This window comes from Pinus tabuliformis, chromosome 1_1 (assembly GCF_031772625.1).
Source record: "Pinus tabuliformis cultivar Carrire ecotype Pingquan chromosome 1_1, CPIR1, whole genome shotgun sequence".
Taxonomy (NCBI): domain Eukaryota; kingdom Viridiplantae; phylum Streptophyta; class Pinopsida; order Pinales; family Pinaceae; genus Pinus; species Pinus tabuliformis.
The window spans coordinates 173,892,999-173,965,087 of NC_142297.1; positions in this window are offsets into that span (position 1 = coordinate 173,892,999).

A 72,089-nucleotide genomic window follows, 5' to 3' on the forward strand; every position below is an offset into this window, starting at 1 on the left:
GTTAGAAATGAATAATATTTGCATGAAAATGAGATTATAACCCTAATATTTCACTTTGAACTACGTAAAAAGCCATTAAAAGGTGTTTTTACCTCTCATTTACCATTTCATTTGCATTTGGTTTGTTGGAGCTCTGGAGGTGCCTCTTCCCCCTTGATTTTCACCAGCTGATTCCGGGAGATTCTGCGAACGATTTTCGGCGCCGTCTGGACCAGGTAGGAGCTAAACCCTAGCTCTTTCTTTTCATGGTTTCATTTCTCTGTTTTAGGCCTGTTTCCCAGTATTTCTGAGCCCCAGGGGTTTTGCAAAATCGCCCTAGTTTCAGCGCAGGTTCCCCTTTCGAAACCTGCGCTGAAGGTCAGGCTGCCTTAAGGCAGCCTGACCCTCAGCGCAAGTGGGAGACTCTCTGCTTGCGCTGGGCTCAAAAACTGAGTTTTTAAGGTCATTTTTTGATGATTTTTCCGCCAGTTTTTCATCAAAATCAGGAACTTACTCCTTCTCTTGTTTGCTTTGCAGGGAACTTTGAACAAAATGTCCCTTACATGGCGAGAACGAGAACATGAAGAGGAGGACATGATTTCCCTTCATGACTCGGTCACGGTGAACGCGCTGCGGAACTGTGGCCTGCTGAACTTCTTCCGTATCTCTAGCATGAGAGCACAGATTTCTTTGCTGCAGTACATGCTTGATGCTTGGGATCCTATTAACCAAGTGTTCCAGATAGGTACATTGACTGGTAACAGGCTACAAAAACAAGGGTGAAAACAGGGCAAGAAACAACAGGAAACCCCAGTAGCACAAGGCAAGACTGGTTCAGCGCAGGTAGTACACTGGCAGTTTGACCTTCAGCGCAGGTAGCCCCTTCGGGAACTGCGCTGAAATGCAGACAGCCTTCACACAGCCTGCACTGAAGAACGAAACTTTCGTTTCTCTTGGTTTCCGGGTCACAGATTGCTAAAAAATTCACAGTTTTTGGCCAAATCAGAAGCTATCAGTCAAGTACACACTAAGGGATGAAAAGGAGGATGAAAAGCTATCACTAAGAGCTTATTAGAGTCCTTGTGGATCAGCTCTTCAAATCATAAACTTGCCCAGAAACTCAGCTAGAGTAGCTGCCCTCTACTTTGCATTTGAAAGATCCAAATGCAGTTCGATTCGGTACTCCCTGTGTTTATGAAATGAATAGCAAAAAACACAAACAACCAACAAGATACGATCCCCAGGGGAGTCGCCAATTTGTTGTTGGGAAAAGTATCCAATACGAAATGACCCTATCCCACTCTAAGGGTGATAGTACCTCAGCAACAACCGAATGCAAAGCTATTCGAGATTACTTCTTTATGAGATGTAAGAGAGGGGAGAAAGAGATCCACTAACCATTATCTTCCGCTAATGATTGATCCAATCTTCTCTCTTTGCTGCTTGCTCCCAGCTCCTTGCTCTTTCACTGGCCCAGCTACACCAAGATCCTGCAAAATCACAAGAGAGGGAAAATACAAGAAACATACATTCATAATTGATTCAAGGATTAGAATAAATCAAATATACAAGTATCAATACGCCACAGAGACACATGCATATAGAAGAACCTCAAATGCTTTATTAATGGAAGAAGTAAAGTTCTGAGAGTGTTACAACCATAAGAGGCCCAATCCAGCAACACCTCCCAGCAGAAAGAAATCTCCTCTTCACCTCCTTCAAAGCAATCACCCAATAGTTCTATACTCAAACCAACAGCACTTCCTTACATTCACAAGATTCCAGCCCCCTTAGACCTCATGAGAGAGCTCTATATATAGGATTTTTGGAGAAAGGATGAGTCAACTTGAGGCTGGCATGAAGCTGACTAGTGTCCTCTCCCACTTCAGTTATTCTTCAATTCTTGAGTCCACTTGGAGGTTCTTGCTTCCACTTGGAGATCTAGATCCTCTTACTCATCACAAGGCGAATTCCCTGATCCAAGTGTCATTTTGGAAGCTTCCTGGGCATTTGACACCTTGAGGAATGACTGTGCCACTTGGCCAATCTCGCCCAGCGCAGGTAGCCTTCATTACTATTGACATTCAGCGCAGGTACAGAGTGGAGCAGTTGACATTCAGCGCAGATGCTCAGTGGAGCAGTTGACATGATCCAGAATTAGCTTGTTTTTGAGTGTTTTCAGGTGGAGAACTGATATTTAGTGTTGTGGTTTGCTGACCTTGTTCCTCTAGGGGTAGGAACAACATGTTTAGGGACTTTGGATCCCTTAGATTATTGACATTTCATGCTTCATGCTGTAAGGCACAAAAATGTCTATAACAAACCGCCGTGCCCTCGTCAGGATGCCGGGCCATCACCGTAACCCATCGTATCAGCTTTGGCTCCCGAGGACCCAAGATATCAACAGTGAGTTGCTGAGGGATCAGCATTGGAACTCTCTCTAACGCAAAGCTCACAACTAGAGGCCCATATCCAAAGGTCTTCAGTTGTCCGTTCTTTGCCCTAGTCAGTTGGCCTTTCATATTGGTCGACACAGCATCACACCAGTTGAAAATGGTGCCTTGGAAACAGTCAATCACCATCCGCATTTGGGACCCGGTGGCAATATGTAAAGCGGCTGCACCGCAAATTCTGGTAACCGTGAAAGCTATAACCTTGAGTTCGCGCAAAGATATGTGTTTGATTTCTACGCCTTTCACATGGTGTGCATTGGGTGTGCACCAATCTGCCCGGAGACTAGCAAGGGATTGGCCACTCGGCCTAGTCCCGGCTAGATTGAGTTGCTCGCCCCTATTTGGCAAGCCAGTGAGAAAGTATATGTCAGAGGGCTCTATCTCGAGCTGGTGCCCTCCGATGTAAAAGCATTGCTCATGAATGTTCCATCTCTCAACCAGCCACTCCAAGAATCTCACCTGAGCCTTCATGCCAGGTATGGCCCAGTATTTATATAGTCCGCATGCTTTTAGGGCATCAATGGAAGGTTGATGATTAATTGCGGCTAAATCAACGTCCTCATGCTCTCTTTCTCTCCAATCCAACATGGTGAGTGCCCTACACACCAAGAAACAAAGATTAGAATTGATTTGGGAAATTTTAAATGGTTGTTTGTGGAGTTTGGGGTTTCAAATTCCGCCTTTCGCGGGGGACGCACCCCGCGTTTAGGACACAGAGCGTCGGGACGCAGCTGGCCTAAAGGTGGGCTGCGTCCCCTGACCTTTTTCCTGTATAGGAAAAAGTCGGGGGTCGCAGGTCACCGTAAGGGCACCTGCGTACCCCGCAGAGCGATTTTTGAAACCCAAAACCCCCCAAACATCAAAAATAAAACCTAAAACAAACTTTTAATCGGATGAAATTGAAAAGGAGGATGTTGTGAAATACCTGGAAGAGACGGCGTTCGATTCTGACGGTCGGATTCTCCGCAGCGACCACGGGAAGTTTCTTTCCAAAAGCCCTTTTTTCAAAATGACATGGTAAAAAGTCTTTTTATAGGTTTTTTGGATGAATGAATGCTAGGTTTGTTCATTTTTTACCATGAAAGGATATTTTTTCAATGTATTTTTGCCTATCTTAAACAGGTATGAGTAATGTGTCGTTTTTGTGCAGGACAAAGGGATTTAGAGGGAAAATTGTGATTTTTCACAAAACAAAATATCAGAGTCATCTTTTAAGCCCTTTTCTGACTCCTAAAATATGAAAAGATTGCCGAGCGTTTCTTTTACACTCGTTAAAACGGAATTAAAAGACGGTCCCCTTATAGCTCTTTTCTGACCGTAAAATCAGGAAAAGATTACCGGGTTTTCGTCGTTTCAAACTCGATACTGGAAATAAAACGACGTGTCCTTGATCGCTTTTTACTTTTCAGGTCAATGGCACTAATTATGAAAGTACTCCTTGGTCGCAAGATCAAGCGGTTCCCCCAGGTATTATTTTATACTTTTTCGGGCTTGAGGGACACAAATCTACGAAAAAGTTCAACTTGGAGTCTTCTTAAGTTTTTCAGACTCTCTAAAATTGAAAAACGCCGAGTTTCTCCTATACTGGGCTCATTAAACATTTCACAGTAAAGGACCTGTTCAATTACAAACAGGAACAAACCACTCCTTCCTAGGGTTCGAATCAAAACTAGGTTGGACTCATCCGAAGGATGAGCTTATAATCAAGCATATGTTATCCTCCTCAAGGTTGTTAAAAATAAAGAGGTACTTGCCAGAAATGGTGGGGGAAAAGAGAGAAGAATGAGCCTATTTGTTATCTTTTGTCTCAAAAGAAACTTTATTACCACTCTTGAACACGACACTTTTCATTCACCTGGGTTGGGAAATCCTTTACCTCACAGTTGATCAAACCACTTTGAAAGTCTTCAGCCGGGTTCCGGGGATTAACTTTGAGTCGTTTATAACCAAGCCATCTGTCGTGTCGTTATGTGTTCAAGAGGCCTGCAAGCAAAACTTTCATCTGCAAAATACTTGTCATCCATTTGACCATCCCTGAGTCAGTCCTTACAGCAACGTTTCTTCAACTTGAACAATGATTTCGTGTTGTGGGCTTGCCTGCAACGGGTCGCTATCGACATCAGCACATTATCTAGAGAGATGACTTAGAAATCGTTAGTACCTTGAAGTCTGCATGCATCAATGGCAGGTTTCTCGCCTTTGACGTCAGTTTACATCATTGACTTTCGATCGAAGGATTCCGTGAAATGTTCGACATCAACTCATTCATTCACATCTCATGGATTGTACTGGGTACTTTGAGAACCATTGACATTACTGGTGGTCTCTCTCACACTTGTTAACAGTTTACATCATCGACTGGTAATCAAATGGTTTCTACCATGTTCGACATCAACTCATTTATTCACATGGCTAGAATCGCACCAATTCGGGAAGTAGAAATGAAGACCCTGGATCTAGTTTCCACCATCCAGGCTGCGAGGAGTTTTGTATTCATTATCTAAGTAGACTAATCATAAACAGATGGTTGCGCCCATACTGTGTGTACAAAAGTCTATGATTATGATGTACTACAAGATCATTCCTGTATCAGAGTAGTTAGTCTGTTAGTTAAAGTTTTGATCTGAGTATGGGAATGCCTACCTCAGTGATGATATAATCTTATACATGTATTTTGTGTTGAAAATTACAGGTTCTGACCAGGCTCTCCACGAGATAATCCTTGAAATGATAAAGCGCTTCACCCTTCCTAGATAATACAAAACCCTAATCTATTACAGGCTTCGCACTTTAGGGGGCAATCTGTTACACTAAAAAATGTCACCATGGCTATTTACAGTTAGTATGGCTCTATCAACAGTCATGCTATCCTCTTAGGCAAGTCTTATACCTCTGCTCTCCATGTCAAACTCCAAAAAGAGAGAAAGTCTTTATAAATGTATTTATCTCTGGGTACGCAGGTTCTCTCAACCTTACCTGCGGGTACGCACCCAATGTTCACAAAAGCTGCGTCTTTGGACGCTCTGTATGTAAAGGGGCAGGTGCGTCCCCCTGTAAAGGTCAAAATGCGCAAGTTTCATCTTTAAAAAGTTACTTGTGGTCATTTCTAGAGCATTCTAGAAGGTTATTCGACGTGTATTGAGCGCCTCCAGATGGTTCATGTACCCCTACCAAAGAGGAACTTATCCCATCAATAAGGGAGCTATCCCATCCAAAGAGGGGATTATCCCATTGATGGTGGACCTGATTAACTTCCTCTTGAGCACTATAAATACAGGCATTGGGCCAGAAGGAGGAGAGGTTGGAAGCTATACATTTCTATGGGTAGATGCTGCTGGAATTAGGACTCCCATTTAGAAGCTTGTGAGGAGAGATTGCCATCTTTGCTTGTTCTATTTGGAAGTGGGTGAGCTTTGTCAAAGTAAAGGAGAACTCTTGATGGACCCTGGGAGGGACTTGCACAACACCAAGGCTCAGGTTGTATTTGTTCCTTTTGTTACCTATTAATGCAAATGAGTCCATTCTTCTCAATAACTTGTTATTTATGAGTTGTTTCATGTACTCCTTGGTCTATGTGTTAAATATGTTTTATTCTATGAGGTTATCAAGTGCTATTTAATCGTTTGATTGTTAGTGGATGCAGGTTTCAAAGTGAAGGAGGAGCTCATCCGGATCAGCGGAGCTGGAATGTTACAACAGCGTTGGATTACAGGTAGGATCTAAACACTTGATTTCTTATATAGTAAATGCATGTTTAGAGAAGGATTGCTCTTGTTTGTCTTGTTTGTCACTAGATTGTGCGGACACAACCAATCTCCCTAGGAGCCTAAGACTCTCTAGTGACAAACAAGAGCAATCCTTCTCTAAACATGCATTTACTATATAAGAAATCAAGTGTTTAGACCCTACCTGTAATCCAACGTTGTTGTAGCAGTCCAGCTCCGCTGATCCGGATGAGCTCCTCCTTCACTTTGAAACCTGCATCCACTAACAATCAAACAATTAAATAGCACTTGATAACCTCATAGAATAAAACATATTTAACACATAGACCAAGGAGTACATGAAACAACTCATAAATAACAAGTTATTGAGAAGAATGGACTCATTTTCATTAATAGGTAACAAAAGGAACAAATACAACCTGAGCCTTGGTGTTGTGCAAGTCCCTCCCAGGGTCCATCAAGAGTTCTCCTTTACTTTGACAAAGCTCACCCACTTCCAAATAGAACAAGCAAAGATGGCAATCTCTCCTCACAAGCTTCTAAATGGGAGTCCTAATTCCAGCAGCATCTACCCATAGAAATGTATAGCTTCCAACCTCTCCTCCTTCTGGCCCAATGCCTGTATTTATAGTGCTCAAGAGGAAGTTAATCAGGTCCACCATCAATGGGATAATCCCCTCTTTGGATGGGATAGCTCCCTTATTGATGGGATAAGTTCCTCTTTGGTAGGGGTACATGAACCATCTGGAGGCGCTCAATACACGTCGAACAACCTTCTAGAATGCTCTAGAAATGACCACAAGTAACTTTTTAAAGATGAAACTTGCGCATTTTGACCTTTACAGGGGACGCACCTGCCCCTTTACATACAGAGCGTCCAAAGACGCAGCTTTTGTGAACATTGGGTGCGTACCCGCAGGTAAGGTTGAGAGAACCTGCGTACCCAGAGATAAATACATTTATAAAGACTTTCTCTCTTTTTGGAGTTTGACATGGAGAGCAGAGGTATAAGACTTGCCTAAGAGGATAGCATGACTGTTGATAGAGCCATACTAACTGTAAATAGCCATGGTGACATTTTTTAGTGTAACAAGGTTGGCGATTCGGAAGAGTCTTTCCAGATCGCAGATTGATCTCCTGGATCTCCACAGCATAGGTAGGGCATGATGTCTCCCCAGTATATACCTGCTGGGTCTGTCGGTTGTTGGGGTTCGGGTTTGGTTGAGCAGGCATTTGGGGTTGCCTTGGAGGAGCAGGAGGTAATGGTTGTGGTTGAGCTGGTGGTGGAGGAAAAATGGCGGGAGGAGTATTGTACTGGGGCCTCCACCCCGATTGAGGTGCATTCCACTGAGGCTGTGGCTGGGCATGTGAGTGAAACGAAGGAGTAGTGGGCTGAGTATGGTACTGACGCGGGTAAGACCATGGAGGAGGTATAGACCAGGAAGGATGAATAGGGGGTCCCCAGGAAGGCATAGGAGCGGATTGGTTGGGGCTGTAATAAGCTTGGGGTGTCCCTTGCATCCCTTGTTGGTAAGGTCTAGGTCCATGTGGCCTTCTTTGGTTGAGGAAATAGAGAGGTTCAGTGGGTGCTTCTGTCCCTTGATACATGGCTTTAAGCCCAGGTAAGGTTGGACATTGGTTTGTGGGGTGGTCCTCCTCACAGACAAAACATACCTCAACCGAATGTAATGGGCACTCGTTCTTAGGGTGTTTCCTTGTACACCTAGGGTAGAAGATAGACAAATCCCTCTCAGCTTCCTCTTTCTTCTGCTGGATTCGGAATGTATCAAGTTGCATGGCGATGGTCTGTCTCACCTCACTCTTGAGGTCCTCTAATTGATTTGCAAACTCATGTTTGGAGAAAGGAATACTAGCTGAGAGGAGGTTTCCTCTACCTCTTTTCCGGGCTGCCCTAGAGTGGTTTCTAAACACAGTCTTTATGTCCTCATAAGGCAGTTGGTAAATATCTCCTCCAGCTAGCATGTGAAGGGTATCTAAGATGTCTTCAGGGACTCCTCGGAGCAGGACCAACTTGAAGGATTCAGGGTCAAATGTGCACCTGGCCCGTTTATAGCTGAGTTGGAACGTTTCCTCGTAATCTTCTAAAGACTCATCATTCCCCATGGTCATCCGAAAGATTTCTCCCTTGGCTTCCTTGGACCTATAGTAGTCCCAGTATTTGGTATTGAAAGCTTGCTGCATCTGGGCCCAAGTGGTGATACTGTTCCCAGGTAAGCCCATGAACCAGCGTAATGCTGCATCCTTAAGGGTAGAGGGGAAGAGTTTCAGTTTTTGCTCATCTTCGGTATAGTCATAGGTTCGACAGAGGACGACAAACTCAAACAGGAAGGTATTAGGGTCTTCAGTAGTCAGTCCATGGAAGTGAGGTAAAGCGGAGGGGCTGATGTTCTTCATTTTCATGTCTCCATTGGTCTCTTGGATGGGGAAGGCACCTTCAATTCTCTCATCTTCTCCCCTATTGTCAGCCATAGCTTCAGATGGAGTGTTCTCAAACTCTTCTTCTGCTATAGGATCTTCGTATATCTCAGGAGGTTCGCCTATAGGTTCTTCTGGATCACTGTCACCAAAGAAGAGAGAAGGGTGACTCAGTGATGTGGTGGGGGTGTTGGGTAAGAATTTTCCTGTTTTATCTCGATTTCTATGAGGCATGAAATGAAAAGACTTCTGATTACTTTTGTTTTTTTTCTGGTACCTGCAAAACTTAAACAGATTGAACTACAACTAACTATCTTGCTGAAATGGAAATGCGGAATTGAAATGAAAGCATGAAAGAACTAATCTATTTTGCTCAAATGAAATTGCAGGAATGAAATGCTAAGCTACGCTTGCAGAAATGAAATTGCGGAATTGAAATGTTGATTTATGAAAGCAGGAAATGTCTATGCTACTTTTGCAGAAAGGAAATTGCAGAATGGAAATGAAATACTACTTAGCAGAAGGCGAGAGTAGGAAAGTAGAAGAAAAGCAACAATCACCAATACTCTAACGCTTCCCCGGCAATGGCGCCAAAAAGATGGTGGGCTCCAGTATTGTAGCAATAATGCTACAACTCCTGGAGCTTCCTTCTTTAATTTTATCAACCCGGTAGTTCGTAACAAACTTGGAAGCGACGGTGCTGTATGCACAAGTACTAGCTCTTGCCGCAGCTGTCACCTGGTCAGCTGGCACAAGTCCACTAGGGGCTCAAGCCAACTTCTATAAGCTTTTAGAAGAAGCTTTTTAACTGATGGACGAAAGCTAACTCAAAGGAAGCTAATCTATTTGTAGAAAGGAATTGAAAGCCAACAAGAAACGCAAACCCTAGCAAACCCTAATTCTACCAACTAGTCTTACTGATGCAGAGATGGAATGCAAACTACAGAAGGAGATGCCATTACTTCTATGAAGGTAAAATGCATGTGTCTAGACTACCTCTATTTGAAGAAAACATCTTTTGTATTTTTGTTTCAATTATTAGAATTATCATGCATGTGCTTTTAACTAGCTTTTTACTGTGCAGAGGTGGATCAAGGAGGAGAAAGGCTTGAAAAAGGTTGGGAAAGTTCAGAGAGGGTCTAAGGGGTCCCTAACACCCTTCCAGAGAGTTTCAAAAAGTTTGGCTACCAAGAGACCGCGTTTATGAGCTTCTACAGGAAGTCTGCAGGGGTTCTACAGGATGTTTCAGAATTTCTACAGGATGTTCAGTAATTCCTACAGGATGTCCTACAATCGGATTTTGGGTGATGGGTGAGTGGAAGAGGCTGCATGGGTGGATAGGGAGGTAGGAGAGGGGTTTGTAGTGACTTAGAGAGATGAGATGATGAGGGGGTGTGCTAAGCTAGTTTGTCTGAAGGAGGGTAGAGGGAATGGAAAGCCGAAAAGGGAGGATAACGTGGGCAGTAGAGTAGCTGAGAGACAAGGGGTCTAATTGGGGGATGAGCAGCTGGCCTGAGCAAGGCTTAGAAGGATGAGAGGGTGAGGGAGTAGCACTACACAGTGTAAACTGAATCAAATCATCCACGTCCTGCACATAATCAAAACATTCCTAATCTGTCCTAACTTTTTAATGGAACCAATGATCAGCACGTTACTTCTAAAGAAAAATATGTATTGGTATTGAAGCAAAGAATCATTCCAAGAGGTTTGAGCACATGGACAACTTCTACAAATGAAAATATTGCACCAAAGATTGCATGAGTACGTAAACCAATGTTTTTGGTGGGTAGCACTGTCTGCAATTCCAGCCCCTAGAAAGAGGTGAAAATGAGTGTGCAGGCAACCCTTTTCTGGAAATTTTATCAACTCCAATCTCTTCACTCTATTCTAAACAGCTGAAGCAACTCTATCTTCTAACAATGACCTACTTAACCACACCAAGAAATCTAACTCAACAAACTGCGTTTCAAATGTATGTAAAGAAAACCATAATGCTGAAAGAAAAGATAACAATACAGAAGAAGGAGGCCTTAGGCTCTCAGGTTGGGCCCAAACCCAAGAGCTATGGCTCCTTTAAAAGCTCGGAACTGAGATCAAATCTGACTGCTTTCCATTAAAAAATAATAATCATAAGTCAAATAGCATGCCAATAATGGCTACAAAAGAGCAAAACCAAGCTAGCAGCTTGTAGTGCAGAATGTGCAACAATGTTTCAAAAGTCCTTTTCGAAGGCTAAAGCCTTATCATTTATACATCACGAGGCCCCAAGCTGGCCTCCTAAATCAGTGGGACTTGGCTGACCAAACTAGGAGTGAACTGCTGCTTCCTCAAAATCCGTTTGGCTGCCTTCTAAGTCCGGTTGTGGTGGTTGTTGGAGCTCGGAGTTGGGGGTGAAGATCCCGAGGAAGGCCATTTAATGCTGTGGACAACCCTCCTATGAATCCTCAACCCCATCTTGGATGTCTCCTGGTCCTTATCTGCCCAGTTTTGTTCCAATCATGTGTCAAAAACCTGAAATGAGCACGTGTTAGCCACCTAGGAATAATGACTGCCCTTATTCGTACAAATGACATAAACATACTAAAAAACGATGCATAAGTTATGAAAAATGAAGGATTGAGCAAACGTAGTTAGGCCAAATGAGCCCAAAATGTTACCAAATCTGGGGCTCATCACTACTCTGCCCTTGCGTGTGTATCGGATCACAGACTGTTCCCCTAGGTATATTTGTTTCCATTGGTAACCATAGTGACCATATTCTATAGGATTCTTTCCTAAGGTGGCAGTGGAGGGAAGATCCCACTGTACCTGGAGCAGACGTCGGCCAGACTCACTTGGATTTTCTGGGGGGTTCTCTTCACTCGAGATGGTTTAGTGGAGAAACGTGTGCGAGTCTATTCATTAAGCAGGTTGCCAGGGTAACTGTTCCAACCGCCATTTCTGTATTGAATTCTGCGACGTTGGATTTCATCACCAACTAGTGTTTTCGGTACGGAAATTTACTGTTTGTGTGTGGTTTTACCTCCTAGATTCTTTAGGCATGTGACTCAAAATTGTTTGGTTCTTTAGAGACTTTAGGTGGTTTTCATTGAGATTTTTCTTTGTTTGCGTGTGAAGTAGTTAAAATATTTAATCGTGGTTGAATTACCGAGGAAGTCCCGTAGACTTCGGGGCCAACCTTGTTACAGGGAAAAGTGTCTATATAGAACTGCTCTATCCCACTAAGGTGTTACAGCTGCCTTAGAAACAAACAGAGAAAAGCTACTTTCGTTTTTCCTTTATGAATTATAGATAGAGAGGAACAGAAAGACCAACCTCTGTCTTGCGCTAATCTCCTGATTTGATTCCTCTCCTCTTTGATAGTCTTTAGCCACCTGCTCCCTTGCATGCCCAGCTTCACAAAGTACCTGTAAGATCACAGTAGCATAGCACTATACAAAGACATGGATCTATAATCATAAACAATCTAGGATCAGATGTAAATTGACCATACAAATGTAGCAAGCATCAATGACACAAGAGCATGGAGGAAAACTTGAATAGCTTTTATTGATAAACAAGAAAGAGCCAAGAGGAGTTACAACCAGTGGTTCTGACCCAGCATCAACCTCTCAGCAAAGAAGCCCCTCTTCACCTCATACAAAGCTTAGATCACCCAACAATCTGATGTTTGTCTCAAGAAACCAACAAAAATTCCTTACAATATGCAAAATTCCAGCCTCTGGATCTCTGGGATGAGGGATCCATATATAGATATCTGTAATGGAGATGAGTCAGCTTATGATTTGATTAGTGTCTTCCCTCTAATATTTCTTGCTTCCACTTGGAGATTGATGATCTCTTACTCATCCTTGGTCGAATTCAGAGAGGCAAGTGTCACAGGAGAAGATTCTGGAAGCTTCCATTGCCTCTCCACCTCGCTGAATGACACTGCCATTTGTCATTTCTCGTCCATCGCACCCCATATAAGGGATTTTTGAAATGCAACGCACCCACACAGTGTATTTAGGTGAGATGCAATGCACTTGGCTAGTGGAGCAATTGAAATGATCCTGTTTTGACCAATTCTGAGCAGTTTTTCATGGAGAACTTCTGGGAGAAGCTGTAATCTGTTGACCTTGTTCATTTAGGGGTTAGAGCAACACTTTTAGGGACTTAGGAGCCCTTGGTTTATGGACATTTCATGCTTGGGGTTGTAGTGCCCAAAAATGTCTATAATAGTTGCCCCCTAAAGCATGAGGTCTTTAATCTTTTGATGTCGGGTGAAATGCTTTATTATGAGGATCCGAAGTTCTTTCAAGCTGGGAGGAGACCTGTAATAAGATACAATACAATACATTATCTTCATAATATTTTCATGATCTAGCTGAGGCGGGCATTCCCATACTCAGCTCTATAAATTCATTTTCATGTACATAGGACATACAATCGTCTGAGTGTAGACTGACAATTCTGATAGAGCCATCATCCTTTTGATTGGATGATTATCTATGCAGCAATGATGTACATTTGATGTTTTTATTTCCCTGAATATATATCGTAGCCCGGATGGATGAAACTAGATCCAGGGTCTTCAATCTCGTTCGATCTTCGCTCGAAGTACAAGTCGATCCATGTGAAAGTTGTTCTGGAGTCGAACATGGAAAGACATCGCCTGATTACCAGCCAATGATGTAAGCTGTTAACAGGCACGAGAGGAATCACCGATAATGATAATGACCCTCAAGGTACTGCAGTACAATTCACGCGCTGTGAATAAAGGACTTGGCGTTGAACACCACGCAAAATCTTTCGATCGAAGGCCATTGATGTAAACCTGTCGCCGGAAGTGAGAAACTTGCCATTGAGGCATGCAAGCTTCAAAGTACTGAATGGGGTGTTCCTAGATCAACTTCTTGGATAATGAGTTGATGTCGACAAGAAGCGATCCATCACAGGAGGGCCTTAATGAATCCCACATCAATGACACGGAACGGAGCAAATGATTTTAATGGAGGTGAAAGCGATCTGGTGACATAAGGTTCAGGGTGGCGGTCATGAAGGAATGGAGTATAAATGTATGGTAGTGGGTGAGACACAGGTGAATTCTCTGAATGACTTCTCTTGAACATATCGGCGACACTGATGTGATGGATTGGTAGCATTAACTCCAAATGTGGATGGTATGATGGGACCATGGTGATGTGACCGGTGAATGAAACAACCCAACCCGACTCGGACTCAGAGTGGAAGTGTCGTGTTCAAGAGCGAATTGCTACCAACAAAGCTTCTTCAAGTTTTCTTCCCAATTTTCCCCAGTCATTGCTGACCAATACCTCTTTATTTTTGTCAAGCTTGAGGAGGATAACATATGCTTGTTCTATAATTTTCCCTTCGGGCAAACCCATCGCTATGTTTTAACGAGCCTAGCAATAGTGAAACTCGTTCTCGTCTATAGACAAGTTTGTCGCTATTAAACTTTTAACGAGTTTAACAACAAAGATAATTCGGTCTTTTTAAATTTTAGAGAGTCTGAAAAGGAACGTAAAGCTAACTCCAAAATTCCTTTTTCGTCATCTAATCCCTTAAGTCCGAAAAAGTAAAAAAAAATACAGAAGGGATGAATTTTCGATACTTTTAACGAGCCGAACAAAACAAGCGCTCGATCTTTTTGTGTAATAATCCCTCAGGTCCAAAAAGATTAAAATTTAGAGGAGGGATAGCACTTCCTATCCCTTTAATGAGCTGGAGAGGCCAATGGCTCTGCAATCTTTTCATATTTTACGAGTCAGTTGAAAAGAGCTTAAAGGAGACTCGTCTTTTGAGGAACGAGTGATAAAATGGGTAGCAACTGATTCCAGGTAAGGTTTGGAATTTTCCAGTCACGGCAGTGTTACAAGGATGGCTAGTGAGATCACTCTTCATAGTTGTTCCTCAAACTGGGTAAACAATCAAATGGAGGTGAATGATCGGCCAATGCAAAAGTGGAGGTGATGGTGCAAGCACGACCAAGGCTTTAATGGCTGAAGTACTACATTCACGAGGGTTATTTACCGGTGAATAGTTCATATTTTAATGAGCTTAAACGCGGGGGGGAACATTTTCTCATGTCTTATGTTTATTTTTTAACGAGCTTGAACTATGTGCTAAAACTTCTCGATTAATCCAGTCGTGTGATAAGAATGTATCATATAAAAACGGCAACTTTTAGAGTTTTGCCCCACATCCTTTCTTTATGCAAGTTAGGAAATGACCAATCCAAAAAACAGATAAATGATCACTCTTTTCTTGCACTCCAAAAGGTTTGCATGCCCCCAAGTATAAAACAGAGTTTCAAGGTTACCCCTTCTTTATTCCGTTAAAACATTTGTTTTACCGAGAGAGGCCTACCTCTTACAGGTCACCCAAAGATTGTTCTATTCACAGCGCAAACAAAACACTTCTTCGGTGATGTCTACCGAAATAGACAAAGGTGAGTGAAGGAGGCTACTCCACTCACGTAACATTGACAAGAGAATCTTGTTCTAGAATAACCCCCTCTTCCAATCACGGACGGGAGTACAGAATAGTCATATTCTTTCGCGGAAACCTACCCTATACCCGAAGTTTTCCTGCCGAAGCAGACTAGGGTGCATGCCCCCTGGGTTTTAGTCATGTCCCCCGAATCACTCGCGCTCATCAGGCGGGCGGACTGGAGATTGAGACATTTCTTGCGTGAAAATACCATTCAGGGATGGTATATGACTATTTGCTATGCGTGATCCGAGGAATGAAAGCTGGTCCACAAGCTTGACCACTCTTCCTTCGTGCGGAAAACACATTACTCTAAAGAGTGAGGAGACAATGGCTCCCATGCAATAAATATAGTCTCATCCAAGGAGTAGATTATAATCTAGGGGTCCTTGAACTACCATTACGTTCATGTGAACTATTTTCCCCCTCAATGTTATGGGCACATTGGGAAGGATCCCTAACGGTCTACTGGTTCCTTTATCAAAGCCTGTTCTATTTCTCATCTTAGGCAAAAGCGATGGCGAACCAAGTGCTTTCCAAGCAGTTGAGGAAAGGATACTCTCAGAAGCCCCCTCATCTATGATGGTACCAGCCATAACCATTCTATATATTTGAACAATGATTCGGAATGGTACACTAGCCGGTAAACGGGGTTTGCCTAGTTGATTCCAGTCGAAGGAGACAACTAGGTTGCTTGGAGGTGGGATCGAATAGACGACCGGGTATGACTCTGACGAACTTCCTTCCTGCGGTAAAGGAACGGGTAAATTACCCCCATGTTCATTGGAGTCTGTGCTTATGAAAAGAATTTGGACGGTGTTATCCTTATTCTCTTCGGTGACTGTATCATCTGAAGATGGAACCTCTGAAGGCAAGACCGGGTCAACTGCCATCTCGACCTTTTGACTTTCGTCTGGTATGGGTTCAGATGGTTTGTCTTCAATGATAGATGCTTCAGCTGACCACCTGAGTGGGCCAGCTGGATTTTTAATTAGTGACGGACTCGGCAAGAGTTTTTTATATCCAGGAGGGAGTCGTAATGGTGAAACCGGACGATCGTCCAAAACTCTTTTAGCCTCGTCTAAGAAGGGACAACGGTGGACGACATGATCACCTTCGCACAGTTTACAAGGAAATCTATATTTTCCTTTTTGTCCTGGGGCTTCACTTTCACTAGTCGATGGTGTGTTTTCAACATGATCATCAGAGGTTGACGACACTGGGTTGTACGAACGAGGAGACCAGTCCCTTAAGATCTGAGGGATGCAAGGAAAATTTCTATGATAGTGGTCTCCTTTGCAAATGACACATGGCAATTTAGGCCTGGTCGGTGCAGTGTGTGGATTTTCGCTAGACAATGTCGTTTGCCCCCATTTGCTTTTGGCTCCTTCTTCTTCTTCTCTTTCTTCTTCTTTTCTTTCTTCTTCTCGGGTACTTGACTTTTGGCTTTACCAGCCCCATCAAGCGAAGAGGAAGGAGGAGAGGAAGAATTAGAGGAAGTAGAAGGTTGGTGGGTAACTCTGGACTCGTCTAGTTGCTGATTCGATTGTTCAGGAATTTCGGTGTTCTGAACGATAGAGGTTGAGAAGAGCCATACAGGAAAGTCGTTTTTCAGTCCTGGAAGCGACAATGTGGCCATATGGGGTGCACCAACATCTCCCCAAGAGGAGAAGGGACTAGGATTTCCTCCAAGGGGAATTCCTTGGTTGGTGGACTCCATTTTCTCAACCCAAGATCAACGTAGGAAAGGGTAATGAGTATTCCGTTTAAAATAAATTTTAGACGCTTTGACACAACTTGTTTTTTCAATTTTTAAGAGTCGAGAAAAAACAAAAGATGACTCTAGTCTCCTTCCATCTTTAATGAGCCTGAAGTGACAAGTATTCAGATGGACCTTTTCTGTTAAGGAGTCTAAAAAGGAACGAAAGGGACTTCTCTATAAATCTAGGTAGAGGGATTACCAAACCAATCGCAAAACTACATAATAATTTTTACGGTACGGCAGTCAATCTTCCCGAATGCTGTGTTCAGTGCATTGTGATCGATAGGGCGGCAGGCACAACTTCCTATGGATAAAGGATTAAGCCTATTGGGGTCTCCCAAAATATACTTGATGGTACGTGGGAGCACAAGTCTGTACAGGCACTTATCGCCTCAAAGTGGAGGAATCACCCAACCATCAGTGAGAACAACAGTTACCAGGCTTTATGAAGCCGGAATACATCTCTAGTCTAGACTTCTAAATGTTGTGCGGTAAGTTCCAAAGCGTTGTTAGATTCATTGAATTTATTTTAAGTTGATCTTGTTTATGAAGTTTGCCTTTCAGGTTCACCGCGAGATTTAGATGTAATTCCTAAAATGCAATCTAAGATGATAAACAAACTTTTTATCTTCTTTGTGCAATGAAAATCCTAGCTACTAAGGAAAGAAAGACATAATCTTTTCACAAAGAGCAAAGAGCACACTCTAAATGCACTTTCCTAAATCAAACCAATCAGACTGTCTATATGCAAATGCACATGCATGTATTTGTTTTCAACTTTCTTAGTATATGAATGCTAAAAAGAAAGTTGATGCACAAATCTGAATTTCTTTTCAAGCGACAAATATCAACAAGTTTCTTTTCGAAATAAAAAATGGAGACGATCACAACACCTTACGATTTTGAAATGAATACTTGTTCTTGACACTAGAAAATTACAAATTCAGACCAAAAACAATAGTAACAGGATAATCGACCATCAACAACAATCAAACTCTTTCCTACGATTGAAATCGACACTTGCTATAGTTTCAAATCAAAGGACGACAGTACGATTATGCTACTTTGGCAAAGGAGAACTGAAAATGACTCAACAAACACACAAAAACATTTACAGTTCTTTTGTACAAAGGAGGTGGAATAACAACAAGGAAAAGGGGTTTCAAACAGACATATACTGATCACAGGCAGCAAAATTCATGAATAGAACTGGAAAGAATGAATCACAAAAACCAAAACTGCACAGAACCTAGTCTGATCAGCGCACCTGTAACACAGAGAATTTGAAACGCAGCGCAGCTTGTCCACTCGGGAAGTGCATTGAAGTTCAGATTCTCTGAACAGTACCTACGCTGGGCCAGAAACGAGATTTTGTTTCGGTTCCAGGTCACAGTTTGCAGTTCAGTTCTTGGGTGTTGGCCGAGCAAAAAGCAATCAGTAATGCAACAATCAGGGGTAGATCTAAAGAGGATCTAAGAGCTATCACAAGGGCAATCAGATAGTTTGTGAATCAATTGTTTAAATCATAAATAGATCCAGTAGATGGATTGAAGTAGTTCGAATACTACCTGTAAGTTTATGAAATAGACAACAAGGAATGATAAACAAACAAACTAATTCTTCCCCAGTGGAGTCGCCATTTTGTTACAGGGAAAAGTGTCTATATAGAACTACTCTATCCCACTAAGGTGTGATAGCTGCCTTAGAAACAAACAGAGAAAAGCTACTTTCATTTTTCCTTTATGAATTATAGATAGAGAGGAACAGAAAGACCAACCTCTGTCTTGCGCTAATCTCCTGATTTGATTCCTCTCCTCTTTGATAGTCTTTAGCCACCTGCTCCCTTGCACGCCCAGCTTCACAAAGTACCTGTAAGATCACAGTAGCATAGCACTATACAAAGACATGGATCTATAATCATAAACAATCTAGGATCAGATGTAAATTGACCATACAAATGTAGCAAGCATCAATGACACAAGAGCATGGAGGAAAACTTGAATAGCTTTTATTGATAAACAAGAAAGAGCCAAGAGGAGTTACAACCAGTTGTTCTGACCCAGCATCAACCTCTCAGCAAAGAAGCCCCTCTTCACCTCATACAAAGCTTAGATCACCCAACAATTTGATGTTTGTCTCAAGAAACCAACAGCAATTCCTTACAATATGCAACATTCCAGCCTCTGGATGTCTGGGATGAGGGATCCATATATAGATATCTGTAATGGAGATGAGTCAGCTTATGATTTTATTAGTGTCTTCCCTCTGATAGTTCTTGCTTCCACTTGGAGATTGATGATCTCTTACTCATCCTTGGTCAAATTCAGAGAGGCAAGTGTCACAGGAGAAGATTCTGGAAGCTTCCATTGCCTCTCCACCTCGCTGAATGACACTGTCATTTGTCATTTCTCATCCATCGCACCCCATAGAAGGGCTTTTTGAAATGCAACGCACCCACACAGTGTATTTAGGTGAGATGCAATGCACTTGGCTAGTGGAGCAGCTGAAATGATCCTGTTTTGACCAATTCTGAGCAGTTTTTCATGGAGAACTTCTGGGAGAAGCTGTAATCTATTGACCTTGTTCCTTTAGGGGTTAAAACAACACTTTTAGGGACTTAGGAGCCCTTGGTTTATGGACATTTCATGCTTGGGGTTGTAGTGCCCAAAAATGTCTATAACAAACCTCCTGAGTTTTCACCAAGTCAGCTTGAAGGGCTACGAGCCCTTGTAACTCCTAGTGACAATAGAGTTGGGTCACCTAAGAAGGAGAGTCTTCTTTGGTTATACATCCTAATTATCAAGTGCAAGCACCAGAGTATATTTTAGAACCTGTTTCTTTTTCCGAAGTTACTGGTAGTTTTTCTTCTACTAGTGAATTAGCCGAGGAACCTGAAATATCTGAACCTGAAACTGAACCTGCTGCTACTCCAACATCAGGATTTGCCTCTTTAACTTCCAGTGGTCCTGGTTCAGCCAGGGTAGAAAGAGTCATTACCCAAAATCTTCCTTCTGGACTTATTTCTATTGAAGAACTTGTTACTCCGGAATAAGGTATCCCTATCTCTGAAAATCAACCAGCTATAGAACTTAGGGAGCGTGAATCGATCTTTTACAGTCCACCTAGGAGGGATTCTTGGTATCTTTCATTGACCAATTTTTTGGAAAACTCGGGACTAAGTTTTTCACCACCTCGCATTCCTTTTCATCCAACACCTAGGGGTTATTATCCTCCTTTGAATATGTCGAGATAGTCGTCCCTGTTTTCTCAATCTCCAGAAACCTTTTTATATGGCAGTCCTTCTGTTCCCTCTGGGTATCAGTCACTTACAGGTACTTTTTCGGGAGCATCTCCTCAACCTATTGAAAAAGGGTTATTAACTGGTAATAACAGAACTAAGCCGTTGAGTGTAGAAGATATTCTTATGATGTCAGGTACTATTCCGAATCCGCAACTTCAAGGTGGCCAGTTACCGCCTGGGGGGCAACCTCAAGGTCCTCAATTATTGCCTGGGGGGAAACCTCAAGGTACGCAATTACCACCTGGGGTGCAACCTCAAGGACAGTACATACCTACGGGATAGTAGATTCCTCAAGGTCAACCCCATACTCAGTATGTACCTCAAGGTCAACCCCAGTATCAATATGTACCTCAAGGTCAACCCCAGTATCAGTACGTGCCTCAAGGTTATCAACCTCAAAGTCAGTACCCAACCCAAGGTTTCCAACCACCTTCCAGTGAATCATTTGTCCAAGGAACTAGAAACGTACCTTTTAATTATCAACCCTACCCTCAACCTGGTTATGGTCCTCATTCTCAATCTTCTATGGGTCCATACCCCGGAATGAACTTAGTGTCGGATCCATCTCAATCTCAACAGATATTGCAACCGAATATGCAGTTGTCATCTCAATCTGGACAACCCTTGGTTTCTGGTTCAACCCAGCAACCTGTCCAGCTTACCATTCAAACTTCTGCACCTTCTGTAGTTTCTCAGCCTTGGCCTAGTTTGCCTCAAAGTCTACCTCAAACGACTGTTGCAACATCTGTTCCATCTACCCCACCTACTTCTGGAGTATTGACAGCTCCAGTTTCTATTGTTCCTGTATCAACTCCTCAAGCATCTTTACCTCAGTCTGGACCCACAATTCAAACCTCAGTTAAAATTCCTGTAGGACAACCTGGTCCAAGTACGGTTGTCACAAGTCAACCTCAATTTACCTATCAATCATACCAGACACAGTAACAATTCGGTCCTGCTGTGAAATAGCCAGTCTATCAGTATCAACCATACCCTAGATATATGTATTAGCAACCTCAACAACCCTAGTACGGTTTGGTTAATCCTGGTTTTCCGGGAGGATATAATATCCCAAATGCAATTCCAATTCCTAGTTATCCTGGATATCCTCCTCCTGGGGCTAGTCTCATGACCCAGGGTTTCAGGGACCCTAATTGTCAGTTACCGTTCATTACAACTTTGGACTTGCCTGATTTGTCACACCTTACGAACGATCCGATAAATTATCTTCCGTTTTGGCCGCAAATGCCGAATAAGTTGCCTAGTGATATTCCTAAGTTTGAAGGTAAATCAGGAGAGGATCCGTCGAACCATGTGATGACTTATCACCTTTGGTGTGCGTCTAAATCCATTTCAGATGATTCAATCCGTTTAAGGCTTTTTCAACGCACTCTAATTGGTCTTGCGGCCAAGTGGTACATTGAGTTACCGCGAGCCACTTTTTATAATTTTAGTCAGTTAACTACTTCTTTTTTAACTCATTTTTAGTTGCCAGTCAGATATGACAATGGCACGAAATTATTAACTTCATTAAAACAGTCAACGTCCACTTATATTTCAGATCACATTCATGAATGGAGACGTTGATGGTGTATAATGAAATTTTTTATTCCGGATTAGATCTTAGCTGAATGGTTTGTCAAATATTTATTACCGAAAATCACTGATGATGTAGCTAAGGCAGGAGTCGTTACTGAAGAGCAAGTAATTGCTCAAGCTCAGTACCTTGACTTAGTTTATACGCAGACAGGTCCATTACACGTGAAAATCCCCGACCTTTCTAAATAGAATCAAATAACTGCAGCTCCTTCAGGGCCTCATGCCGCTGAAGGTATGATCGATACGGTTAATACCAAAAGTAAGAAGAAATATTCCAAGAATTCTTCTCCTATCATAACTTTACTAGATTCCTCGACAGGAGATTCTTCTGTGGAAATTTCTACCGACATTCATGTTGTAGAGTCATCTACAGCTAAATCAAAATCCGGCAGTAAAAAGAAAGGGAAGAAGAAAAATAAAACAGATAAAAATTCGAAAGAGAAACCAGAAAAAATGGAATCTACTGATGAGAAACGCAAACCTTGTTATCCTTGTCTCATTTGTGACGAAGAGCATTTTACAAGAGACTGCCCTCATCGTGCTGAGGTTGTGAAAATCGTCAAAGGTTCCCAAACGCCTACTGTTTTGAAGGATCCTTTTCCTAGTCAAGACAGTAAGATGATAGGTTCTTCCTCAAATGCCTCCGAAGAACCCATAATGATGATGTCCCATGTTAGGATTGCGATACGATCGCAAGATTATGGAAGTAAAAGTCTTGTTGGTGGTAAGGAATCAGAATCTTCTAATTCGAACCCATCAACTTCAACTCCCGGTTCCGATCCACTACAGATCGAGAAATCTAACCCAGACTTAGCAATAACACCGCCCACCAAGGGTATACTTCGAAAGTCATCTTTCAATCCACATGCGAGAGCTTCTTAGAACTATAACATTGTTGAAGATTTGGCTATTTCACCTTCAGCAATTTCAAGTTTGGAGGTGCTGTAATCATGTGTAGCACAGCGTAAATTGCTATTGTCAGCTATAGGAACTGTTGACATTCAGGACTCGAACCTTATAATTTTCGATCTAGAAAATAGTACACCTCACTTACCTCATCAAATGGCTTTCCAGATTCCAGTGTTAGTCAAAAATAGACCTTGCTATAGGACTGTGATTGATGAGGGAGCCTCAACATGTATTATGTCGATGCAGTGTTGGAGATCGCTTGGTTCTCCTACACTCAATCAATCTCCGACGATTCTAAAGGCCTTTGATGGACGTGGGTTCCATCCTTTTGGCATTCTATAGGATTTACCTATAGGATTTGAAGGTAAAACTGTTAATCTAGATGTGGAGGTGGTAGATGCCCCTCTAGATTACAGCCTTCTCTTGGGTCGTAGTTGGTCTTACGCTATGACTGTTGTTGTTTCATCGGTCTTTTGGCTTATAAATTTTCCTCATAATGGAAATATCGTAACTATAAACCAACTAACTTACTTTTCATCCGACCCAACCTCTTCTGAAAGTATTCAGCATGTCGGGAAAACAACTATCCCTTAAAAGGATGTTGGAGTAGGACTAGTTAAATATTTTGGTTTACTAGGAACTTTTCCCTTTCCTCCTCTCAACGTATCATCTTATACTGCAACCATTCATATGATTTCATCAGACACTATTGTTTATGATGATCCTTGGATTGTACCTTCAGAATCTGAGATAGATTCATTTGGTGATGCTATGCCTTTGAGTCCATATGAAATTGCGTATCAGGCCGTATAGTCGTTTTCTGACCCTTCCTCAACCGCAATTGACTTAATGAATGTGGTCCATGAAGAATCACTTTCAACATCAAACTCAAATTCAACAACGTTTTCCGAACTTGTTCACACTGATGAGAAAATTCGTGAAATCCTGTGTGTTGATGATTTACCATGGGAAGATCTTCATCATAGATCTTCGTTTTTACCTGAGATTGATCGCTTTGAAAATGATTTTTCATCTATTTTTACCACTGATTATGTCAAGGAAACTCAGAATCCAATGAAAAATCCTAATTCTGAGTTAAATTTGGGAAACATTTCTCGAACTATTCCTATTGAAATTTCGGTTAAGCCTGGAATTGTTGAAAACATTCATATAGGTTCCTCTTGTACAGAAGATGAAATTCAAACATATAAGGCCCTATTTCAAGAATTCCGCGACGTGTTTGCCTGGTAATATGAGGAAATGCCAGGAGTTGACCCAGCAATTGGTGTTCATGAAATCAAAACTTACCCGGATTCTAAACCCGTCCAGCAACGTTTGCGTCAGATCCACCCGCGAAAAGCTGCTGCTATTAAAGAAAAAGTTGAAAAATTACTTAAAGTAGGTTTCATTTATCCAATTCCTTTAACGGATTGGGTATCGAATATCGTTCCTGTTAACAAAAAGCAAGGAACAATAAGAATATGTATCGATTATAGGGATATTAATCGAGCCTATCCAAAAGACGATTACCCAACTCCCTATATCGATCAAATCATTGACGATTGTGCCAGCAGTGAAATTTTCTCCTTCATGGATGGTTTTTCCGGATACAATCAAATAAATATTCTACCTGCTGATCAACCAAAAAAGGCTTTCATTTGTCCATGGGGGACATTTGCTTATTTCAAATTACCTTTTGGGCTCAAGAACACCGGGGCAACTTTTCAAAGAGCCATGTCTTACACATTTCATGACATCAAGCACATTGTGCAACCCTATCTCGATGATTTACCTGCTCATTCATTACATCGAGCCGATCATCTCATCCATTTACGAGGAATCTTTATGAGGTGTAGGCATTATCAAATTAGGTTGAATCCACAGAAGTGTGTTTTTTGTATAGAAACGGGTCGGTTACTGGGGTTTGTTGTTTCGAAAGTTGGCATTCGCGTCGATCCCTCGAAGGTTGAAGCTATTGTCAAATTGCCTCCTCCTTCGAGTCTTTGCCAACTCCAAAGTTTGCAAGGGAAAGAAAACTTTTTACGTCGATTCATTCTTAACTACGCCGAGATCACAAAGGGTTTTACCAGGTTGTTGAAATGGAATACTCCATTCTTTTGGGATGAGATAGTTGAAAAATCTTTTGATGCACTAAAACACACATTGACCCATGCACTGTTATTTCATCCTCCCAACTACAACCAGGACTACTTCTTATATCTGGCCGCCTCGTATTCCACCAATGGAATGGTGTTAGTTCAGGAAGATGAATTCATTAGTGAACATGTGATATATTACCTTAGTCGAACCTTAAATCCAACGGAGCTAAAATATTCACATGTGGAGAAATTGGCATTGGCAGCTGTTCAAGCTGTCCAACATTTTCGTCATTACATTTTACTATGCAAAACTACAGTAATTTCTGATTGCAACCCTATGCTCTATATTTTGACCAAACAATTGCTAGGGGACAAGTACTCTAAATGGATTGTGATCCTGCAGGAGTTTGACTTGGAATTTGAAAAGTCTAAGTCAAAGAAATCTTTAGTTTTTGTGGAGTTGATGTGTGACTTCTCGCGTGCTGATACTGAAACTGTGGCGGAAGAGCCCATTGCAGACGAATCCTTGTTTCTAATTAGCACTTTAGATCCATGGTATGGGGATATCATAGTTTATCTCCAAACCCAATCCTTTCGGCCATAAATTTCAAGATCAGAGCGTCGGAAAATACGATTCCAGTCCCAACAGTTCAAAATTATTAGAGATACACTTTATCGTCGTGGGGCGGACTCTGTTTTCTGATGTTGTTTAACTCATGAGGAAGCTGAAAGGGTTCTAAATGACTGTCACTCTGGAGCGTGTGGCGGTCATATGTCTGGTTTTTCCATAGCCCAAAATATATTGCGCGCTGGCTATTTCTGGCCGTCTTTGTTTAAAGACAGTATTAACGCGGTCTGAAAATGCCACAACTGCCAAATTTTTTATCAAAATATGCGCGCTCCACCTACTCCTCTCCACCCTATAATTGCCGTCGGTCCTTTTGCGAAATGGGGTATCGATTTTATTACATGTAACCCTCACTTGGCCAGGGGGCATGCGTATATCATCCTTGCGGTAGATTATTTTATCAAGTGGGCCGAGGCGATGCCTAAATTTGAGGCAGACGGAAAAACTACTGCGATTTTCGTATTCAATCATATAATTGCTAGGCTCGGTGTTCCACAAGCGATTATCACTAATCATGGGCATCATTTTCAAAACATTATGATGACTGAACTAACAGACCAACTTGGCCTATGTCATGATAGTTCAACTCCATATTATCCACATGCTAACGGTCTGGTTGAAGCCATAAACAAAGTTCTATTCATCATGATCCGACGAATCATTGGGATTCATAGGTCGAATTGGCATAACATGCTATTTTCAACGCTTTGGGCGTATCGAACCTCAACAAAAACGTCAACTGGTTTCACTCCTTTCCAACTAGTTTACGGTTTGGAAGCTACGTTACCCATTGAATGCAAAATCTCGTCACTGCAAATGGCCATAGAATTACTTCCAGCCACTTATGAACAGGAAAAACGTTTGTTGTACTTGGCTCAGCTAGATGAGAATCGACGTGATGTTGCATTAGCAATCGAAGCTCATGTCAAACGTATTAAAGCTCAGTATGTTCGAAATGTTACACCTCGTAATTTTTCGGAATGAGACCTAGTCTTACTGTATGACCAAGCAAATGATAAATTAGGCGCTAGAAAATTGGTACCCATGTGGCATGGTCCTTATGTTGTTAAGCGAAAGCTGGCAAAAGGGGCCTATGAATTGGTAGACTTTAACGGGGTCTCTTTAGGTAAGCCCAGAAATGGTCTTTACCTGAAGAGATATTATGCTTAAATCTGGGTGTGGAGATTTTAGTTAGGTTAGTTTTATTTCTAGCTGGTGTGTTTTAGATTAAAAAGTGTGCTTAGCTTAGAGAGTGTTTTTGTCATTATTCCTGCTTATCTTGATTTTACTCTAGATATTGTAGATGTCGACGTCTCTCCAAACATACATTGGTTTTGCTGATGGTGCTTGTCGTAATACACAGAACATTTCTTCCACAGCTTGGGTTATCTATTCGCCCTCTGATGAGTTGGTATCTATGCATGGGGTAAGCCTCGGTCAAACAACAAACAACATTGTAGAGTATAGTGCAGTGATTGAGTTATTATCTGAATCCATCTCATTTTGGATTCGGAGTTTGATTGTGAGGTTAGATTCTGAACTCATTGTATTATAGCTTAATAGAGTATATTCCATTAGAAATCCAGTATTATTGAGATTATTTTTGAGATTTCGTCTCTTGGAACGTGAATTTGACTATATTGAATATCAGCATATTCCAAGATATTTAAACACATTAGCAGATGCAATTGCTTCTCGAATGTTAAGTAGACATTTGCAATAATCAAAAAAGTAAATTTAAAAACATTCCATAAAATGTTTTACAAGATAAGCCGGTAATAGTGATATAGCATAGCATAGAAGTGTGTCATATATACATTGACTTCGATCATAGGTTGAAAAACACCTTATGATCAGCGAAAATGATAGTACAAAAAGCAAAAATGTCATATGATTCTACAACAGGTGATCATCCTATCACTGATGATGATCACGATAAGAAACCACTATACGGGCCACCCTACAAAGGAACCTCCTAAAAGGTCCTGGGACCCCAATCACATAGCGTTGTAGCCTAAGAGGAATGTCATCTATGCTAGTCTCTGGAATGTCTACTGTCAAACGCTCTAGATGGTTTTCCAATTTGACCAGGGTCTCTGTAGATTCGTCCTGTGGGGCTGGTGCTGCTGCAGTTGGCTATTTCCTCTCATAGGGCCAGAGAGTGGCTGGTCGCCGTGGACCTACATCTGCATTTGAAACTTTTTACTATCAATTTTTGGACGGTTTAAAAACAAAAAAAATTAAATTAGAAAATGTTGAAAATGATTTTACCTAAGTCATCCCATTGCTCTCCTGGTGGAAGAGCCATGTCTAGGTCACCACGATAATCCATCCCAGCATAGCGAAAATCCTGAATAGCAAAAACTTGGTTCTCCAACCAATGAAAATACTCAGGAGTAAATCGAATGACTTCTGTTCCCTCCTCAAGATGACGGGCCATAACTGCAACCCAACGCATCATTTTAGGCTCTTGGGGAAGTCCAACTCCAACGGTAAGATGTTGTGGAACCAACATCGGGACCCTCTCTAGACCAAAGCTCACAACTAAAACACCGTATCCAAAGTTCTTCAGTTGTCCGTTCTTTGTTCTAGTCAGTTGGCCTTTTACATTAGCCAACACAGCCTCGCACCAGTTGAAGATGGTGCCTCGAAAGCAGTCTACTACCATCCGCATTTGGGATCCAGTGGCCACATGTAGTGCTGCACTTCCGCAGAGCCTGGTAATAGTAAATGCAATCACTTTGAGTTCAGGACGGGAGATGGTTTTGATATCAATCCCTTTGTCTCTAGTTTGGTCATTACAGAACTCTATCCGGAGGCTATCGACAGATTGGCCACCTGGCCTAGTCCCGAATAGAGTCAAATGTTCACCTCTCTTAGGAAAACCAGTCAAAAAGTAAATGTATTCCTGCTCCATTTCGAGCTGGTGGCCACCAATAAAGAAACACTGGTCCTGTATATTCCACCTGTCTACTAGCCACTGCAAAAAGTCCACTTGGGCCCTCATGCCAGGTATGGCCCAGAATTTGTATAAATCGCATGCCTTCAATGCATCAATCGAAGGTTGATGATTAATCACGACGAGATCCACATCCTCGTGCTCCCATTCCCGCCAGTCAAGCATGATGTATACCCTACATTCAATAAAAAGGCGGATTAGAATATTTAAAATCAAAATTTTTGGGTGGAATTTGAAAAATTTAAGTTTGAAAACCTTTGCTGCGGGGACCGCACCCTCTATGTTAGAGACAATGCGTAGGTCCGCACTCTGCCTTAATGGCAGGTGTGGGCCCCTGACTCTTTTCCTTTTATGAAAACGTTGGGGTCCGCAGGTTTCCCATACTGCGCCTGCGGACCCCTGTAACGTTCGATTCCAACAGACATATTTTCCGCAATCTTCACAGGAAGTTTCTGACCAAAAGCTCTCTTTTCTCACTCTGAAGTCAAACGGTAAAAATGAATCTACAAAAGCCCTTTTTATAATATTTTTTGAATAAATGAATTTTAATTTGTTTATTTTTCACTTTAAAGAGGTAACTTTTGAAGCATTTTTATCTATTTTAAATAGGTATGAGTAATGTTTGACTTTTTGTGCAGGATAACAGATTTTTCAGGAAAAATTGATCATTTTTGAAAAAAAACATTAGAGTCACCTTTAAGCTCTTTTCTGACTCCTAAAATATGAAAATATTGTCGATTTTTTCTTTTTAAGCTCGTTAAAACGGAACTAAAAAGACGGTCCACTTACAACCCTTTTTTGACCGTAAAAACATGAAAAGATTGCCGGATTTTTGTCGTTTCAAATTCGATATTGGTTATAAAACGACGTGTCATTGATCGGTTTTTTACTTTTTCAGATCAGAGACACTAATTATGAAAAGTACTCCTTGATCGTAATGATCAAGCGGTTTTCTCAAGTATTATTTTATACTTTTTCAGGCTTGGGAGACAAAAATTTACGAAAAAGGACAACCATGGAGTTTTATTAAGTTTTTTTTCAGACTCTCTAAAATTGAAAAACGCCGAGTTTCTCCTATACTGGACTCATTAAAACTTAACAGTAAAGGACCTGTTCAATTACAAACAGGAATGGACCACTCCTTCTTAGGGTTCGAATTTAAACTAAGTTGGACTCATCCGAAGGATGTGCTTATAATCATGCAAATGTTATCCTCCTCAAGCTTGTTAAAAATAAAGAGGTACTTGCCAGAAATGGTGGGGGGAAAGAGAAAAAAATGAGCCTGTTTGTCATACTTTGTGTCTCAGAAAAAAAATTTAACCACTCTTGAACACGACACTTTTTATTCACCTGGGTTGGGAAATCCTTTGCCTAATAGTTGATCAAACCATATTGAAAGTCTTCAGCCAGTTTCTGGGTATTAACTTTGGGTCAATTGTCACCAAACGATCTGCTATGTCGTTATGTGTTCAAGAGGTCAGTGAAAATAAACCATTCATCTGCAAAATATCTATCATCCATCTTGACCATTTCCGAGTCAGTCCTTGCAACTATATTTCTTCAAACTTGATCTATGATTTCGTGTTGTGGGCTTGCCTACGTCGGATTGCTTTCTATCGACTTCAGCTCATTATCTAGAAAGATGATCTAGAAATCATCAGTACCTTGGGATCTGCATGCCTCAATGGCAGGTTTCTCGGCTTCGACGATAAGTTGCATCATTGATCTTCGATCAAAGGATTCCGTGACATGTTCGACATCAACACATCTATTCACATCTCATGGATTGTACTGAGTACTTTGAGAGCCATTGACATTAATGGTGGTTTCTCTCACACTTGTTAACAATTTACATCATTGACTGGTAATCAAATGGTTTCTACCATGTTCGACTTCAACACATTCATTCACATGGATAGAATCATACTATTTCGGGAAGTAAAAATCAAGACCCTGGATCTAGTTTCCACCATCCAGGTTGCTAGGAATTTTGTATTCATTATACATTGGACTATTCATAAACAGATGGCTGCGTCCATACTGTGTCTACATGTGTCTATCCTTGTGATGTATTGCAAGATCATTCCTATATCAGAGTAGTTTAGTTAGTTTTCTAGTCAGTTTTGATCTGAGTATGGGAATGCCTACCTCAGTGATGATATGATCTCATATATATATTTTGTATTGATTGTTTTTACAGGTTCCAACTGGGCTCTCCACAATATTATCCTCGAAATGATAAAGTACTTCACTCTTCTTAGATGATAAATGAAATCCTCATCTACAACATACTTCACACTTTAGGGGGCAATCTGTTACACAAAATATTGTCACCATGACTATTTGCAGTCAGTATGGGTCTATCATCATTCATACTATCCTCCTTAGCAAGTCTCAAACCTCAGCTCTTCATGTCAAGCTTTAAAAATGAGAGAAATTCCTTGAAAATCAATAAAGCTCTGGTTCCGCACTTTCTCTTACTGTTACCTGCGGTCCCGCACCCCTTGGTCATGTTACCTGCGGACCTGCCCGCTCTGTCTCTAAAGGAGTGGGTGCGGACCCCTGTGAAAGTCAAAAAGGCACAAGTTTATTCTTAAAAACTCACTTGTGGTTAATTCTGGATGCTTCTAGAAGGAATCTTGACATGGATGGTTCACTCCTAGGTGGTTCATGCATCCCATAACTAAAGGAGCTAATCCCTTGATGAGAGGAGCTTATCCCTTTGAAGGAGGGCTTTATCCCTTTGAAGGTGGACCTAGTAACTTCCCTCCATTGCACTATAAATTAAGGCATTGGGCTGGTTGCTAGGGAGGTTAGAAGCTGAACATTTTTTAGGGTAAATGCTATTGGAATTAAGACTTCCTAGTTAAGCTTGAGAGGAGAGATTACATACGTTTTGGCTTCTTTGGGAAAAGAGTGAAACTTGTAAAAATAGAGGAGATTCTTGTTGGACCCTGGGAGGAGCTTGTACAACATCAAGGCACCAAGGTTGTAAAGTTCTTCTTTGATTAAAGTTAATACAATCAGATTCATTTTTCTCAACAAATTGTTTTATATGGTTTGTTTCATGAACTCCTTGACCATCATGATAAATATGCTTTATTATATTGGCTTTTCAGGTGCTATTTAATGTGTGTGCTTGTTTGTGTTTGCAGATTCTTTACAAAGGAGCTCATTTGGATAAATGGAGCGTGGCTTCTACAAACTAGAACTGGACCCGAGGTAGGCCTAAAACACCTGTTTGCCTTTATTTATAAATTTCATATTTAGAGAAAGATAGAATTTGTTTGCTTTGCTTGTCGCTAGATATCATTAGATACTAGGGAGGTTGGTCTTGCCTGCAAGAATGACTTATCCCGCCAACAAACCACTTGTTCTGACCCAGTGCCATCCTCCTAACTTGAAATCCCTCTTCACCTCACACAAAGCAAGATCACCCAACAATGTCTTCAAAGTGAAACCAGCAGCACCTCTTTGCAAATTACCAAATTCCAAGCTCTGGATCTCTGGGATGAGGGATCCATTTATAGATATTTGCAGGGGGGTGAGTCAGCTTCTGGGATTTTGATTACTGTCATCTCTCTGATATTTCTTGGTTCCACTTGGAGATTTCATGATCTCTTACTCATCCTTGGCGAACTCAGGGAGGCAAGTGTCAAATGAGCAGCTTCTAGAAGATTCTCAGGTTCTCCACTTAGCAAACTATTTGTGCCATTTGTTTGCTCTCGCTCATCACACTCTACAGAAGGGCTTTCCAGTATGCATCGTACTTTTTGCATGTGGCAGGTGAGATGCATCGCACCCTTTGCACTAGGCAGTCTGTATGGTCTTGATTTGACTAGTTCTGAGTGGTTTCTCATGGAAAACTTCTAGGAGATGATGTAATCAGCTGACCTTGCTCCTTTAGGTTATGAAACAACACTTTTAGGGACTTATAAGCCCTTGGTTTATGAACATATGTGATTGGGGTTGAAGTGCCAAAATATGTCTATAACAGTTGCCCCCTAAAGCATGAGGTTGTAAATATTTGATGTTGGGTGAAATGATTTATAATGAGGATCCGAGGTTTTTCGCATTGGAAGGTGACCTATAATAAGATACAATACAATACATTATCTTCATAATATTTTCATGATCTAGCTGAGGCGGGCATTCCCATGCTCAACTTGATAAATTCATTTTCATGTACATAGGATAGACAACCGTCTGTGTGTAGACTGATGATTCTGATAAAGCTACCATCCCTTAGTTTGGATGATTATCTATGCAGCAATGACGTACATTTGATGTCTTTATTTTCCTGAATATATCGTAGCTCGGATGGATGAAACTAGATCCGGGGTCTTCAAAACTTGTTTAATCTTCGCCCGAAAGTACAAGTCGATCCATGTGAAAAGATGTTCTAATGTCGAACATGGAAGGACATCGTCTGGTTACCAGCCAATGATGTGAGTTGTTAACAGGTGCGAGAGGAATCACTGATAATGATGATGACCCTCAAGGTACTGCAATACAATTCACGTGGTGTGAATACATGAGTTGATGTCGAACACCACATAAAGTATTTCAGTCGAAGGCCATTAATGTAAACCTATCGCCGGAAGTGAGAATCATGTCATTGAGGCATGCAAGCTTCAAAGTACTGAAAGGGTTGTTCCTAGGCCGGCTTCTTGGATAATGAGCTGATGTCGATAAGAAGTAACCCATCGTAGGTGTTAGAAAATTATATATTATAGAGCAATGGAACACATAAAATATTGCAGAAATATAAACACAGAAAGCACACAAAACAAGAGAGACACAAATATACGTGGTTCACCCAGTTTGCGCTACATCCACCCCGAACAGCCAGTCCTTCATTTCTATTATCCAGCAAAATGAAGAGACACAACCTACAACAGATCCGCTGTAGTATCCTATGTTTTCTCTCACAGTCTCACCTCTCTATTTCTCGCTCAGAGAATACACATCTATTACACAGCCTCAAATAAAATACCCTCATACAAAGAGAGGGGTTGCCTTCTAGGGCAAAAAAAACCCTAAAATAAACATAAGTTCTACTGTCAGATCATCCGCCTAATGACGACCCAGATTGACTAGAAATTACTATACTTTTACAAGGCAATTTTACGGCCCCCCCCTAGACCCCCCCTGCAGCGAATATTTTACGGGTGGTGTTGCCGCCCCCATTTCCAACTGGGGTCCAATGTGGCGATACCTTTGAATATGGAAGATAATCAGGCTCCACACCCAACAATCTCCCACTTGGAGATTGATTTTAGAAACTCCACTGCTACTCCATTTTTTGGACAATGACTCCTCTTTGGACCTCGTTGTTTCTCATCTTCGTTGTCATCCTTGAAGACCAATTGAAACTGATCATATTCTCAGTTTCTCCCTGGTTATAACTTTTGTTAGCATATCTGCAGGATTTTGGCTAGTGTGTATCTTTTCCAGCTTCAACTTTCCATCTTCCAACACTGATCGTATGAAATGGTACTTGAGCTGTATGTGTTTAGTCTTGGAATGAAATGCTGAGTTCTTTGCAAGATGAATGGCACTTTGGCTATCATTGTATAGTGTGCCCATGTCATGCTCCTTACCTAATTCACTCATAAACCATTGTAACCAAATCATTTCTTTACTGGCCTCTGTAGCAGCAACATACTCTGCTTCTGTTGTTGAAAGTGCAATAACACTTTGGATTTTTGAAACCCAACTGACAGTTGTTCCACCAACAGTAAATACATATCCTGTAGTGCTCCTCCTATTATCTCTGTCACTTTCCATATCTGCATCAACATATCCCTGTAGGGAAATGTTTGAACCACCAAAGCATAATACTTTATTTGTGGTACCTTTCAAATATCTGAGAATCCATTTCACTGCCATCCAATGTTCCTTTCCTAGATTGTTCATGTAACTACTTACAACTCCCACTACATGTGCAATATCAGGCCTTGTGCAGACCATTGCATACATTAAGCTTCCAACTGATGATGCATATGGAACTTTAGACATATAATCCATGTCTTCTTGGGTCTTTGGGTACATTTCCTTGCCAAGTTTGAAATGGCTAGCAAAATGTGTACTAACTGGTTTTGCATTGTGCATGTTAAATCTTTTCAACACTTTTTGTATGTACTCATTCTGAGACAATGTTAATTTATGATTTTTCCTGTCTCTAGTTATTCTCATACCAAGGATTTGTTTTGCAGCTCCCAAATCCTTCATTGCAAATGAATTTCCCAATTTTCTTTTGAGCACATTTATTTCTTGCATGTTAGATCTTGCAAAAAGCATTTCATCTACATACAATAACAATATAATATAGCTGCCATCATTTTTCCTTTTCAGATAAACACAATGATCATAGTGACATATAGTATAACCTTATTCAAACATAAACTTGTAAAATTTTAGATACCACTGCCTTGGAGCCTGTTTTAAGACATACAAGCTCTTCTTCAACATGCACACTAGTTTCTCCTTCCCTTTCACTTCATATCCTTGTGGCTGCGACATATATATCTCTTCCTCCAAATCCCCATGGAGAAAGGTTGTCTTTACATCTAACTGCTCAAGATGCAAAATCTTCAACTGCCACTAGACTTAAAATAGTTCTTATTGAAGTCATTTTAACAACAAGAGAAAATATTTCATCAAAATCAATACCTTTCTTCTGTGCAAACCCCTTCACCACAAGTCTAGCTTTGTACCTCTGTTTTCCTCCATCTTCTTCCTTCAGCCTGTAAACCCATTTATTCTGCAATGTAGTTTTACCTATAGGAAACCTAACTAAGTCCCATGTCTGGTTATGCATTAAGGAGTCCATCTCTTCTTTCATGGCTACCTCCCACTTCTTTCTGCTTTCAACCTGCATTGATTCTTCATAACATTCGGGTTCACCGGAATCAGTCAACAATAAATAATACAATGAAGGAGAGTATCGTTCAGGGGATCTACTTATCCTGGTAGATCTTCTAACACCACTTTCAGGTGTTTGGGGTGCCTGTTGTTGTTGTGGTGGTTGTTGTTGTTGTGGTTGTTGATTATTATTATTTTCAGGCACCTTTACTTTTTCAGTGATTTCATCAAGAACTGCGTATTCCTTGTTTTCTTTTTCTTGTTTCTTTTCCTGCAACTGATTCTTATACAAGACATTTTCATTGAATATTACATCTCTTCTCCTAATTATTTTGTGATTTTTGTAATCATATAAGTGATAACCAAAATCATTAACACCATATCCAATAAAGGTACATTTCTTTGACTTTGCCTCAAGCTTTGTTCTATTTTCTTTATCAATATGGACAAAGGCCTCACAACCAAAAGGCTTTAAAGAGGAGTAGTTTACCTTTTTACCTGTCCATGCTTCCTCTGGAACACCACCATCCAAGGAACTTGAAGGCCCTCTATTTATTAGATAAACAGCAGTATCTACAGCATATGCCCAAAACTGTAAAGGCAATCCTGCATGCAATCTCAAGCACCTTGCACGCTCCATGATTATTCTGTTCATCCTTTCTGACACACCATTTTCTTGTGGTATTCTTGGAACTATCTTCTCTCTATGGATTTCATGCTCTGAACAGTACCTATCAAACTCTTTGCTGCAATATTCATCTCCATTGTCTGATTTAAGACACTTCAATTTCTTCCATGTCTCAATCTCAACCAAAGCTTTCCATTTCTTGAAAGTATCAAATACATCAGATTTATTCTTAATACAATAAATCCAAGTTTTTCTAGTTGCATCACCAATAAAGGTAACATAATAATGAGAGCCACCGAGAGATGGTACCTGAGTAGGTCCCCATACATCTATATGCACAAGCTCTAATTTTTCGCTCTTCTTTTCTTTCCCAACTCTGAGAAATCTGACTCTCTTCTATTTTCCATAAATGCAGTTCTCACAGAAGTCCAAATCAACATTCTTCAAACCTGACAACAAGTTCCTTGAGTGAAGAATCTTCATCCCCTTTTCACTCATGTGTCCAAGCCTATGATGCCATAATGCCTCATCTGCTCCTTTGGAAGTTAAAGCATTAACACATTTAGAAATACCATTGCATAAATACAATGTACCAACCTTTTCGCCTTTTTCTATTACCAGGGATCCTTTGGTGACCTTCCTAGCTTTATCTATGAAAGTTGTCACACAACCTTCACCACCTAACTGCCCTATTGAAATCAGATTTTTCTTTAGATCTGGAACATGCCTTACCTCCTTTAGTAGCCATTGGTTTCCATTCTGTTGTTTTACAAGAACCTTACCCATTCCAACAATTTTATAGGGTTTATCATCACCCAAACGAACTTGTCCAAAATATCTTTGAACATAGTCATGAAAGTATTTCTTATCAGGTGTGGCATGGAATGAGGCCCCTGAATCTACCACCCAGGAATCAGTAATATTTTCGAAAGAAAGAATCAAGGCATCTTGTAACACCTCACTTGTCACACTTTCTTCATGATTGTTTTCTTGCTGTGAATCTCCTTCTTTTCCCTTCCGAGATCTACAGTCTTTCTTTAGGTGTCCTTTCATACCGCATTTCCAACACACTATCCCTGATCTGGACTTAGATATGCCTTTCCTTGATTTACTGCGATATCCTGAGCTCTTTCCTCTTTCCATTTTTCTGCCCCTAGACTCTGCACTCAAAGCATTTCCTGATGTCTCACCGGAGCTTTTCCGTCGCATTTCCTCGCTAAGGATAGCACCGACAACATCATCAAACTTTAAAGTACTAGATCCAGACACAGAGTTACTAATGGCCATTACCAAACCATTCCAACTTTCTAGTAATGAGCACAAGAATAACAGAGCTCTAACTTCATCTTCAAAGTTTACCCCTATAGAACATAACTGACTTTTAACAGTATTAAAATCATTTAAATGATCTGCAACAGATCCACCTTCCGACATCTTCAGATTAAATAACCGTTTCATAAGAAATACCTTGTTTGAGGTCGAGGGTTTTTCATATAGTTTCTCCAACACCTTAATCAAACCCTCTATCATTGTTTCCTTCGAAATGTTGAAGGCAATCGATGCTGCGAGGCACAACTGTATTGTTCCGAGTGCCTTTCTATCGAGAATGTTCAATTATTCATCTGTCATAGCCATCGGCTTCTTTGTTTTTCCGCTCAATGGTAGGTATAGATATTTCTGATAAAAATAATCTTCCATCTGCATCTTCCATAGCGAGAATTTTTGGCCATTAAATTTCTCGACCCTAAACTTACCATCTTCCGCCATTGCTCCCACTCAAACGAGGAACCCTTCTTTTGTGCGAGTTTATCAACCAAATAGACCTTCAGCTCTGATACCAATTGTTAGAAAATTATATATTACGGAGCAATGGAACACATAAAATATTGCAGAAATATAAACACAAAAAATGCACAAAATAAGAGAGACACAGATGTAGGTGGTTCAACCAGTTTGGGCTATGTCCTCCCCGAACAGTCAGTCCTTCCTTTCTATTATCCAGCAAAATGAAGAGACACAACCTACAACAGATCCACTGTAGTATCCTCTGTTTTCTCTCACAGCCTCACCTCTCTATTTCTCGCTCAGAGAATACACATCTATTACATAGCCTCAAATACAATGCCCTCATACAAAGAGAGGGGTTGCCTACTAGGGCAAAAAAAAACCCTAAACTAAACATAAGTTCTACCGTCAGATCATTCGCCTATTGAACGACCCAGATTGATTAGAAATTACTATACTTTTACAAGGAAAGTTTACAGCTGTTTTTAGCTTCGGGGGTGCTACATCCAAAACCCCCCGCTAGGGAGGGGGGCTCCCAAAGGTCGCAGCCGCCCCCCCTTGGACCCCCCCTGCAGCGAATATTTTACAGGCGGCGTTGCCGCCCCCATTTCGAACTGGGGTCCAATGTGGCGATACCTTTGAATATGGAAGATAATCAGGATCCACACCCAACAGTAGGAGGGCATTAATGGATCCCACATCTATGACACAAAATGGAGCAAATGATTTTGTAGAGGTGAAAACGATCTGATGATACAAGGTTCAGGGTGGCGGTCATGAAAGAATGAAGCTGAAGGTATTGTAGCGGATGAGACACAAGCTGGTTAGGCGAATTCTCTGAGCGACTTCTCTTGAACATATCGGCGACACTGAAATGGATTGGTAGAGTTAACCCCAAAAGTGGATGGTACGGTGGACCAATGGTGATATGAACGGTGAACGAAATAACCCAACCCGACTCAATCATGGTGATGGAGTGAAAGTGTCATGTTCAAGAGCGACCTGCTACCAATAAAGTTTCTTCAAGTTTTCTTCCCGATTTTCCCCAATCATTTCTGACCAGTACCTCTTTATTTTTGTTAAGCTTGAGGAGGATAACATATGCTTGTTCTATAATTTTCCCTTCGAGCAAACGCGTTGCTATGTTTTAACAAGCCTAGCAACAGTGAAACTCGCTCTTGTCTGAATGGACAAGTTTGTCGCTATTGTTTTAACGAGTTTAATGACAAGGATAACTCGGTCCTTTTCAATTTTAGAGAGTTTGAAAAGAGATGGAAAGAAGACTCCAATATTCCTTTTTCGTAATATAATCCCTTCAGTCCAAAAAAGTATAGAACAATGCGAAAGGGATGACTTTTCGATAGTTTTAACGAGCCGAACAAGACAAACGCTCAATCTTTTTGTGTAATAATCCCTCAGGTCCAAAAAGATTAAAATCTAGAGGAGGGATAGCACTTCCAATCACTTTAACGAGCTGGAGAGGCCAATTTCTCGGCAATATTTTCATATTTTACAAGTCAGATGAAAAGAGCTTAAAGGAGACTCATTTTTTGAGGAACGAGTGATGTTTTCAGATAGCAGCTGGTTCCAGGTAAGGTTTGGAACTTTCCAATCATGGTAGTGTAAAGAAGGTGGCTAATAGGATCACTCATCGCAGTTGTTCCTCAAAAGGGGTAAACAATCAAATGGAGTTGAATGATCAGCTAAAATAGAGTGGAGGTGATGGTAATAACACGACCAAGGCTCAAAAGCTTATGATAATCACTCACAATGGTTATTTACTGAAGGAGGGTTCATTTTTAATGAGCTTAAACTCTGGTGGAACATATTCTCATTGCTAGGTTTAATTTTTAACGAGCTTGAACTTCGTGTAAAACTGCTCGTGCCAGTCGTATAATAAGGATGTCTCGTCGATAGGTTCATTTTTCAAGGAGCTTGCACCATTCGAAATTATGCTTCGACTCCTTTTATTATGTAAGATAGGAACGACCAATCCTATGAGTTTAAAGGGTTAAGAACCTACAAACTAAGAAAATAAATGGTCGATTTTCACTTTCACGCAAAAAGTTTGCATGTCCCTAGGTATAGTGAAGTAGAGTTTCCCAGGTTACCCCTCAATTTGCAGACAAAACACTTGTTCTATCAGGAAAGGCCTACCTTTCCAGGTTACCCTTCAATTTGCAGACAAAACATTTGTTCTATTAGGAAAGGCCTACCTCCTAATAGAGGTATCTTATTCCGGTCTAATCCCATGTTCCTAAATGGATGGGTGTGTCAGACTAGTCATATATCCTCTGCAGAAATCTACCCTATACCTGAAGTTTTCCTGCCGAAGCAGACCAGGGTGCATGCCCCCTGGGTTTCAGTCTTGACCACCGAATCACTCGCGCTCATTAGGTGGATCGACTGGAGATTGATGAGACATTCCTTATGCAAAAAGACCTGTTAAGGATGGAATTTGACTATTAGCTATGTGTGAATCAGGGAATGAAAGCTGGTCTACGAGCTAGACCACCCTGCCTTCATGTGGAAAACAAATTACTCAAAAGAGTGAGGAGACGATGGCTCCCATGCTATAAATGTAGTCGCACCCAAGGAGTAGAGTTTAATCTAAAGGTCCTTGGACTACCATTACATTTAGATAAACGATTTTCCTTCTCAAAGTTATAGGCAAAGTTGGAAGGATCCCTAATGGACAACTAGTTCCTTTATCAAAGCCTGTCAGATTTCACATCTCAGGCAAAAGCAATGGCGAACCAAGCGATTTCCAAGCAGTTGAGGAAAGGATACTCATAGAAGCCCCTTCATCTATGATGGTACCAACCATGACCACTTTGTAAGTTTGCACTATGATTCGAAATGGTACATTAGATGGTAAACTGGATCTGCCTAGTTGTTAGGGTCCCACCCTAACCCCCTTATTTATGTAATGGGATCAAGTCATAGTCAAGAGTCAATAAAGCCCATATTAATAATTGTAAGTGGTTAATCCACAATTAATGATGGAACCACAGTTAGTTGCAAATGGGCCGTAGTATTAGATAGATGCTATTAATAAAACCCACGGTATTGGCCTGTGGTATTGCATGTATGAGTCATATATAAAGGATAGAGACTCCCTGCGAGGAGCATCATGTCTTATTTTGTAGTCGAGCTCTGCTCTATTAGAGGTTGCCCCCTCGAAGAGGCAAGTGAACATTACTCTCTGAATAATAAAATCATTGCTATTCTGTGTTCTGGGTATCTTTTCTTCGCATATTCTGTATTTGGGTATCATTTTGCAGGTTAAGAGCATAACAAGTGGTATCAGAGCACTTTCTAGGGCTGGTGGGATCTCCATTTCTTAGCAAAATTTTTTGGCTAGAGACGTGTTTCGGGGTCTTTAAACCACGGGATCTGTCGTTGAGCGCATAAACCTACGGATTTGGGGAGGCATGCACGAAGGAAATACAAGAGGTGGTCACGTCTATTGGACTCCCTTGTAACCCCTATGGGTACCCCTTCGAGTAGTAGCACATTAGAGAGAACCGCGCACGGACTATCTTCCATGTACCCTCGGGGTATATCAGAAGCCCCCTAGGCTCCCTTGAAACCTCGCCATAGATAAACCGTCGGCCGTCTTGCGGCTATAGTACACCGAGAACAGCACTCGGAGAGATTACTCGCCCGTACGATAGGGTAGTCGGGTTGTACGGCTAAGGATACGGTTGATCCTCCTTAGTTAGAGCCCTGAAACATTGGGCTGAGTACTACTGCCAGACTCTTATGTATATTGCGATCTGTAGCACTTGACACTCCTCAAGACCATAGTTCCCTTTTCTATCGAGGGATCACACATCATCTCTTCCAGATCCGCTTGTGCAAAGGAGTGCAGTAGCAGCAGACATCAGTCCCACAGTCTCGAGTTCGCAGATCAGCCATTCCGATCTATTAGATCCATCAGATCCGCAGAAGCAGTCTGTTCCGCCACCCAGAGCTATTAGATCCGCCATTCAGATCTCTCAGATCCACCAGATCGGAGTCGTTGTGAAGGGTTCCTATACCGGGGTATAATTTTCGCAGGACTTTTGGCCGCATTGACATTTTGAGGATTTGGCCACTGCAGTATTGATAAGGAAGGAGTAAAACTCCGTTAGGAGTTTAAAAAAAAAAAGAGTCTGAGATCTTTCGGGGAACTTATTGGTGATCTAAGCCATCAGAATCAGGATGACGAGCTGAGCACGGTGGTACCATTCACTTCTTAGTGAAAATTTTTTTAGGTGGTCCCAATTTTAAAAAAAATCAGGTTGGTGTATGGTAGAAACTAGAGCTCAAGCGATGGCCAATGAAAGGATGGACAAACTTGAAGAATCAGTGCAATCCCTCCACATTCAGCTTAGCGGACTATGTAGCATGGTCGAGAAAATAGTCCCGAAGGGCAAGGAGCAAGCCCACGAGGAGGCGTATAATGGAAATGAACACAATGAGGGTGAGTCTAGCCACTCTCCTCGCGTCTGGCACACCCACCAACAACCAAGTCAGCGACCTCCCAAGTTGGATATGCATAAATTTGACGGTTCTCACCCATCGGCATGGATAGCACAAATGGAGCAGTATTTCAAACTGAATCACATCTTCGATGATGTGACTCAACTTATGTTGGGGAGCATGTACTTGGACAATGAAAGGTGGCAATGGTGGGAATGGCATCAACGTTGCACTGGACCTTTTAGGACTTGGACCAAATTCACCAAAGCTCTTCAAGTCCGCTTTGACCAGGAATCATCTTTTTTGGGTCGTCTTACTAAGCTCCAACAGACTGGTACAGTGGATGAATATATTACAGCTTTTGAAGCCTTAGCCTTCCACACTTGGGGTCTCTCAGATGTGTTCTACATGGAATGTTTTATCAGCGGTCTTAAAGAAGCTATCAAAGCCCAAGTCCTACTGCACCACCCTCCCACATGGACAGAGGCTTGCAAGGTAGCCCGTAACGTGGGACGTGCATTAGCAGCCCAATACAGTCGCCCAAATTTCTCCGCTAAAGGTCGCCCCCCACAGGCTCACAACACGACTCAAACACTTAAGGTCCAAAAGGTGTCACCTGCAGAAATGGCCGAAAGAAGAAAGCAAGGCCTATGTTACTACTGTGATGAAAAATACTCCCCAGGTCATAAATGCAAGGAGCCCAATTTTTTTCAAATTGATGCCACTGACTACAGCTCAACAGAGGAAGATCCACCACTAGAGGAACATGAGCCGCCAGAAGAAGACAACCAAAAGGACAATGTCTCTGATGAACCAGTTATTTCATTGCATGCTTTGGCAGGAATTTCTTCCCCTCGAACTCTCAAAATCAGAGGTTTTATTAAGCATCACCCAGTAGTAGTCTTGATTGATAATGGAAGTACACATAATTTCATCCATCAAAAAGTCACAGAAGCAGTGCATTGTTTTGTATGAGCAGTTTCTAACTTCCAAGTTCAAATTACGGATGAAGGCACAATGAAATGTGAAGGCCGCTGTGAAAATGTCAAACTTCAAATGGGGGATTATCAGTTGAAAACCCACATGTTTGCCATACACATGGGGGGTTGCAACATTGTCCTCGGCGCTGAATGGCTCCGCACTCTTGAGCCAATCACAATGGATTTCCAGGAGTTATATATGAGTTTTAAGCAGAACAACTACACACATACCCTCCGTGGACTCCAGGCGGGAGCCCCCTCTATCATCAGCTCGCATAGGATGGAAAAATTGTTAAAAAAAGGCAATCATGGAGTTGTAGCTCAATTTAATGCCATCCAGGCAGTCGATACCAAGCCTCTGCCAATTCATCCTGAGATGCAACAGATTTTAAATAACCATCTGCCGGTCTTTGACAAGCCTCATGAGCTTCCACCCTCGCGAGGGGAACATGATCATAGCATCACCTTGGTTCCAGGGGCCCAACCCCCAAATGTGCGCCCATACAGATATCCGTTAACCCAAAAGAATTAAATAGAAAAAATCATCAAGGAACTTTTGGAAGCAGGTGCCATTCGTCCCAGCATTAGTCCTTATTCATCCCTAGTGGTCATGGTGCTCAAGAAAGATGGGGAGTGGCGAATGTGTCCTGACTTTAGGGCCCTCAATAAGTTGATAGTCAAAGATAAATTTCCCATCCCGGTGGTTGATGATTTGCTGGATGAACTCAATGGGGCTCAATTCTTCACTAAGCTGGATCTTCGCTCAGGCTACCACCAAATTCGCATGAAGGAAGTTGACATCCCCAAGACTGCTTTTAGAACTCATGAAGGCCATTATGAATTCCTGGTCATGCCATTTGGTCTTTGTAATGCCCCCTCTACTTTTCAGAGCCTTATGAACCACATTCTCAAACCATATCTCAGGAAATTTGTCCTTGTCTTCTTCGATGACATCCTCATCTATAGTTGCACTTGGGCCGCACATCTTCATCATGTAGATCTACTCTTGCAACTGCTCCGCAAGCATAAATTATTTGTCAAGATGTCCAAGTGTTCGTTTGGCATGGAAGAAGTAGAGTATTTGGGCCACATTGTGGGGCGTGAAAGTGTCAAGGTGGACCCCAAAAAGATCTAGGCAATGCAGGAATGGCCTCAACCTAAGACCTTGAAGAGCTTGAGAGGATTTTTGGGTCTCACAGGCTATTATCGTAAATTTTTCTGCAACTATGGTCGCATAGCGAAGCCCCTCACCCAACTCCTAAAGAAAACTTCATTCTTCTGGAATGAGGAAGCACAACAAGCCTTTACAGCTCTAAAAAATGCCATGTGTTCCACTCCAGTCTTAGCACTACCTGACTTCACCAAATATTTTGTCATTGAATGTGATGCTTCGGGTACAGGTATTGGGGTGGTCTTAATGCAGGAAGGGCGACCGTTGGCCTTCACAAGCCAACAACTCAGTGGGAGGAATCTGGGCCAATCTACCTACGAGAAGGAAATGATGGCCATCTTACATGTAGTCGAGACCTGGCGACCTTACTTATTGGGGCGACGTTTCCAAATCCGCACAGATCATCACAGTCTTAAATATTTTTTGGAGCAACGCCTATCCTCCCCACAACAAAATAAATGGCTAGCCAAAATGCTGGGATATGATTATGAGATCATTTACAAGAAAGGGAAAGACAATAGTGTAGCAGATGCATTATCTCGCCAATTTGAGGAGGAAAGTACTCTGCTAGCAATTTCCCTCCCCATTCCAGAATGGATTGAAGAGGCTCACAGGGAATGGTTTTCACACCCCGGGCTCTCCCAACTCATTTCTCAATTGCAGGTAGATCCAAATTCCACCAAGGGCTACTCGTGGCAGGATGATATTCTTCGCTACTAGGACAGAGTCGTAATATCACCAACAGCCACCCTCAAAAGTCGCATTTTGGCAGAATTTCACTCATCTCCCATTGCAGGACATTTGGGCTTTCAGAAGACATATGCTCGCACCAGAAGATCATTTTTTTGGACAGGCGTGAAAAAGGACATCCTTAATTTCGTAGCAGAATGCGATGTCTGTCAACGCCACAAAGGGGAAACCGTCAACACACCAGGCACACTACAACCATTACCCATTCTGACATCAATTTGGACGGAGGTTTCTATGGATTTCATTACAGGTCTTCCAAAGTCAGGGAACAAGTCAGTCATCATGGTGGTTGTGGACAGACTGTCAAAGTATGCTCATTTCTGCGCCCTACCCCACCCGTTTACACCAACTCTGGTTTCTCAATCTTTCATGGATCAGATCTTCAAATTGCATGGCATGCCCACTTCTATTGTGTCCAACCGCGACCCGATCTTAACCAGTAATTTTTGGCAGGAACTCTTCAGAATACAAGGCACTCAACTAAAACTCAGTACTTCCTATCATCCACAAACAGATGGTCAAACCGAAGCCGTCAACAAATGTCTAGAAACCTACCTTAGGTTTTTCACTTCAGAAAAGCAACACCTTTGGGTACAGTGGTTACCTCTGGCTGAATGGCGGTATAACACCAACTATCATGCCACCACCAAAATGACTCCCTATGAAGCAGTATATGGTCAACTCCTGCCTTCACCTACTTCGTATCTCAAGGGATGCTCAAAAGTACAAGCAATGGATCAACTCCTACAACACCGCGCAACCATGCTGACCCATCTTCGAGAGAATCTTCATCAAGCTCAGAACCGCATGAAGCAACAGGTAGACCAGCATCGCTCAGAGCGCCAATTTCAAGAAGGGGATCAGGTCTTTTTACGACTACAACTATATAAGCAAACATCACTCAAAGACAAGGGGTGTCAGAAACTCTCTCCCAAATTCTACGGACCATATCAAGTACTTCAGCGCATTGGAGAAGTGGCCTACAAGTTGGCCTTGCCACCTACTAAAAAAATCCATCCAGTTTTCCATGTCTCATGCCTCAAGAAAGTGATTGGGAACAATTGCAGAATTCAGACCAGTCTACTTGAATTGGATGAAGAAGGGTCCATCTGGCTTCAACCCGAACAGGTCCTAGACACACGAGACAAGCAACTGTGCGGCCGCATGATTAAGGAAGTCCTTGTCAAATGGAAAGACACCTCTCTAGAAGATGCAACTTGGGAACCAACCACTATTCTTCAGCAGTTTCCACAGCTTCAACCTTGAGGACACGGCTAGTCTTAAGGGGGAGGGCATGTTAGGGTCCCACCCTAACCCCCTTATTTATGTAATGGGATCACGTCATAGTCAAGAGTCAATAAAGCCCATATTAATAATTGTAAGTGGTTAATCCGCAATTAATGACGGAACCACAGTTAGTTGCAAATGGGTCGTAGTATTAGATAGATGGTATTAATAAAACCCATGGTATTGGCCCATGGTATTGCATGTATGAGTCATATATAAAGGATAGAGACTCCCTGCAAGGAGCATCGTGTCTTATTTTGTAGTCGAGCTCTGCTCTATTGGGGTTGCCCCCGCGAAGAGGCAAGTGAAAATTACTCTGTGAATAATAAAATCATTGCTACTCTATGTTCTGGGTATCTTTTCTTCGCATATTCTATATTTGGGTATCATTTTGGAGGTTAAGAGCATAACACTAGTAGATTCCAATTGAAGGAAACTACTAGGTTGCTTGGAGGTGGGACCGAATAAATGGTCGGATACAACTCTGACGAATTTCCTTCCTACAGTAAAGGAATGGGTAGATTGCCCCCATGTTCATTGGAGTCTGTGTTTACGAAAAGAATTGGAACGGTGTTGCTCTCATTCTCTTCAGTGATTGTATCATCTGAAGGTAAATATTCTGAAGTCAAGATGGGGTCGACTACTGTCTTGACCTGTTGACTTTGGTCTGATGTGGACTCAGAGGGTTTATCTTCAATGATAGGTGCTTCGACTGACTCCAAAGGTGGGTCAGTCAGATTTTCAACTAGCAATGGATTCGGCAAGAGTTTCTTGTACCCAGGAGGGAGTCATTGCGGTGATACAGGATGATTATCCAAGACTCTTTTAGCTTCGTCCAGGAAGGGACAACGGTGGAGGGCATGATCGCCTTCACATAGTCTACAGGGAAATTTAGATTTTCCTTTTTGTCTGGTGACTTCACTTTCACTAGTTGATGGTGTACTTTCAACCTGATTGTTAGAGGTTGACGACACCGAATTGTGCAAACAGGGAGACCAATCCTTTAGGATTCGTGGGATGCAAGGACAATCTTGGTGATAGTGGTCTCCTTTGCAGATGACACATGAAGATTTAGGTTTGGACGGTGCACTGTGTGGATTTTCACTAGACAATGCACGGTTTCCCATTTTTTCTGTTGGCTCCTTCTTCTTCTTCTCCTTCCCCTTCTTCTTCTTCTCAGTTACTTGGTTTTTAGTTTTACTATCTTTACCAAGCAAAGAGGAAGAAGGAGAGGGAGAGACAAACGAAGTAGAAGGTTGGGGGGGAACTCTGGTATCATCTAGTTGTTGATTCGATTGTTCAGGAATCACGGTGCTTTTAACGATAGAGGTTGAGAAAAGCCATACCGGCAGGCCAATTGTCAGTCCTCGAAGGGACAATGTGGCCATATGAGGTGCACCAACATCTCCCCAAGAGGAGAAAGGACTAAGACTTCCCCCAAGGGGAAATCCTTGGTTGGTGGACTCCATTTTCTCAACCTAAGACCAACGAGGGAATAGTGACGTTATTCTGATTAAAATAAATTTTAGACACTTTGACACAACTTGCTTTTTCAATTTTTAAGAGTCAAGAAAAAGCTAAAGATGACTCTAGTCGCCTTCAATTTTTAATGAGCCTGAAGTGACAAGTGCTAAGATGGACCTTTTTCTTTAAGGAGTCTGAAAAGGAACGAAAGAGACTACTCTAGAAATCTAGATAGAGGGATTAACAAACCAATCGCAAAACTGCAGAATACTTTTTATGGTACGGCAATCAATCTTCCTGAATGTTGTGTTCAGTGCATTGCGATCGATAGGGTGATATACATGGATTCCTAAGGAAAAAGGATGTAGCCTATTGTGGTCTCCCAATATATACTCAATGGTACGTGGGAGCACAAGTCTGTACTGGCACTTGTCGTCTCAAAGAGGAGGAATCACCCAACCTACGATGGAAGCGATAGTTACCAGGCTTTACGACGCTGGAATACGTCTCTAGCCTAGACTTCTAGATGTTGTGAATTAGGTTCCAAAGAATTTTTATGTTCATTGAATTTATTTTACGGTTGATCTTTCTTAAGAAATTTGCCTTTCAAGTTCACCTCGTGATGTAGATATACAATTCCTAAAATGCAATCTAAGATGATAAACGGTCGTTTAATCTTCTTTTTGCAATGAAAATCCTAGCTACTAAGGAAAGAGAAATGAAATCCTTTCAACATAGAGCAGAGAGCACACACTAGATGCACTATCCTAAATCACAATCAACAAGCAGTCTAAATGCAAATGCACATGCATGTATTTGTTTTCCACATTCTTAATTTGTGAATGACAAAAAGAATGCTAAATACAAATCTGAATTATCTCTTCTTTCAAAGTGACAGTACTAATGATTTTATTTTCAAAAAACGTCAGGAAGGCAAGATGATACTTTGTGATTTTGAATTGAAAACTGTTTTCGACACTTGAAATACTTACAAATTCAGATCAAATACAAGAGTAACAATGTAATCAACTATCAAAAAGAGAAGTATTCTTTTCTTTGACTGAAAATGACACTTGCGACACTTCCAAATCAAAAGACGACATTTCGATTAAGCTACCATTTTGTAAATGAGAACTGTGAATGGCGCACAATACATAAAAACATTCACAATTCTTTGTACAATGGAGGTTGTATGATGCAAAGAAAAGGGGTTTCAACAGTGGCCTATTGATCATAGACAACAAAACTCCTGAATAAAGCTAAAGAGAGCGAAGAAAAAACCAAAATCTGGAGGTAGATTTAGTCTTCTCTGATCATCGCACCTGTAACACAGGGAAACAGGGATGCATCCCACCTACTACACACAGGAGGTGTGATGCATCCAGATTGCCAAGAAGACAAGGTGCAATGGTCCAGGGACAAGACTTTAACTTGGTTTTTGGTCACAGTTTGCAGTTTAGTTCAGGGATTTAGGCCGAGCAAATGATAGTCAATACCTACAAAGTATAGGGCTGATCTAATGAGGTTACTCAAGCTACCTCTAGGGCACTCAAGATGTTTACAAGTCAATTGTTCAGTTCATAAACAAACCCGGAGATTAACTGAAGCAGTGTTGATCTACTTTGCACTTGCATAGCAAATGCAGTTCGAAGGCTAGTTGGCTTAACTTCAAGCTCTGTCTGTGGTTTATGGATCAAACAAATAGAGACAAGCAATCAAACTAATCGCTCCCCAGTGGAGTCGCCATTTTGTTATCAGGGAATCTGGTGTCTATTCAGAACTGCTAGTCCCACTAAGACGGGTAGCTATCTTAGAAACAAATAGATTAAAGTAACTTGTTTTTCCTTTACGAGAGAGAGATGGGAAAGAAGCAGAGAGTACCAACCTCAGTCTTCTACTTTGCTTCTTGCTTTTTTCCTTTCCCCTTTGACAGAATCTCGCCACTGCTTCCTTACTTTTCCCGCTTCAAAGAGCACCTGTAGATTCACAGCAACATAATACCATCAAAGCATAGAAATCTTTCACTGTAAACAATATAGGATCAGATACGTATTGACCATACAAATGCATATACCAACACAATATTCAGAGATACACAAGAATATGGAGGTAAACTCAAATAGCTTTATTAGTAAAAGTAGTAGAAGAGAGGATTACAACCACTTGGTTTGACCCAGCGCCATCCTCCCAACTTGAAAGCCCTCTTCACCTCACACAAAGCAAGATCACCCAACAATGTCTTCAAAGAGAAACCAACAGCACCTCTTTACAAATTACCAACTTCCAACCTTTGGATATCTAGGATGAGGGATCCATTTATAGATATTTGTAGGGGGGTGAGTCAGCTTTTGGGATTTTGATTAGTGTCATCTCTCTGATAGTTCTTGGTTCCACTTGGAGATTTCATGATCTCTTACTCATCCTTGGGCAAACTCAGGGAGGCAAGTGTCAAATGAGCAGCTTCTAGAAGATTCTCAGGTTCTCCACTTAGCAAACTTCTTGTGCCATTTGTCTGCTCTCGCTCATTGCACCCTACAGAAGGGATTTCCAGTATGCATCGCACTTTTTGCATGTGGCAGGTGAGATGCATCGCACCCTTTTGCACTGGGCAGTTTGTATGGTCTTGATTTGACTAGTTCTGAGTGGTTTCTCATGGAAAACTTCTGGGAGATGATGTAATCATATGACCTTTCTCCTTTAGGGTATGAAAAAACACTTTTAGGGACTTAGAATCCCTTAGTTTATGGACATATGCGATTGGGGTTGCAGTGACCAAATATGTCTATAACAACTACTCCAATCCTATGGGTAACAGATAGGGGTGATACCCTATTTTCCATAGTTCCCTCAACCCTAGCATCCCTTTATCTCAATTCCACACCGTGGGCTCTCAGACAGGGGGGAAGAGTGATATAGGGATTAATGCATGGGGGGTTGTGGCTAGAATGCCCTCAGGGATCTTCTCAGGATCCTTGGTAGATAGATAATATTAACTGCATTTGGCACAAAGAAGCATATGCATATCCATATTAAAGAATGATATTCAAAGCTAGGATGTTTCCTTGCCTTATTGTTATTTTCCTTTCTATTAGACTCTGTTAAAAATAGAAATATCCTCAAATAGATCGAAGATGGATGTTTCCTGCTTTTCGGGCTGACATATGAGTAAAAAGTGGGATATTATTTAGTCAACCCGCTCCTTTGACCTCCAGAACCTCACAAAAGTTGACTAATGCTGTCCCAAAGGATACATAGAGAGTTACCCTAGGGACTACCACCTCTAGCTCATGCATGGGGAGTGTTATAACTCATCCTGCTAGTTCCTGGGGAGCGTTACCCTATCAAATAGGATTGTGAACTTGGTCAAACTTTAAGTCAAAATGTCTTCCTCCTCTGAGATGATGTGGAGGTCATTTTCTTGTATAATAGATGCTCCCTAAAGTGTGAGATCAAAGATTAAGACAATGAACAAAATACCTTAGAATTTCCATGTTGGAAAAAGAGAGAGAGGATTAGAGCTTCGAGACTATGAGAAACCTGATACAACCACATATATTAAAATCTAAAATCATGTCCTGAGTCGGGCATTCTCATGATCAGTGACTATGTCAGAGTGATTTCTCAACAAAGATATTGACGATCATGTCCACCCATAAGCACAATGTGGAATTGTGTGATAATAGGATCATCCTGACGAGTTGTCTCCAAAACACAATATATGCAGCTTGGGAGACGAAACAAGGTTGAGTGATGTAAGCCTCTACCCGAGGTATTGATCATCGCTTCATCCCAACAACATATTTCGACACATGTGAATAAATGCGTTGAGGTCAAACATGTGCAAAATCATCTGATTACCAGTTAATAAAGAAAACTATCAACATACATGAGGATGGCCACTGATAATGATGATGGTCTCCAAGATGCGCAGTACAATCTAGTGAGTGTGAATAATGATGTTGTCATCGAAAACTCGTAGAATCATTCATCTGAGAGCCAATAATGAAAACCCCAATCAAACACAAGGTAACCTGCCACTAATGACTACAAGTTCCAAGGCACTGATATGTCTCTAGATCGACTTCCTAGATAGAGTGTTGAATTCTATAGGAAGAGACCTATCGAAAGGTAGGAAATGATGTGTCCTGCATCAATGGACACGAAACGAGACAAGAATAATTGTTTTTGAAGATAAAATTTTAGAAATGGGTCAAATTTATGAAGGGCAGGATGGAATTATATGACCAACGATTGATGCAGGAAGAAGGGGATAAAGGAATCCCTTGAACAATAGAAGGCACGACACAAAGGTTAATCATGTAGCTTTATACTCATGAACACCAAAGAGCGTTAGGATACAGGGATGCAAGAACATCATAGTATATAGGCTAAACTCATAGGATGGTAAGGTTCATCTTAGAGGCTAATAAAAAGGAGTTTTGTTGAGGGAGTGCCATGTTCAAGGGAATGACTGCTGCCAAAAAATATTTCCAAATACAGACATAGAGAAATTGTGTTGTCCAATGTTTCCCCATCTGATTAAATTTTACGAGTCTAGATGGGTAAAATCGGTGGTCTTTTCATATTTAGAGAGTCTGAAAAGATCATAAACAACAATTCTAGGGGGATCCCTTTGTCATAGTTGATAATTGGGTGCAACACAGGGTTAATAGTATACCTGACACAATTCCCTTTCCGTAAGTTATTCTATTGAGTCTGGATATAGTGATTAACCTATTCTCAATAGACTTTTGCCTCATTTTATTACGAGTACGAGGGGATAGAGTAAACTTGATAATCATCGTGAAATTTTAATGAGTCACAGGAAGAAAAACTCAATAGATCTTCATTAAAAATTTTAACGAGTCAAATGAAGAAAACTCGATATATCTTTTTCAGTTTAATGAGTGAGGAAAAATAGATAAAATAATTTCTCATGCCTTCTTGTAGATTTAATGAGCCCAAATAAGGGAAAAACTCAGGTATTTTTCAATTTAAGAGTGAGAAAAGTCCCAAGAAAGAAAGTGCTCATATCGTCGATGTAGAAGTTTTACGAGCCCGCTGACGATAAATCATGGTTTTTTCAATTTTACGAGTGAGAAAAGGTTCCTAAAAAGAATGCTCGAAGCTTCTTCATAAGTTTTTAATGAGCCTGAAGAAGCAACTCAGGGATTTTTCATTTCAAGAGTGAGAAAAAGTCCCAAAAACAAACATGCTCATATCTTCTTTGTGGTAGTTTAACGAGCCCAAAGAAAGAGAGTCAAGGTTTTTTAGATTAACGAGCAATAAAAATACCATAAATGGAATGCTTGTTCTCCTTCGTGGTAGTTAACGAGCCTGAAGAAGGAGACTAGAGGTTTTTTTGGATTAACGAGCAAGAAAATTACCATAAAAATAATTCTCGATACTTTTTGATCTCATTCTTGACAATAGAAGGGTCTATGCCATGCATTTCCTCATAATACCAAGGGAAAACATCACGGAAGTCATTAAAAGGGTAAGTGAAGCTCGCAATTTCCTCAATATTCCAATCAGCTCCAATTTGTATATTTTTCACGATGCTTGTCTTGAATAAGATATCAATGAGCATTGTATTTGAAATATTTCCCATGTTCCCTTCTAAATCCAAAGTTTGGATGGTTGTATATTTCGATGGAACGACCTCAGGTGGTTCAAAGGATAGGATTTTTATAGAGATCACGTCTGAATCAGATATCAAAACACGATGGTGAGAGCTTTCCCAAGGTCGCTCCTCTAAACATATGATCTCTCGAATAGCTTCATATGAAGGTAGGACTTGATTGATGAGATTGTTAGAGGGAACAATTGTGGGAGAGGAGGTGGTACCATTGGTCGTGACCAAAGTGATAGGAGAATTAGATGCAGATTGAATGGCTTGATAGGCCAATTTGATTGGTGACAACGGAATTTTTCTCCATAAGAGTCAATGTCTGAAGGGGCCAGGAGGATCTAGGGATCGGTTGGGTCATGAGGAATAGTGGATACCATAGAAACCATATGTGGAACCATGGGTTGTGGGAGAGGAAAGAAACCCATCAAGGAAGAACCCTTCAAAAGAACGATATCGATACTTACATAAGAGTTAGGTATGCCACCCACTAAAGCTAAAATACCGCTGGGAAACAGGGAGTAATATGGGGTGTAGAAGGATAGTGGTTCTATTGTGAATATTCTTCTATCCAACAAAAATAGGATGATGTGGAAAACTGTAGACACAATGGAAGTCATGGCATAAGTCCAACTGAAGCCCAAAAGAAGATTATGTTCGGGTTTTCGATCCATGACCTCAATTTCCACCGTTACCATTTTCCCACTCAAAGTGATGGGGTAGTTGGGAAGGTAACGTTTTGGGATGAATGTATGTCCATCGAAATATTTAAGGTAATTCAATGGCAGAGAGAGGGTTGGAGAACCCAAGGTGAGCCAACATTAAGTAGACATGAAGCAGGTCGAAGTGCCTTTGTCAATGAAAGTTCTATGTACACCTCACCCTTTCGAAAACAATTGCAACTAAAATGAAAGCTGGTTGGAAAGAGGAGGTTTAAATTTCTCCATGTCGAATATTTCTAGCATGGAATCCTGAGGATCAACTGCACCAATAGCTGAAAGCAAATATTTTATTTGTGCAAGACAAGTTGCAATACTTCGAGTGCAGACATAGCTGATAGTGCTTGCCCCAAATCTTCTACAATATTGTAGTTCTGGGAAGCACGTACAAATGTATTATGTGTTGTGTGACGAAGTTCCTCTTTTGGGGGCTGAATTAAAAGATTAACAACGGGCCTTTCGATATGAAGATCGTTGGGCGGCGGTGGGTTTGAACTCGAGGTAGAGTTCTGAGCGTTAGCGACTAGAGCTCCATAAGTTTTGGCTCACGTTTGAAGATCAACCATTTCAAAGGTGTAAATGGTTGACAATCCTTCATCAGCGGAAGGATTATGTGAACTGTCATTTCCCTATTGTGGGGGTTGAGGCGTGTTCGCAATAAGATGTTGTTGCTACTGAGATGGGAAAAGGTTGTGTAGGACTACTTGGGTTCGGCTAGTGTCCTTTTGAGTAAAAATATCCATGCATTCTTGGAGACGCTGGCAATGATGTGTCAAATGGTATTCCACACAGATTTTGCAAGCGAACTTGACAGCTTCGTCCTTTACACTTTTAGGTGGTGCAACAACTTTCTGGTTTGGGTTGGATTGCTTGGCTTGCTTCTCTTTAGAAGGAGCAGTATTTTTATTATTCTTATTATTCTTACCACTGGATTTTTGTGTAGACTGCACAAAGTATCGTAGTAGTACGAAGAGCAGCTAATTGGGTAGAGGGATGAGCAAACAACTGGGAAATGTGCCATCTAAGTTGTTTTACAGTAGATCCAGAGGTAGCGCCGATAATACAATCAGGGTGTGCATCGGGTTGTTGAGTAGTGGGAGCATTGGAAGTTATAGGGGAATTAGGTATAATGTTGTATAATGTGTCAAATTGCAAATAAATAGAATCTAAGTGTTGGGAATGGCAAATGGATTGGTCTTTAGTGACTGCACCACCCAAGGCAACATCCTTGGAAATTTGGGGAAGAAGATATTTACAGAAACAATATGCTAATAGATAATCCAGAATGGGAGCTTTGACTAGCCTCTATCTATGTCTCCATTCATGAATGTGATCAGGGATGTGGTTGGAGGTGTCTTGGCATAAAGTATTAAGGAGTTCTGTCTTAGTTTAATAGCAGATGGGTAACTGAAAGTGCTTTAAAAATCCCATTGCCAAGGTGCCAAAGGTATTAACTAACGAACGTGGTAACTCAATGTACCACTTGGTGACATTTCCAGTAAGGGTGCAGGGGAAGAGCTAGAGCCAGATACTGTCATCCACCATGGAGTTTAATACACACCATAGATGATAGGTGGTGACATGTGTACCTGGATCATCCCCTTGTTTTCCTTCAATCTTCAAGATGTCGGTATGTATTTTGTGCGGGATTGGGGGCCATTGTAAGTTATGGTAGATGGGATCATTGGTCAGTTTGTACTATTTGGATATGTTGTGTGTTTTCAAAAAAGGAAAAGTGTTTGGTGCCCCCTGTTATCGGGAAAACTAGTGTCTATGCAGAGCTGCTAGTCCCACTAAGGCTGGTAGCTACCTTAGAAACAAACAAACTAAAACCACTTTCATTTTCCTTTATGAGAAATAGATGAGAGGGGAATAAAGGAGACCAACCTCTGTCTTGCGCTTGATTCCTTGCTTGATTCCTCTCCCTTCTAATAATCTTTGCAACTCGCTTCCTCGTCTACCAAGCTTCAAAGAGCACCTGTAGAATCAAAGCAGCATAACACTATCCAAGAACATAGATCTATTATTATAAACAATATAGGACCAAATATATATTGACCACACAAATGCATAAAACATCAATCATACAAGAATGTGGAGGAAAACTAGAATAGCTTTACTGATAATCAAGAAAGAGAAAAGAGGATTACAACCAATTGTTCTGACCTAGTTTCATCCTCTCAGCAAGAAGCCCTTCTTCACCTCATGAAAAGCTTAGATCACCCAAAACAATGATGTTACACCAAGAAACCAACAACACTTCCTTACAAGATACAAAATTCTAGCCCCCGGATCTCTGGGATGAGGGATCCATATACAGATGTTTGAAAGGGGGGTGAGTCAGCTTCTGAGATTTGATTAGTTTCCTCTCTCTAATAGTTCTTGATTCCACTTGGAGATTGATGATCTCTTACTCATCCCTAGGCGAATGCAGAGAGACAAGTGTCACAGGAGAAGTTTCTGGAAGATTCTACGATCCTCCACCTTGCGGATTGACCCTGCCATTTGTCCATTCTCGCCCATCGCACCCCATAGAAGGGCTTTTCAACATGCATCACACCTACTGTGTGTATTTAGGTGGGATGCAATGCACTTTGACCATGGAGCAAGTGAAATGGTCCAGTTTTCACCAGTTCTGAGTAGTTTTCCATGGAGAACATCTGGGAGATGCTGTAATCAGTTAACCTTGTTCTTTTAGGGGTTGGAACAACACTTTTAGGGACTTAGGAGCCCTTGGTTTATGGAAATTTATGATTGGGGTTGAAGTGCCCAAAAATGTCTATAACAGTTGCCGCCTAAAGCATGAGGTCGTTAATCTTTTGATGTCGGGTGAAATGCTTATCATGAGGATCCGAAGTTTTTTCAAGCTGGAAGGTGACCTGTAATAAGATACAATACAATACATTATCTTCATAATATTTTCATGATCTAGCTAAGGTGAGCATTCCCATGCTCAGCTTTATAAATTCATTTTCATGTACATGAGACAGACAATTGTCTGAGTGTAGACTGATGATTCTGGTAGAGCCATCATCCCTTAGATTGGATGATTATCTGTGCAGCAATGATGTACATTTGATGTCTTTATTTTCCTGAATATATATCGCAGACCGGATGGATGAAACTAGATCCGGGGTCTTCAATCTCGTTCAATCTTCACTCAAAGTACAAGTCGATCCATGTGAGAGATGTTCTGGAGTCGAACATGGAAAGACATAACCTGATTACCAACCAATGATGTAAGATGTTAACAGGCGCAAGAGGAATCACCGATAATGATGATGACTGTCAAGGTACTACAGTACAATTCACGTGGTGTGAATAAGGGACTTGGCATTGAACACCACGCAAAATCTTTCGGTCGAAGGCCATTGATGTAAACCTGTCACCGGAAGTGAGAAACTTGCCATTGAGGCATGCAAGCTTCAAAGTACTAAAAGGGTTGTTCCTAGATTGACTTCTTGGATAATGAGTTGATGTCAACAAGAAGAAATCCATCATAGGAGGGCCTTAGTGAATCCCACATCAATGACACGGAATGGAGCAAATGATTTTAATGGAGGTGAAAGCGATCTGGCGATATAAGGTTCAGGGTGGCGGTCATGAAAGAATGGAGCGTAAATGTATTGCAGTGGGTGAGACACAGGTGAATTCTCTAAGCGACTTCTCTTGAACATATCGGTGACACTGACATGATGGATCGGTAGCATTAACCCTAAATATGGATGGTGTGATGGAACCATGGTGATGTGACCAGTGAATGGAACAACCCAACCCGACTCGGATGCGGAGTGAAAGTGTCATGTTCAAGAGCGACTTGCTACCAACAAAGTTTCTTCAAGTTTTCTTCCCAATTTTTCCCCAGTCATTGCTTACTAGTACCTATTTATTTTTTTCAAGCTTGAGGAGGATAACATATGCTTGTTCTATAATTTTCCCTTCGGGCAAACCCATCGCTATGTTTTAATGAGCCTAGCGATAGTGAAACTCGTTCTTGTATGTTATGGACAAGTTTGTCACTATTCAGTTTTAACGAGTTTAACGACAAAGATAACTCGGTCCTTTTCAATTTTAGAGAGTCTGAAAAGGGACATAAAGAAGACTCCAACAATCCTTTTTCGTCATATAATCCCTTAAATCCGAAAAAGTATAAAATAATACGAAAGGGATCAATTTTCGGTAATTTTAACGACCCGAACAAAACAAGCGCTCGATCTTTTTGTGTAATAATCCCTCAGGTCCAAAAAGATTAAAATCTAAAGGAGGGATAGCACACTTTAACGAGCTGGAGAGGCCAATTGCTTGGCAATATTTTCATATTTTACGAGTCAGTTGAAAAGAGCTTAAAGGAGACTCGTTTTTTTTTTTTTTTTGAGGAACGAGTGATAAATTTGGGTAGCAGCTAATTCCAGGTAAGGTTTGGAATTTTCCAATCACGGCAGTGTCACAAGGATGGCTAACAGGATCACTCTTCGCAGCTATTCCTCAAGAAAGGTAAACAATCAAATGGGGGTGAATGATCGGCCAATACAAAGTGGAGGTGATGATGAAAACATGACCAAGGCTTCAAAGGCTGATGGTAATACATTCACGATGGTTATTTACCAGAAATTGGTTCATTTTTTAATGAGCTTAAACCCTGGAGGAACATTTGCTCATTGCTTATGTTTATTTTTTAACGAGCTTGAATTCCGCGTTAAAACTGCTCGATATAATGGTCATTGATTTTCTTGATTTTACCATTAATAACTTTGTTCCTTCAAAGGTTGTACTACCTGCTCAATTGCTTCATCAAACTAGTTAGAAATGAACAATATATGTTTGAAAAATGATTCAAAACACTAATATTTTACTTGAATTACGTGAAAAGTAATTTAAAACTGGTTTTTTACCTCTCATTTTACCATTTCATTTGAACTTTGTTTTGTTGGAGCTTTGGAGGTGCTTTCCCCCTTGACTGTCGTGGACATCTATTTTTTGACCGGCTTATCGAGGCGGGGTGCCCCTATCTCATTATCAGGTTTGGTCCGCGGGGGTGAATCTATGAGAGATTACATTCACAGGTATTGTAGAGAGGGATCTCAGTCGAGTAAGGATGGCAAGATCAATATTCGAGATGTCACTGACAGGCCCTTGAGGACCATCCTTTTCACTTTTGCTAGAATGGCTGGTAGTGCGGCTCTTCATGTGGCCAATCGATCTTATATGCAGTATGCCTTAGAATGCCTTGAACCAAAGGTGTTCAACTGGTGTGATGCAGTACTCTTTGTGATGAAATAAAAATTGACCAAGGTGAAAAACAGAATATTGAAGAACTTTGGATATGGTTCTATTTTGATCGCTTTTGCCTTGGAAAAAATCCCACTGATGCAGCCGCAATATATTTCACTTGGTCTACCTCCACCCGACTGAGCCACGGATGCAGAGATGGGTCGACCATATGTTCAGACATGTTGGTCAGTCTCAGGTTTCCTTTTTTGATACCTTCTTTGGGTGGTTTGATCGTTAGGAGATGGTTTTTTCCGAGTATCCATATGTTGGTATGGATTTCTGGGGTGACCCGGATTTGGTACTGCTGGCTGGCGAGCGGTGGGGCGTCATTAGTAAATTTTTGACCATATCTATGTTTATCATTTCTCTTTATAATGTTCTTGTGCTTTCTTCTATCAAGACTAATCAGAACTCATGCAGATGTTTTACCAGTTCGGCGAGTAGTACGCCTGAGAGTGCCAGCTGCCGCTCCAGCAGGAGAGGCTGTGGGAAGGTCTATCCTTCGCGACCTCGATGTGGCCGAGACTCTTTCAACATTATAGGATCAGGTCGAGGGCCTCACTCTTGGTATTCCAGATGAGAGGACTGACGATCTGCCTCTGAGGTTGCAGCGACATACTACCGGCGTGCCGAGTCGATGGACTAGGCTTTTATGCATGATTGCACTGGCGGTGACTTGTTATCACCAGCATCATTAGACTAGGGTGCCCCCTAGTGTTTTGAGTTTTGGGTCATTTGACCAATTTTTGTCTTGGTTATAGAACATTATGTGTAAACCATAAACAGTTATATATATATTTTTGATTCTTGAAGTTCTATTTTGGTTAAGTTACATGATCCTGATGCAAATATTTATGAAATGCTTCCTTTTATAAATGTTGCAAGTGTCTATCTAACACATAATTTTCCAATGAGTCCGTTAATGTGTTTAAGTTTCTGGAAATATGCTGATATTGAATAAAATCAATTTTCCTTTCCAAAATCTTGACCCTTAAGAACATGCAATAGATAGCTGGATTTCGGACAGAGTAGATACCAGTGAGTTGTAGTATGATGAGCTGTGAGTCTAGCCTGACGACAAGTCGGTGTATGCCATGTGTGATGGCATCAGAGAGAAGTTCTATCAACGCGCTATATTCTGTGATGTTATTTGTTGATCGACCAATACATACCCCTCTGAAACTTACTAACTCACCGCTTGGATCAAAAATAGACCAGGCCACAGAAGATAGGTTCCGCGAACTACGACTTGCTCCATCGGCATATCAAACAAAATATTCCAATAGGTTTGAAATCTGCGACGAATGTAAAAAGTTGATTACTTGACCAAAATGATTACCCTTAGTGAAAACAAAAATGTAACAAAAGCATATGGGTTACCACACTAAATCATGCGTAGTAACGCTTAAGGTACAACCCGTTACGGGGTTGCGCCAGTGGAATTCCGTCGTAATCCATTAACTCATAGGCTCCTTTTGCTAATACACATTTAACAATATAGGGGCCCATCCATAAAGACTTGAATTTACCTGCTCCCAATTTATTGGATTCTTGGTCGTAAAGTAAGACCAAGTCACCTTCTGAGAAGACACGGGGTTTGACATTCTTTTCGAACTGCGCCTTGACTCGTTTCTTATGGGCTTCGTTAGCCAAAGCGGCATCACAACAGGTTTCATCCAATTAGATTAGTTCCAAGAAACGAGTCTCCTCTTCTGAAGTTCTAGGGAGAAGGTCGACTGCGAGTTTGAGGGGCGAGATTTCACACTTAACTAGTAAGATTGCTTCTAGGCCATACACGAGTTGGAAGGGTGTAAACCCGGTTGCATTCCTTATCGATGTTCGGTATGCCCACAAGGCCGAGTACAGGATCAGGTCCCAACTCCTTTTGTGGACTCCAATCATCCTTTGCAGCATCCGCTTCAAGACCTTGTTGATTGCTTCAACTTGTCCATTGGCCTGCGGATAATATGGAGTAGAGCTTTCGTGGGACAACCCTAATTTGGCAGCCAATTCAACCATCATGTGATTGCAAAAATGCGATCCATGATCTGTGACTATAGCCTGTGGAACGCCGAATTTGGAGACTACATGATTGAAAAATAAAAGGGTAGCTATTTCACCAGTGTTATCTAATGTAGGCATCGCCTTGGCCCATTTGGTAAAATAGTCTACTGCAACTATGATATACCCATGCCCCCTGGTCGAGGTGGGGTTACATGTCATGAAATCAATGCCCCATTTGGTGAATGGCCCAACAGAAACTATCGGTTGCAGGGGTGCAGGTGGTTTTCTGGTTTTGCTATCGAAAATTTGACATGCATGGCAACTTCTGACTGCGGTTATGCAATCTTTGAACATTGTTGGCTAGAAGTATCCTGCTCGTAAAAAAATTTGCGCTGTAGTGTAACCAGATTGATGCCCCCCACACACGCCTGAATGGCAATCATTCAGGACTTTTTCGGCCTCCTCGTGGGTGAGTCACCTCCTCAGAACTGTACCGACACCCCGACGGTAAAGTGTATCACCGACGATCATGTGGTCTTTTGATTTGTATCGAATACGTTTTTGTTCCGAGCGAGAGGTATTAGACTTATATTTTTGGGTTTGGAGATAGATGATTATATCTCCATACCACGGATTGCTTGAAGATATCAGAAACAAAGATTCATCCACGATGGTTTCTTCGGATGTTTCATCGTTGGACGACGATGGGAGATCGCATAGTAATTCTGTGAAAACCAAGGATTTCTTTGACTTGGATTTTACAAATTCCAGATCAAACTCTTGAAGAATTGCTATCCATTTTGAATATTTGCCCCCCAACAACTGTCGCAACAATATATAAGTCATGGGGTTGCAATCTGACAGAATGGTAGTTTTTTGAAAGAGGACATAATGCCGAAATCTTTGTATCGCTTGAACAGTTGCGAGAGCGAGCTTTTCAACATAGGAATACTTGCTTTTTGTATCATTTAAGTTCCTAATTAAATAATATATAGGATGTTCAATTATGTTGTCTTCTTGAACTCAAACCATTGTGATGGTTGTATCCGCTGCAGCCAGATATAGGTTAAAGTCTTTTTGATAATCAGGAGTGTACATTATTGATGCTTTCATTAGGGATTCTTTTAAAGCATCAAAGGAAGCTTGCGCGACCTGATCCCAGATGAAGGGCACTTCCTTTTTCAATAGACGTGTATAACCTTTAGCAAGTTTGGCGTAATTTGGAATGAACCTCCTCAGAAAGTTTTCTTTCCCTTGGAGTTTCTAAATCTGAAGCAGATTTGAAGGTGGAGGAAAATTTATGATTGCCTGAACCTTACATGGGTTGAGACGAATCCCGTCCTTTGAGACTACAAAGCCAAGTAAACGACCAGAACTGACATAGAACACACATTTGTGTGGATTGGGTCATATATTGTAGTGTCGGCAACGTAGTAATATCGCTCTCAAATGCTGCGGATGATCGGTCCGCTTTCGCGAATGAGCCGAAAGGTCGTCGAGATATGGTTGAACGATTTTTTTGATGTCATGTAAGGCATAATTCATTGCCCTCTGAAATGTTGCTCCTGCATTCTTTAAACCAAAGGGTAATTTGCAATATGAAAATGTGCCCCACGGACAAATAAATGCAGTCTTTGACTGGTCCTGTGGGTGGATATTTATTTGATTATACCCGAAGAATCCATCCATGAATGGAAATATTTCACATCCAGCGCATTCATCAATTATCTGGTCAATAAAGGGTGTAGGATAGTTGTATTTTGGACAAGCTTGATTTACATCCCTATAATTGACGCACACTCTAATCATTCCTTGTTTTTTCATTATAGGAACAATGTTCGATACCCAATCGGTTAGAGGAACCAAGTAAATGAAACTAGCATGGAGAAGCTTTTCAACTTCTGCTTTGATGGCAGTGGCTTTCTTGGGGTGCACCTGTCGTAGCCGTTGTCGTACCGGTTTGACATCTGGATACATCTTGATTTCGTGTTCAACTATACTCAAGTCAATGCCTAGAATTTCATCATATGACCAGGCAAAGACATCTCTTAATTCACGAAAAACAGTGTTATATATTTCCAGTTCTGAAGGAGAACAACATTTTCCAACATAAATATTCTCTACAACATTTGTTTTGGTCGAAATATTTATGGCGATAGTCTCTTCAATATTGGACAAGCTTCGCTCGGAATCCACCGTGTTTACAGTATTTGATAAGAAATCAAAAACTGAAGGACGATGAAGGTCATCAGGAGTATCTTCTTGAAAATCCAGAAGATGGGAACAATGGTGGTAGTCTTCCCATGGCACCCCGTCAGTTATCATTGACTGAACAATTCCTTCGTCGGTGTAATGCACTTGCGGCCAAGGATCCAACAGGGTGCCATATTCCATAGACCTGTCTATCCAAACGCTTGATGAGCATTGATTCGGGTCTTCCTCTCATGCCGAAAACATTGATTTCTACAATATTTCTATTGGGCTTGGAGGCAATACCTGCGGATGATCCATGTTAATATCGTTTCTTGAGATCTTTTGAATTGAAGATATCATATTGCAGGTTCCTACCGTTGCCACTTCTGCCAGATTTATTGGAGGCGGGAGGGCAAAAGTCCCCATTAATATAGGGTCTTTTAGTAGGCCTACTCCGATATTTTGAAGCGTATGGGGGCTTCCATGGATCATCAGAATGCTTCCCGTAACTTGGGAACTATTGGGGAGAAATGTTTGTTGGTCGACGATTGTAATTCCTCCTTGAAAAGGAAATGCAATCTTCCTAAAGTAGGTCGACACAACTATTGCCATAGCATATATCCATGGTCTTCCCAGTAGGATGTTGTAATTGAGGTTTCCGTCGATTACTTCGACATCTATTTCTACTGTTCCCCCCCTAGTTCAACTTGAAAGTTACTTAGAATACCATATGGGGTATACGTTCGTCCGTCAAATGCTTTTAATGTTGTCGAAGATCGCGACAAGGTTGGAGATCCTAAAGTTTTCCAGCAACTCATCGACATAATACATGTAGATGCCCCCTCATCAATAATTGTTCGATGAACAGTTTTCTTGAGGGATTTCACTTGAATGAGGAAAGCTAGTTGAGCTGGTAATTGAGGATCGTATCCTTTATGATTAAAGGACACAAGATTAGAATCCTTTGGGTCTATCCCACCTATAGCTGATAATAAAGCCTTCTTTTGGGATGGGCAATTTTGCAGTACCTCAAGTGTCGACATAGAGGATGGCGATATCTTCCACTATATTATAATGCTGTGCTGCTCTGGCACAAGGATTAAATGTCGACTTGTGTACTACTCCCTTTGGCGGTTTTATTGTTAGCTCTAGAATGATGGGCGCTGCAACTTCTGTCGAAGTTGTTGTCGAACTACTAGGTTGATCTTTATCCTTGTTGTTCGACAGCTGTGGATTCCCGTAATATTTATTCCTTGTCGATATCAAAGCATCATTTTTCTGTTTCGAAACCGACAACATCGGTACTTGGGACGGGGAAGCATTTTCACTAGCAACCAGATTTGTCCGTGGATTTGGAAACGGATCAGTCAATACCATCGAGGTTTTTGAATTCTTGAAGAATCTTTTAAGCTCAGCTTTATGTGGACAATTTTTTGTCCAATGATCCTCATCACATATTAAGCATGGATTTTTTGCTTTCCTATCTCTAGGAGGGTTTGCAGAAGAATTTTCAGGTGATGATTCCTCTTGTTTCTTCTTCTTCCCTTTGTTTTTCTTCTTGCCTCCTGGTTGCTTGGTTTCTTTGCCTTTATCAGTCGAGACGACATTTACTTCCGAGGCGAGAAGTTCTTCTTTTTCATTTTGACTGGAAATCTTACGGGCTTTTTTTGATGTAGCCTTTGTCGATTTCATGTCTGTCGTACCAATCACACCATCGCTAGCATGAGAGTCATTGTTCGATTTAGGAGCAGGAGGGACAGCAAATTCTGGTCTGGGAGCGTCAAGGATTTATTGTAGAGCGTGCCAGGCTGAGTATAAATCAAGTCTAAATATTGTGCATGAGCAATTACTTGCTCTTCAGTGATGACTCCTCCTTTTGCCACATCTTCTGTAATGGAAGGTAATAATGACTTAATAAACCATTCAGCTAAAAGCTAATCAGGAACATACGTTTTTACCATTCTACGACGACGTCGCCACTCATGAATATGATCGGATATGTGAGTGGCCGTTGTTTGCTTGAAATTGGTAAGAAGTTCTGTTCCCGTTTCATACCTTATCGGTAACTAAAAATGGGTTAAAAAGGTTATGGCTAGGGCACTGAAGTTGTCAAATGAAGCTCTGGGTAACTCGATATACCACTTTGCTGCCGGACCAGTTAACGTCCTTTGAAAGAGGCGAAGCTTAATCGAATCATCGTTTAGGGTGTTTGATGAACACCACAAATGAAATGTCATCACATGATTTGATGGGTCTTCACCCAGATTTCCATTAAATTTAGGAATATCTGATGGAAGTTTATGCGGAATCGCTGGCCACCAAGGGGCATAAGCAATTGGATCATTCATTAGCCGATTTAGATCTGGTAACTCTAAAGTCGCCACGAAAGGTAACTGTTGATTTAGGTTTGGCGAAACATACCCAGGATAGGATGGAATGGCCTGAGCAGTTGGTCTTTGCATACCAGCATAATGCATTTGATGCTGGTAACTTTGGTAAGGTTGATGGGCATAACCATTGTAGAATGGTTGATTTTGACCACTTTGAATATATGGCTGCCCACTATTTGCAAAGATTTGTTGCTCAGATCCTTGGTATACTTGTTGCAATTGCGGTTGTTGGTATTGCACCAGCCATGGTTGCGAAGCCATGTGCTGTTGTCCAATACTGACTATTTGACCAAGATGAGGGGTAATTGTACCTATTTGGACCTGTGTCATTCCACTAGTTGGCGATTGTGGTTGAGTCGCAAGGACAAGAGGCTGTTGCATTACAACCTGAGAAACCTACGGTTGGCATACGAAAGGAAACGATTATACTTGCGACACCGTCACAATAGTCGGTGTAGTTGGTATATTTGACATAGGTAAACATTGTTGCATTGAATATACAACTCTTGGTTGTTGAGGCAGTATTGGCACCCAACCGCTAGATGTAATTCCAGCATAACCTGAATTTTTTTGCGAACTCTCGTATGGTTGTCTTCCCGGAGGAGACAATGAAAGGGTATATTTCCCTCCATACGATGGTAATCCAGTACTCAAAGGAATTGTCTGTCCTTGAGGACCGGACTGCCCAAATTGACACCCTGAAGGATCAATTTGCTGAGACTCAACATAAGAGTTCCTGGATACTATTCCGGATGAACAAACAGGAACGGACCATACTGTCGAAATAGCCCCTGAGTGGGCCCCTTCTAGTGATTGAGAGCTAGTTGGGACAGATGGTATGCCGGCGAACATTGTTGGAGTGACAACAGGAAGTTCTGCCATCGCTGTGTCAGATGACACAGTCCTAGATGTCGACGGTTGTTCAGACATTTCTAGTCTATCCAAAAGATTTCCTAGCGATTCTACAGGATCTTCCGATGACGGTAGAATAATTTCTGACGAAGAAGGATATAGAGTGATCCCAACTCCAAATCGCGATGGAGTACTAGATGGAGGATCCTCCACAATCTCTTCTATAGAAATCAAACCAGGTGGAAGAGGTAGACCGTCAGGTCCATAAAATATTTCTGGTGCCGAAGAAGGTATAGAATCTGCAATGACAGATGTTTGGGGAATAACACCTTCCGAATCAGCTGTAGGGAGCTGGTTCAGTAACACAAGTGTTTACCTTCACAATAGGATCATTTCTACTGTCCTTTGGTGGCTGTTGAACTTCTTCTGTAAAGGCAAGGATACCAGAAATGTTTAGAGTAACCGAAGTCTCCGATGGTGTTGGAGCACTTGTCCTAAATTTACCAGGGGATTTGGAACCGGTTAAACGCGTTCGCTCTGTCCGTAACAGTTTCGACTCTGGAGACAAAGACGGTTGACTCATAAGCCTCCGCGAACGACGGGGTTTCAATTGAATTTCTTCCACGATTTTGGATTGCTCGATCAACTAAAAATCAAGGGGAAGTATGTTTCCAAATTAGATGAGTTTTAGACGCTTTGACACAACTTGCTTTTTCAATTTTTAAGAGTCGAGAAAAAACAAAAGATGACTCTAGTTGCCTTCGATTTTTAATGAGCATGAAGTGACAAGTGCTTAGATGGACCTTTTCCTTTAAGGAGTCTGAAAAGGAACGAAAGAGACTGCTCTGGAAATCTAGACAGAGGGATTACCAAACCAATCGAAAAACTGCAAAATACTTTTTATGGCACGGCAGTCAATCTTCCCGAATGATGTGTTTAGTGCATTGTGATTGATAGGGCGGCAGACACAGCTTCCTATGGATGAAGGATATAGCATATTGTGGTCTCCCAAAATATACTCGACGGTACGTGGGAGCACAAGTCCGTACTGGCAGTTGTCATCTCAAAGTGGAGGAATCACCCAACCAACAGTGAAAAAATAGTTACCAGGCTTTACGACGTCGGAATACGTCTCTAGCCTAGACTTCTAGATGTTGAGCATTAGGTTCCAAAGCATTTTTAGATTCATTAAATTTATTTTATAGTTGATCTTGCTTAAGAAATTTTCCTTTCAGGTTCACCACGTGATGTAGATGTACAATTCCTAAAATGCAATCTAAGATGATAAACAGTCGTTTGATCTTCTTTTTGCAAATGAAAATCCTAGCTACTAAGGAAAGAGAGATGGTGTTCTTTCAACAAAGAGAAGAGAGCATACACTATATGCACTGTCCTAAGTCAAACCAACAAACAGTCTAAATGCAAATGCAGATGCATGTATTTGTTTTCAGCCTTCTTAATGTGTAAATGATAAAAAGAAAGCTAAGTGCAAATCTGAATTATTTTTCAAAGCGACTCTACTAACAAGTTTCTTTTCAATACAAAATGAAGACAATGACGACACTTTGCGATTTGGAATTGAAAACTTGCTTTCGACACTTGAAAAATTACTAATTCAAATCAAATACAAGAGTAACAGTGTAATTGACTATCAAGAACAATTGGATTCTCTTCTATGACTGAAAACAACACTTGCGACACTTTCAAATCAAGAAACGATAGTTCAATTACGCTACTTCTTTGTAAAGGGGAATTGAAAATGACTCAAAATACATAAAAAAATTTTACAGTTCTTTGCACAATGGAGGTGGAATAATGGCAAGGAAGGGGGTTTTGGCAGAGGTGTACTGACTACAGGCAGCAAAACTCCTGAATAGAGCTAAAAAGAGTGAACACAGAAGTCAAAGTCTAAGAGCAGAAGAGGTCTGATCAGTGCACCTATAGCACATGGAAACTGAAATGCAACGCACCTACTACACTCGGGAAGTGCGATGCATTCAGGTTCCAAAGAAGAGACAGTGCGATGGACCAGGGACGAGACTTTAACTGGGTTCCGGGTCACAGTTTGCAGCTCAGTTCAGGGATTTAGGCCGAGCAAGTGGTAATCAGTAAATCAATCATAGGGGTAGATCTAAGGAGGTTACTAGAGCCACCACAAGGGAAATTAGAGAGCTTGTAAATCAATTGTTTAATTCATAAACAAAACCCAGAGATAGACTGAAGCAACATTGATCTACTTTGCACTTGCATAGCAAATGCAGTTCGAAGGCTAGCTGGCTTGACTTCAGGCTCCGTCTGTAAGTTTATAAAGTAAACAAATGTAGATAAACAAACAATCTATTCGCTCCCCAGTGGAGTCGCCATTTTGTTATCGGGAAAACTAGTGTCTATGCAGAGCTGCTAGTCCCACTAAGGCTGGTAGCTACCTTAGAAAAAAACAAACTAAAACCACTTTCGTTTTCCTTTATGAGAAATAGATGAGAGGGGAATAAAGGATACCAACCTCTGTCTTACACTTGGTTCCTTGCTTGATTCCTCTCCCTTCTGATAGATCTTTTCCACTCGCTTCCTCATCTACCCAGCTTCAAAGAGCACCTGTAGAATCAAAGCAGCATAACACTATCCACGAACATAGATCTATTATTATAAACAATATAGGACCAGATATATATTGACCACACAAATGCATAAAACATCAACCATACAAGAATGTGGAGGAAAACTAGAATAGCTTTATCGATAATCAAGAAAGAGCAAAGAGGATTACAACCAATTGTTCTGACCCAACGTCATCCTCTCAGCAAGAAGCCCTTCTTCACCTCATGAAAAGATTTGATCACCCAACACTATGATGTTACACCAAGAAACCAACAACACTTCCTTACAAGATACAAAATTCCAGCCCTCGGATCTCTGGGATGAGGGATCCATATATAGATGTTTGAAAGGGGGGTGAGTCAACTTCTGAGATTTTATTAGTGTCCTCTCTCTGATAGTTCTTGATTCCACTTGGAGATTGATGATCTCTTACTCATCCCTGGGTGTTATAGACATTTTCGGGCACTGCAACCCCAAGCATGAAATTTCCATAAACCAAGGGCTTCTAAGTCCCTAAAAGTGTTTTTCTAACCCCTAAAGGAACAAGGTCAACTGATTACAGCTTCTCCCAGAAGTTCTCCATGAAAAAATGCTCAGAACTGGTCAAAACAGGATCATTTCAGCTGCCCCATAAGAAAAGTGCGTTGCATCTCACCTAAGTACACTCTATGGGTGCGTTGCATTTCAAAAAGCCCTTCTATGGGGTGCGATGGGCGAGAAGTGACAAATGGCAATGTCATTCCGCGAGGTGGAGAGGCATGGAATCTTCCAGAAACTTCTCCTGTGACACTTGCCTCTCTGAATTCGACCAAGGATGAGTAAGGGATCATCAATATCCAAGTGGAGGCAAGAACTATCAGAGGGAAGACACTAATCAAATCACAAGCTGACTCATCTCCCTTACAGATATCTATATGTGGATCCCTCATCCCAGAGATCCAGAGGCTAGAATTTTGCATCTTGTAAGGAATTGCTGTTGGTTTCTTGAGACAACATCATACTGTTGGGTGATCTAAGCTTTGTATGAGGTGAAGAAGGGCTTACTTGCTGAGAGGATGATGCTGGGTCAGAACAACTGGTTGTAACTCCCTTGGCTCTTTCTTGTTTATCAATAAAATCTATTCAAGTTTTCCTCCATACTCTTGTGTCATTTATGTTTTATGCATTTGTATGGTCAATTTACATCTGATCCTAGATTGTTTATGATTATAGATCCATGTTCTTGTATAGTGTTATGCTACTGTGATCCTACAGGTACTCTGTGAATTTGGGCGTACAAGGGAGCAAGTAGCGAAAGACTATCAATAGAGAGAGGAATCGAACTAGGAGATTAGCGCAAGACAGAGGTTGGTCTTCTTTGTTCTTCTCTCATCTATATTTCATAAAGGAAAAAAAAAGTAGCTTAAATTTTTTTGTTTCTAAGGTAGCTACCACACCCTCCAAGCCCAACAGAAATATTGTTGCAATCAATGTTCCTAGCATGGGAGGCAAACCCAAATCAGCGCTCATCAAGCGTTTGGATAGATAGGTCTAAGGAATATGGCACCCCTTCGGATCCTTGGTCGCGAGTACATGTCACCAACGAAGGAATTGTTCAATCAATGATAACTGAAGGGGCACCATGGGAATATTACCACCATCATTCCCTTCTTCCGGATTGTGAAGAAAATACCCCGGATGACCTTTGTCGTCCTTCAGTTTTTGATTTTCTATCAAATACTGTAAACACGGTGGATTCCGAGTGAAACTTGTCCAACATTGAAGAGACTATCGCCATAAATATCTTGACCAAAACAGATGTTGTAGAGAATATTTATGTTGGCAATTGTTGTTCTCCTTTAGAACTGGAAATATATAACACTCTTTTTCGCGAATTTAGAGATGTCTTTGCTTGGTCATATAATGAAATGCCAGGCATTGACTCGAGTATCGTTGAACACGAAATCAAGATGTATCCAGATGTCAAACCACTACGACAACGGCTATGGCAGGTGCACCCCAAGAAAGCCGCTGCCATCAAGACAGAAGTTGAAAAACTTCTCCAATGCTGGTTTCATTTACCCAGTTCCTCTAACTGATTGGGTATCGAATATTGTCCCTGTTATGAAAAAACAAGGAACAATTAGAGTGTGTGTCGATTATAGGGATGTAAATCAAGCTTGTCCAAAAGACGACTACCCTACACCCTTCATCGACCAGATAATTTATGTGCGTTGGATGTAAAATCTTTTTATTTATGGATGGATTCTCCGGGTATAATCAAATAAATATCTGCCCACAGGACCAGTCAAAGACTGTATTTATTTGTCCGTGGGGCACATTCGCATATCGAAAATTACCCTTTGGTTTGAAGAACGCAAGGGCAACATTTCAGAGGGCAATGAATTATGCCTTCCATGACATCAAAAACATCGTTCAACCATACCTCGATGACCTTCTGGCTCATTCGCAAAAGCGGACTGATCATCCGCAGCATTTAAGAGCGATATTTCTACGTTGCCGACACTAAAGATACGACTCAATCCACACAAATGTGTGTTCTGTGTTAGTTCTGGTCGTTTACTTGGCTTTGTAGTCTCGAAAGACGGGATTCGTCTTGACCCATGTAAGGTTTAGGCAATCATAAATTTTCCTCCACCTTCGAATTTGCTTCAGATTCAGAAACTCCAAGGGAAAGAAAACTTTCTGAGGA